A 72,089-nucleotide genomic window follows, 5' to 3' on the forward strand; every position below is an offset into this window, starting at 1 on the left:
ACAGTTATGTATAAATCCAAACCCAACCAAAGACAAAGTGACTCATCCAAAAGGGAAAAATGCATCTTTAGAACAGGTCTGAAGGTAAAAGCCTTGTGATCATTGTATCTTTATCTATGCATTTGCATTATCATTTCATAAGGCAAAACAGAAGGTGGTAAAAGCCTACTGCCATCCCTTAGTTTTTGATGGAACATATTCATCAAAAAAGCATCCAGTCCCCTGAGCTTGCAGCCATATGTTACAGGAAAATGTCACCAGTTAAAGATGTATTCATTTGCTGTTTTGAAAACTCTGTTTGATATTCATGCATTCCAAGTGTTTTGACCTAGATTTCTATAGAGGCATTAGATCCAGTCTTGTGCAGGCAGCTAGACAGCTGTTGCTTATGTAGTCAAAGGAAGAATCTAAAGTTAAAAAAAGAGAGAGAGAATGAAAAAATGAAAACATTTATTAATGGGTGCCAACATTTTGCACAGCCAATATGTTTAATACTAGATTAACTAATATAAGCATATGGGGATGCATTTGTTGCAAAGCTTTAAAGAAAAGAACAAAGAAAAAAGTTGGAAGTAGCTAAAGTTCAAGGGAAATGGAATTTGCACTTTCTTCTGTAAATGAAAGCTTGGTGAAATGGCAACATACTTTAATTATAAGCAAGTGGCTAATGTCACAGCATTTAAGATATTTTCAGAGGAGATATATGATGCTCCATGCTCTGCACACATCTTAGATAAAGACTTATATAGACAAGTCTATATATAACAGCAGATCCTTGAAATACTTTTGATACCAATCTTGTTCTTAGCCAACATTGCCTATTTTTTGATGTGTATAAGGTCTAGTTAATTCAACTGTAAATTAATATTGAATAATTTAGTCATAATGATAATAAAAATATTAATACTAGTCTCTCCTCAGCTCTATGTCCTCCCAGCAAGGAGAACAAAGAAGCTATGTTATCCATGTAACAACTCTCATGCCACTATCTGCAAATTATACCAAACTACTCATCAGCATCTCCTCCCCATCTCAGAAGGATGACAGTACAGTAGGCAGTTGAGTTATAATTGCAGAATCATTTAGCTACACACTCCCAGACTCTCTTCCTTTACCTCTTGGGTCAAGGTGTTGCCAAAAATGTATTTACATAGCAGGTAGAAGCATGAATCCTTTCATCTGCCCAACCACAAATTGTTATTGAGCCCTTACTAAAAGCAGACACTGTGTTAGATTCTGGGAATATAGAGATAAAAGGAAAAGTCCTTGTCTTCTAGTGGGCTAGAGAATTACAGACAGTTACTCCTCAGAGACACAAAATGATTTGGTGCAATCTGGTCACCAAAATAGTTTAATTCAGTTAAAGTGTGGATTTGTTGGAAGCAAAGGGAGAGATGGTAGAAAGTTCATGTGTCATGATGAGTTGCTCCATCCAGGTAGCTGGGATCTGACAGAAGAACACAGCATTTAGACTGACCACAAACCATGTATTTTTAATCTCTGTTTATTGCTGCCCTCTTCCTAATTCCTACCATGAGCAGTTGACTGAAATGCTCCCTTTCACACCCAGATATTCATTCATTCAATAAACATGTATCTGGGTGTGTACTACGTTGTAAGACAAGATGGACACCCCAAGTCCTTCCCCTTAAGTTGTTCAAAAGGGAAGATAAATACATACACATCTGATTACAAATACAAAGTAATAAATACTGCTTAATACTAAAGTAATATACGAATAAATAAATACATAAATAAATAAATAAATATAATATTGAGATTTATACAATGTCATTGAGTTGCAGAATTAAGAATGATTATTTATGACTAAAGAGATAATATATGAAATGGGTCATTAAGGATGCATATAAGTTGGCTATTAGGAAACTTGGGAAATGGCATTTCAGGCAAGAATAATAGAATGCTCATGGATAGAGAGGCCTGAATGAGTAAAGCATATTCAGGGAAGAGATAGATGACACAGTCAGTCTGAAAGGAAGGGAAAATATAGTCACCCTATAACTATGGAGAAGAAGAAGTAGAAAGAGAAGAAGAGGAAGAAGAAGGAAGAGGAGGAGGAGGAGAAGAAGAAAGAAACTGATTGGTTACTGGATGCTGGGATTGAGAAGCCCCAACACAAATATGACCGTCCTCATTAAAGCCCCTATAGGCATAAGGTAAAAAAACCCAATCTTTATTTTCCAGAAGTTTTTTGAGTTATTTGAATAAGTATTTCTGTAAATCTCTTGGGGAACTGGTGAACAGCATGCTCAAAGAAGAAAATAATTTGCTTTTACTGGTATACTAAAACAAAGAGAAAAATACGTCTGTTTGCCAAGGCTGATGGAAGAGGAGATTGAGGGGAAGAGAAAGAAAGAAAGAACCATGATATAATAAAAAGTACTCACATTGAACACTTATTTTGGACCAGGAATGCTCTATATGCCGCATATATAATAATTCATTTGTTTTTCACAACCACCATATGATATGGAACTGATTTGTATTCCCAGTTTAAAGGTGAGGAAACTGAGGCTCAGAGAGGTAATTTGCCCAAGGTCACACAGATAGGAAGGGGCCGTGCAAGAACCCCAGTTTCAGAGTCAGCACTTTTAACTTCTTTACTCCACTGCCTGAGAAAGCTGTGAGGTGCATGACAGATGTTTGCCCAAGTCAAAACTTCAGGAAGGCTTGGCGAAGTAGGTTTTTAGTGGAAAAACCTGAGGAGCTAAGGTTTGCAGCTATATTTGTGTGAAGCAAGTGAGTGGAAGCAAATGAGAAAACATGGCAAGATGTTTTGGGTGGTCTTAATTCAGGATATCCTGTACTCATGGGACTAAGAAAAGGAGATGATTTGGACTTTCCATTCTAAATAACTCTTATCTTCACTTTGCAAAATATATGCAATCAAGCATAGGTAAAATAGGCCATCTTCAAAAGTGGGTCTATCCATCTGTCCTCCAGATTTTTGAATAATTGAAAAACCACATAGATCCCATTGTGAAGTAGTCAATGTTATTTATTAAATGAGAAATAATCAGTGAATGCTTTTCAACTGAACATGTCGATTAGTCCATTTGAGATGCACAATGTCATGACTAAGAAGACTCATTCTGCATTGTCAGCCCTGCTGTTACCTGACTCAGGCTGCATGGGCTGCCTCTGATGGGACCAGAGAGCACTCCAGCTATACCAGGTATCAGGTCCCATGGCGATTCATAGAGGGAGTTTTTATCAAATGAAAGTCAAACTGTCAGATGGACTCTTGCCTGACATTGGGTAGAGGACTATTAGGTGTTGATGCAAAAAGAGAATATGCTCAAGGAGTATGGCTTCCTTCCAGCTCAACAAGAGATGGAGGGTGCCTATTCTTCCTATGTCATGACTTGAAGCTCAGCCATAAGGCAAAATGGAAACTGAGAGGGCCTATAGAAAAAGAATTATTCACAAAATGGTTTTATGGTGAGCCACTAATAGATGAGAAGCTAGAATCAACAGAGTTCAAGGTTTTAAAATTGGTAGATGTTGATTTCTCTGCCAAAGTGCATTAAAAGCCACCAAATCACCACAGCAATCAATTTTCTTTAGTTGGAAGGAACCATAGCAAACAATCAACTTCTTTTACTCGGAAGGAGGCCATTTATTTAATATAGAAATATACACATATGTAATAAATTTGAATGTAACAATTACATAAATTCATTAAAATCAGACATAAGACTTCAAATAAATTTTGTTCTGTGGGAGCACATGCCTATGCACACCTTCCCAGTCTTCCTGCCTCCTAGAGATTCCTCTGACATTAGAAGCATTTTAGTAGAAAAGATTGAGACTGTCTGCTGAAGAACATCTGCTTCCCACAAGGAATGAGTGTATAAAGACCAAGAGAGGAGCTGGAGAAGAAAATGGCAGGGGCAATGAGGTGGGAGCTGACATTTCCATCTGATTTTGAATACTTCCAGAGCTGGTGGTCTGATTAGCACTTTCCTATGTTATGAAGGGGACCTATATTAACTTTATTATTATCAATAAAGAATTAACCTTGATCAAAACAAAGAAAGGTTCTTGCCCTCTAAGTCACAATTTTTCAAGGATATAGTTAACAAAGAGTCTCAATCCTTCTGCAATAAATAAATCCCTCACCTACTGCCAACACTCTAGATTAGGGAGATTTTCTTCTCCACTACGAGTGACAACGTCAATTTTATTAAAATCCCTCCACCAATCACAATTAGAGTAAAATGAGAAAATGTTTGTTACAGTAGGTCAATTATATGTGGTATTATTTTCAGTTCAACAAACACTGACCAATTTCCCATCTGCCCTGTTGATAACAGTGCCCTGTGATGCATATGTATATGTATGTGCATTTGTATCTGTATGTGTACACATGTGTATACATATACACAAACACCATAAGAATTTTTCAAAGTGAGAATAAACAAGTGTACTCAATTCTCACTAGAGTAATTGTTAGTGAGAACATTCCTTGGTTGTGTTTCTCTTTTTTACAAAATTATTCGAGTTTTTTGATGTGACATACATAGTGGTGTCCTTTGCTTTTGGGTTTCACAATCTCAGTAAATGTGGCCTTCAAGAAGCAGTGTTCAACTATATTCATGTTACCACACATTTCACAAAACATTTTAGTGCCATAGTTTCATGTTTGTCTCAAACCCATAGGGATATTCTCAGAAGAGACTAGTTTCCACTTTGGCAACAACTACTTAGGCACCCATATGTAGTCTATCAAAAGACACAGGATAAAACCCCACACACAGTAAGGGTGTTTAGAACCATGGAACAGAGAAGATGGGTTGTCAGTGCACATTCGCTCCTGACTGTTACATGCATACACACGGGAGGCAACTTAGTGTAATTAGGACTGCAAATCCGACACTTTCCCTATGAGCTGCCACATTAGGTTAAGAACTGAGGATTACAGAGGACCAAATGTTTCTGTTTCAGCTCCAGAGGATTCATTTACTATTTTCTCCCTTTTTCAACTTGGCAAAGGAAGACACCTAATGTGAAAACAGAAAGAAACTAAAGAATTTTAACAAATGCATCTTAGTTAGTCATTATAAAGGTAACAGCCTCTATCTACCCTGTTTGAGACTTTTGAAAAATGGAAGTGTTTGGGTGTTGTTTGAGTTCTAAGCTGAAGTTAGATTTCCCACAGATCTTTTTGATTATGACTATCCCACCCCAGGAGCCCAGATTACTGTATCAAAGGAGCTATGGGGGGCTTCCCTGGTGGCGCAGTGGTTGGGAGTCTGCCTGTCGATGCAGGGGACACGGGTTCGTGCCCCAGTCCGGGAGGATCCCACATGCCGTGGAGTGGCTGGGCCCGTGAGCCATGGCTGCTGAGCCTGCATGTCCGGAGCCTGTCTGCAACGGGAGAGGCCACAGCAGTGAGAGGCCTGCGTACCGCAAAAAAAAAAAAAGGACCTATGGGAAATTGCACATAATTCTTTTCATTAGTATCATCCCTACTTCTAGCCATAAAGGTACATGTCCTAATGTGCACCAATTTAATACTACATGCAGCTAGCTGTATTACAGCCAGTTTGAACAGATGGATTTAGGAGAATCAGAGTCAAATATATATTTTTTTAGAATTTGGCTGCTTTAAGTCACTCATGTTACTCTTAGAGAGAGAGCTGAATTACTGAAACCATCAGATGTTTACTGTTTTGCAAAGCTCTGTAGTAGGGTTCCCTTACTCCACTTGTAAGTAAAATTACTGTAAAGATGAATCTACTAGGAGAATTAAAGTATTCCCAGGATGTCTCCTTTTCTCTTGAGTATCTGGTATAGAGGTGCCTGTGTGTGTATGTCTGACAGGAAGTTCGTGACCTCAGAGACATTTCAGCAGAACAAATGGATCAACAGGGAATCTAGAGACAGAAATGTGCAGAGTCTTAGAAACGGACAGTGGATGGAGTTAAGTCCAGCTGGTCAGGACCTGGGTGACAGGGACCGTAAGTAGACAGGGCAGTCCTTGGACCAGTGGGTAGCTGCAAATTCAAGACAAGACTCTAGGAAATGGTGAAGGTTATTAATATAAGGCATTGGACAAAGGCAGAAAAGAAGGGGAAGCCTTTACTAGAACTGGGACAAAAGGGTGAACAAGACTGGGGAAGGAGTTAATAACAGAAAAAGCCAAGTTGGGCAAATGGAAAGTCAAACGAACCTAATGTCAATCGGGACTGATGTTAACTGAAATCTGTGCCAAAAAACTCTTTAAATTATGCCAAACAACTATTCACGTGGCATTGAAGCTGTTCTACTTGGAATTATTTGTTGTAACTATTTAGATATAACCTTACATCTTAACAAGAGCATTAAATTCCGAAATAAGCATAGAGGGTGAAAACCACAGTTGAGAATCCCTTAAAGCTCCCATGTACAATCTAAGAGAAATTTTCATGCACATTAAGCTTGAGAATATTAGGTTACTGAAAAGAATAAAAAGAAAGTTTATCTTTGTATACAGATATTAGGATATTTAAACCACTCTCCCATAAGATAACTGGCAAATCTTTCTTGGCAGTTAAGCAATGCAGGAAGAGTTCTAATGTGATGTTTCACTTGCCTACAAGGTTGTGTTATTCATATTTTACTATTAAGCTTCTAGAACTTGGACACGTGTAAATGTGTTTTATGAGATAAATAAGATAATAAAGTTGTATCTCACAAGTAATCAATAGCCTGAAATCTGTAGGAAACCTAAATACTATATAATGTAATCTAAGTTCTTTCAGCTTCCATTATTCCTTTTAAAAATAATATAGCAAAAATAGTGCAGATGCTTCGGGCCAGATATATTAGATACATTCGTTAATTCAATCTTACTTATAAGCCTTAAAGTTGGACGTTAGTACGCCTAATTTACAGATGAGAAAACTGAGACTCAGAAATACTGACTTTGAAGTCCATACAAAATAATATACAATGAAGCCATGATTTAAAAAAAAAAACAAAAAACTATTTGCCTCTACAGATATTTTCATTTCACTTGAAGATGTAATTCAATGTTAAAACATACATTTCTAGAAGAACTGTCATAGTGACCTCATGAAAGGTCCAAAGAACTCCTCTATCAGGTATACATTAAAAAGATCAAGCTGCCTGAGGACCAACGATATCCTCTTTGGAATTTTTTTTCCAACTCTCTAGGCCCAAATCATCGGAGAAGTCAAGAATTTTTGGAGACCTAAGAGATGAAACAGACTAAACATCAATCTATCTCTCTCAAATAATAATAAAGATAAAAAATGAAGCAAGATTTTTTTTCAAGGACATGACTTATAAACCCTCCTAATTTCATTTAGCTAATTGACAGAAGGGGGAAATAAATTCATTTTTAACTGCTCCTTTAGTGCCATTTTCTACTATGCCAAATGGCTTCCAGACAAAATCTATATGAGAACCAAATTCAGTGACAAAAATAATCAATAATGTGGTTGGTAAAATTCTTTCCTTCCTTGCAAAAAAATAAACAGTGGATCAGGAAATATTTAGAGATTTGATCTGAATGTTAATTGATAAGACTCAACTTTCTTACTTCTATTGAGTTCATCCTGTTTTTTGTTGGTTTGCTTGCTTGTTGGGTGTTTTGTTTCAATTTTCTCCTAAGTCCTTTACCAATGGAGAACTCTTGTTTTCAAGAATATATATGTCCAGATTGGGCCATCGTCCTCTAATTTCATTAATCCTGTGATTAACCAACCTGGCTCTGGAGTCCCAGCCTTCTTCTTCTCTTAGCTCTGCCAAGACAAAGGTGAGTTTATAAACTCTGCCTCCATGATGGATCAGATGCCACGTTCCATGCAGGGAGACAGGGGTGTGCATTTGCATGGGGTGGTCAGGGAAGGTCTCTCTGGGAAGGGATCCTGTGAGCATGGATCTGAAGGAAGGAGGGCATGGCCTCTCTGCTCTGCAAGTCCACGCATTTCACGGATGAGCAGGCTGAGGTTCAGAGAGATCAAGCAAATTGCTCAAGATCTCAAAACCGTAGAGTGGAAAAGGTGATCTTCGAATCCAAGTCTGTCTGACTTCAAAGCCAGTCACCTTGTCACCACATAAAAAATGTGAGTGTGAGATGATTCCCAGAGAAACAGATATGTTGAGAAGATGCTCACACCTATATGCAACTTGAGACACTGGAACTGTAATAGGTCATCTTGGTCTTTTCTATTCTAATGCACTGAGCCTGCTTTTAGCTCAGGGAAATTTGTCTCCTACCAGCCAAATACAAGAGGGACTATTCAGAGAGACCCAAGTCATCAACAGCCAAAAGAAAACTGGGAAAGTTGCTCTCCCCTACCAAATTGGCTCTGGTTTTTTTAATATACACAAAAACAGAATGGTAAAAAAGGAAGAATTTAGACAAATATTTATACATATGGTGGGTAAGGACACCTGGCAAATCAGGTGAATCAGCTACAGAACGATATGCTGCCTGCAGATTCAACTATAAGGAAAAGTGACACATTTTACAGTTAAATTTAATGCAAACTTGTTCTCCAAATTGTCCTTCAAACTCAGTAGAAACAAAAGGTCCTTTGTTTTCTTTTATGTGCACAAGGAGATTTTAAAATTAGGTGCTTGTGTGAATTTACCCTCCATTCTGCACAAACTAATTTATGAGGATGGAATTTAAAATTTCTGTATCTTACCCAGATTTTGGATGGCACCTATATCAGCCCAGAATAAAATCCAGCCTTTGCAAGTATAGCTCTTGCCATTAGTATAATGCACAAATGCAGGCAACTGTAATGATTATTTAATTGAATATAGATGTTGGCTGAATACCAGTGCAAAACACCATGCATTTTAAATCAATCATGATCCATGTTAATTCACCACTCATAATAGGCTATTTCCTATAATAAATGTAAAAGGACAGAATCTCAGCCTTGTGGGAGTTTATAACCTACATAAACACATATTCTACATTTAAATCTTTCATATTTCATTGGGAGATAAGGGGGAATTTGACAAAAGTTTTAATATGGTGTCAATGAGTAATTTAATTTTGCATAATGAGTGCAATGTTTTTGAGGAAATAATTTAATATTTTGCAGTATTATTAATTTTATTAATGGTCATTTTTGCACAAATATTTATTGAGATACCCACTATGTATCAAGCCTTATTTTTGGTGCTGGGTGAAGAGTAGTGAACAAATAAAGACTTGCTCTCATAAACTTATATTCTAGTGGGGAAAGACACAGAATAAGCAAACAAATAAATGAACATATAACACTGCAGAAGATGACTAGAGCTATGACAAAGAAAAAAGATAAAGTAGAATCAAAGGAATAGAAATTAGCAGTAAAGTAGGGGAATTATTTGATATAAGGTGTTCAGAGAAAATTCTGTTAAGGTACCAATTAATCGTCGACTTGAAAGTACTCTGAAACTAGTTATATTGATGTCTACAGATAAGGCATTCCAGAAAGAAGAAATGCAAAGGATGTATCGGGGTACACATGAGTCCTGGAGGTAGAGTAGGAAGGGCAGGGTCACTAAGGAAGAATGAGCCCGGAGGACAGTGGTAGAAGCTGAGGACAGAGAGAGGGTGCCAACTAAATCACTAATGTTGTTAGTTCTTAGATGCAATAAAGTTGAGTAAAGCATAACTCCTAAACTGATGTTTCATTCTTCTTCATCTTTATCTTTTTTAACTAAATTTGAATATGACTGTAATTACATGACTGTGTTTTAACAGATGTCGACTACTATTGTAGACTGAGGTCGGGGGAGGTGTTCAAGAAACTGAAAAATGCTCTCCCATATCTTATAGAGTTATTTGACTCTGCTCAATGCATGTTTCAGGAAGTATCAAATGTGTGCAATGTCCAAGCCCTTTAACATACATTATAGAATTTAGTCTTTGCATCACTCTGTGATGTAAATGCTGTCTTCCATTCTAGAGCTTCCTATATTACCGGGGCTGTCTTCCATTCTAGAGCTTCCTATATTACCGGGTAAAGAAACTGAAGCTTAGAGATGGAAATGGCTTGCTGAATTTCATTGTTAGGAAGAGGCAGGCTGGACCCATAAGTCAGGTGCTCTCTCTACAACATTCCAGTTGTCTCCCTTAGGAAGGGCAGAGTACCTCTGGTAAGGAGAAGAGAAGAGAAAAATGGAAGAGTAAACATGAGGGAGCAAAAATGAATAACACACTGTAGAAAACAGTTTGGTGGTTCCTCAAAATGTTAAATATAGAATTATTATATGATCCAGTAATTCCACTACAGGGAATATACCCAAAAAAATTGAAAACAGATATTCAGACAAATCCTTGTACATCGATGTCCATAGCAGTGCTATGCCCACTTGACAAAAGATGGAAACAACCAAACAAATTGTGATATATCCACACAATGAAATATCATTCAACCACAAAAGAAATGAAGCACTGATATGTGTTACAACATTCAGGAGCCTTGGAAGCATTATGTTAAGTGAAAGACACAAAGGGTCACCTATTGTATCATTGAATTTATAGGTAATAGATATAAGTGGTAAATGCAGGGAAACAAGAAGCAGATTGGTGGTTTTCAAGAGCTGGACAGAAGGAGGAAGGGGAGTACCTGTCTATTTCTCATGGAGTTTTCTTTTAGGGTGATGAAAATGTTTCGAAAATTGATAGAGGTTGTGGTTGCACAACATTATGAATGTGCTAAATGGCACTAAACTGTTCACTTTAAAATGATTACTTTTATGTTATGTGAATTTCCCTCAGTAAATAAAAGGAGTAACAAAGGAAAGAAACAGAAATAAGTAAAAGGAAGGAAATGAATGATTCAGCATTGCTCACAGGTGTTCAGAAATGGTGGAATGTGACAAAAGCTGAATCTATGTGTTCCCCTTCAATACCATTCCCTTCAATTTCATTCATTCCTGCCTGCACTGGATCAATATTTCATTGTACAGAACCATCACAGCCATATCGATCCTGAGCTCTCTTTTCTGTTGTATTTTATAATTTAAATAAAATAAGTCTCATTGTTTAAAAGTTCAAGCAATACAGTAGTGCATAAAATGGTAAAAGAAAGTCCTCACTTATTTTCAATCCTCAGCATTTCCTGCTGTTAACAATTAACCATGACTTCTTGTTTCACTGAGTGACAGGTGACTCCCTGGAAGATCTGATGTCTTCCTTAGGAAAACATTTTCATGGCCTAAAAGACAAATGATACTTCCAAAAAACTTACTCTATTGTCTGAATCTGCCTGGGGATTGATAAAGAACACTTTTTCTATGAGACATATTTTCTTCTTACTAGCTGACTAGTTCTATTTCAGTGAAAATTAAAAAGAACAGAAAAAAAAAAGAAAAAAATTAAAGAAAAAAAAAAAAAAAACTTCTGCCATAACCAGCCATTGACCTAGTTAAATGAACTGAGCACTGTAGGTTAAATTAGATAGACTGCCATTTAACTGCACTAGAGATGACAAACCAACTGAAACTGATGGAGGGGCACTGAAAGTAAATGAACCCAAAGAGCTTGCAAATAAACCCTGCTTCACCTCATCCGAAAATACATGAACTTCCAATATATTGTTGCCTTATTGTATCTTGTTATTTTTGAGTTACAGTATCATAAGTAAGGGCTTATCATCTGAATGATCACTGTTCTGATGATCTGAAACCTAGGAGTTTTTCCATCCAAGAAGAAAAGTCAAGTGAGTGTTCATAAAGTCAAATAAAATATCTCCCATTACTATTACTAGTAGCCAAATACAAGTGAGAAACCCAGAAGCAAATATAAACAAATGTTCACACACTGCTTTTAGTGTTATGTTGAAGATTTTAAAAGTTGTTAAATTTAATATGAATAGTATTCTCTGCTAGATAAGCTCTTTCAGTTTCCTCAATCAATGTATACAAAGATGAAACTTTGGTATGTCTCTCCTCACAGAATCAAATATCATGACATATACACTTTTATTATTATTCCTGAACCTAGCTATCATTACAGTAGGTGTATTAGCCAACACAGGTAATTATATTATTACTTTTAAATTCCAATTTCATTATTTTTCAATGCATGTTTGCCTTACAATGCTTTTCTGGTGATGATTTACAGAATCAATCAGGACCCATGATGACCTGTAGCAGAACTTATGATAACATAGGTAAGAGTGTCATATGGAAACACTTTTCCTTCCAGATGTAAACTTTCTGAGAATTATTTTTATGCCATTGGTAAAATGGCACAAATGACTAAAATTTGTTGTTGTAAATTTTACCCTTGGCTGCATTGAACACTTTGCTTAATATCTGTGTCCATGTACCTTGATATACTACAATCTGTGAAGAGAACTATGTGGATTTCTTTATTTCTTAAGAATTCCAAGAAACTAAATATTTATTCTCACTCAATCTGTGCAGTGTGAGAATTTTATAAATTATAGAATTTAAGAGGTAAACTGGGATTCCATTAATATATTTGATAATGTGCTAAGAAGATGAACTAGAAACACACTCTTGACATAAGTCTGATATAATTAATTCTTTAGAAAGTTCTGTATTGAAATCTAGTTGGATTGTTATAAATTTAGTTTTCTGGACCCTTAGATACTACTTCCTAACATCAAAATAGAACACATATCAGAAAAAAGAAACAAACAAAAAAAAACAGTAAGAACAACAATGTTTGGCAAATGATTTGCTAACTTAGACAAGAATGCTTTAAACTGAAATTTGAGGGTGCAGAGGAATGCCATTACACTAAAATAGAAGGATCTAAGATTAGCAAAGATCACAAGTAAGGCATGAAAAAAAAAAAAACACTATAACTGTGGTACTCACCTGTTCTCAACTTGTCAAAAAATTACCTGGGAGGCTTTTAAGAATCTGAATATCCAGGCAGGAACTTTGAGGGTGGGTTTCTGGAAAGCAGTGTTTAAATAGCTCCTCTGGTGATTATAATGTGGAGCCAAAGTTGAGAACCACTGGACTATAGTTATGGATAAGAGCAACCTCAGATGTTGATGTAATGATACATAGAATATAAGCAATAAACAAAGTAAACAGATGTCACTGAGTTTTCATCATATCAGATTCTCTGGGAAATATTAATCTCTTCTCTCCTGTTTTCAAAGAAGGCACAAAGCCAAGAGGAGATAAAACAAAGACACTGGATGAATTAGAATGCTCTGACATCTATAAGTACAACAAACATTAAGAATAATCCATTTCCTAGCTAGATTAACATAAATCCTCATACTAAAGGCCTATTTACCAGAGGTAGTATTACTACCTTATCATTTTCAACAAAAAGTCATAAGGCATGCCAAAAGGAAAGAAAAAAACAGTCAGAAGAGACAAAGCAATTATCAGAACCAGATTCAGGTAGGACACAGACACTGACATTATCAGATGGAGAATTTAAAAATAACCATGATTAAGACATTAAAGAATTTAATGGAAAAATAGATAAAATGTAAGACTAGATGGGTATTATAAAAAGTGAGATGACAACTCTAAGAAAGAATCAAAATAAATGTTAGAAATTAAACACATATACATGAATAAAAATGAAGAATTCCATCAATTGGCTTATCAGTATAATTGACACAGCTATGAGAAGAATCATTTAACTTGAAGATAGGTCAATAGAAACCTCACAAAATGAAACAAGAAGAGAAAAATAAGTATAAAATAAACATCATAGAATATCTAGGAATTATGGAATAATATTAAAAGGTTTGTCATACATGAAACTGGATTATGAGAAAGAAATGAAACAGTGGGACAAAAAAATTACTTAAAGACATAGGAGCCAAGAGTTAAAAATAATAATGACAGACACCAAACCACAGATCTAAGAGGCTCAGAGAATACCAAGAAGGATCTTAAAAAATGGATACCTTGACATATCATTAAACTCAGAAAACCAAAGTGAAAACCCCAAGGAAGCCAGAGGGGAGGCATAAAACCTTACCTGCATGGGAATAAGGCAACATATTAGAGCAACATCTTATCAGAAACCATGCAAGCAGAAAGAAAGTTCAGTGAAATCTTTAAATTGTTGAAAGGAGAAAAAAAGAAAAAACCTGCCAACCTAGAATTTAATATCCCACAAAATTATCCTGCAACAGTGAAAGATACACAAAGACTTTCTTTCTTTGGCAACCAAGAACTGAGGAATTCAATATCAGTAGAGCTGCCCCATAAGAAATTTTTTTTTTAATTTCATGCTGGAGAAAAATAATATTCATTTTTTGTGTTTCTTTTTCTTAACTGATCTCAAAGGTAACTGCTGTTTAGGAGAGTAATAATAACAATGTCTTTGGGTATTTATAGCACATGGGCAAAGAAATAAATAACGGCAAGTTTGTAAGAAATGGAAGAGAGGATTTGTAATAGTTTTTTTATAAAGTACTACACTTCATGTGATGTGAAATAGTGTCATTTGAGGGTAGAATTAGATTAGTTAAAAATATATATTACAAACTATAGGGACCAACTTAAAAGTTAAAAGAAATTAAGTATAAATGATTGTCAAGAGAGGAGATAAATTGGAATCATACAAAATGCTTGCATAAAACCAGAGTATGCAGAAAAAAGACAAGGGTGTAAGGACAAAAAAGAAACAAAGAACACAAGCAATAAATAAAAAACAGTTATAAATTTTATTTTTAGGATAAATTTTAACCTAACTGTATCAATAATCATTTTAAATTTGAATTGTCTAAATACACCAGTTAAAATAAAGAGACAATCTAAATAGATGAAAAATTAAGACCTTACTGTAAGCTATCTACATGAGTCCAACTTTAAATATAATGATTCAAATAGGTTAAAAATAAAGGGACTGAGAGAAATACCATGCTAACATTAATCAGAAGAAAGTAGGAGTAGCTGTGATAACTGCTTTACTTCCTTGTACAGCAGAAACTAACACAACATTGTCAAGCAACAATACGCCAATTTAAAAAAATTAATTAAAAAAAGATGATCAGGGATAAAGGAAGGATATTACATAATGAAAAAGTGATCAATTCTCCTAAACATGTATACACCTAACAACAGTATTTCAAAATACATGAGGCAAAAATGACATAACTTACAGGAAAAATAGAGAAATCAATGTTTATATTTGTAGACTCAACACTCTTTTCTCAGCAATGGGTAAATCAAGTAGGCAGAAAATTCATAAGGATATAGAAGACCTGAACAACACTTGATCTAATTGACATTTCTAGAACACTATAAGGATAGCAGAATACACAATCTTCTCAAGTGCATATAAAACATTTACCAAAGTAGACCACATTCTTGGCCATAAAGCATTCATCAACAAATTCCAAATAATGGAAATCAGACAAAGTATATTATCAGACCACAACAGATTCAAACAAGAAATTAGTGACAGAAAGATAACTGTAAAATTCCTATGGATATGGATATTGATCAGAATTCTAAATAATTCTTGAGTCAAAGAAGAAATTTCAAGAAAAATTTTTAAATATTTTGAAACTAATGAAAATGAAACTACATGTTATAAAAATACAAGTTATCAAAAGAAATACTTATGGAGAAATGTATGGCATCAAATGCATATAACAGAAAAAAGAAAGATCTAAGATGCAATATGTAAGCTTCCACCTCATGAAATTAGAAAAAGAACAAACTAAATCTAAAGTGAGCAGAAGAAAAGAAATAAAAATATGAGAAGAAATCAAAGTAGAGAAAATCAACAAAACTAAAAGCTGTTTCTTTGAAAATATGAATAAAATGCATTAACCTTCAGCCAACCTAACCAAATAAAAACGAGAAGACAAGACATAAATGACCAAAAATAGAATAAAAGAGGGCCATAACTATTGATCTCACAGACATGAAAATGATAGTAGGAGAATACAAGGAATATCTCTCCATATGTTGCTGGTAGGAATGTAAAATGATCCAGTCACTTTGGAAAAAATTTGGCAGGTTTCTTACTCAGTTACACATATTTTTACCACATGATCTAGCAATGCCACACTGCTCTATAGTATTTACTATAGAGAAATAAAATCATACACTCACACAAAGCCTGTAAACAACGTTTATAGTAGCTTTATTCATAAGTGCCAAGACATGGACACAAGCTACATACTATAAAGTTCTATTCCCATGAAATTTTAGAAATTATAGAAAAAGACTACTTCAGCAGTTGTTCGGAGCTGTGGAGGTGAGGGGTGGGGAGTTCACTACAAAGTGACACAGGGGAATATTGGTGGACTGTTTTATACCTTGGGTTGGTGGTTACCTGACTGCATGTATTTGTGAAAACTCATGGAACTGTACATTAAAGAGAGTGAAATGTTTTGTAATTATGTAAGAAAGAGTAAATTTAAAAATAAAAGATCCAAGACTTTTGGTTAACCATAATTATGTCAGTCTACAGTTTCAATGGATACAAAATGAAAACAAACACACAAAACATCAACAGCCAAACAAATTAATCACACACATTTTGGCAGTGTTTCAAAAACTTGGGTATCCAGATTAACAGACTAAATAGTGAGATTCTAGATGTTTTTAGCTGAATTGGGGCCCAACAAATTGACTAAGTGATGGTTTGGAAGCTGGTAAATAGATAGGCATTGACTCTCTTCAGTGTCCTTATTAGGTACTTATCAGCCACACCTGAAGTATTGTGCTAATTTTTTTTCCTATATCTTACCTAAATCACACAGAGAAGGGCAATTTAGATAGATATCTTGAAATCATATTGCAAGAGGGATGGCTGATGAAATTCGTTACACATGGTCTACAGAGAAGAGATTTTTAGCTGTAGAAGGAGGTCAAAAGAACAGTTTTCAGAGATTTGACTCTAATAAAAATAAATAAATTAAATAAATTTGTAAAATTAGGCTTGTCTACACAATAGTACATGTCCTGTTTACTGTTGAAGGGATTCAAATAGAATGCATGTTGAATATCAGAGGCCTTATGAAAAGGGTAGGTAATACTTGATGACTATTGAAATTCCTTCAGATTCTTCAAATTTTGGGTTTGAACTGGAACTCTTATTAATGATATGAATGTTTCACAAAATAGAAAACTTCTCTTCATGTAAAGTTTTCAAGTAGACACTCAGGAACTGAACCTCAGATGGGAGGCTGGCTCACACGACTTTTACATGTCCTATCAACCCAGAACATTATCAGACTTATCCAAAATGTTACAGAGAGAAAAGTCTTCACTGGGTGATGTTAAAGTTGGTGACCAGGTTTTAAGTCCTATTCTACAGGTTTTATGAAACAATAAGAAATGACTTGCTTCAAAAACTACTGAGCTCACATTTGGGCTATAAAAGTAGAAAACTTTTTTTTTTTTTTTTGCCTCTTTACCTCCCTACTGATATACTCAAAAAGCATAAAAGCAGATGGAGAGTTCAAAGAATATTGGTCAATAACATGTCTGTCCATAAATGAGTTCTGTGTTGAGGCAGAATAGCAATGACACACAGGAATAAGGAGAAGAGGATATTTCTATCCATCCCGTGTATTCTTACCTGAGAAAGGAAATTTCCTAACCAGAGGAATGGAGGTATAACCCCCAATCCCATGTCAACACACGCACACACACATATACGCACACGCACACACACATTGACCAGAAGGAATTTGAGTTGGATGGACATTTCTCCTCTGCATCACCATTCTGTGTCTATAGTTCTCAGCACTGCAACACAGATGAGGGCAGGAGATTTCTCCTCAAGAAAGAAAATGGGCTTAGTATGGCAAGAATAATTCACCTATCAGAAAATTCAGAAAGAAAGGACTAAAATGGGAATTCATTGAGCACTTTCTTACAGTACACTAAGCAATACGGGCTAAGCTCCTTCAGCTATATGATTTAATCCTCATGTTAATCCAAGTTCTCTACCTCAAGGACCTATTAGTCTTCCAACATGTTCTACAGTTATGTTCTGGGTCTCTATTTTGTTCTCTGCCTCTTCTGCCCTATTTTTCTCTCTGTGATTCTCTTTCCTGTGCTTTCTCTGGATAGTTCCTCTATTTCTCTGTTCCTCTTCTGCCTCTCTACCTAACTGGACAGCAGAACAGCATTGCATCTAGAGTCAGATTTCATCAGCTCACATTCTGGTCCTGCCACTTTTAATAACTGTGGCCTAAGCAAATTAACTAAGTTCTCTGGGCTTCAGTTTCTTCATCTGAATGAAGCTAAAAATTGTACTCATTTCAAAGGACCACTGTGAATATGGAGATTGCTTAGAACAGTGCCTGCCAAGCAGTTAACTCAGTAAATGAGAGTTATAATTATGTGCAATCCATATCTATCTGTGTTGCTCCCTTCTTGTCTGTCTTTACTTTTTATCTTTTCTTTATTTTGAAATACATCTTTTACTCTATTATTCAGATATCAAACTGCCTAAAATATCCACCAGCAATACAAAAAAATGTTCCATGAATAGTAACGTTTGGCATGGGTGGGTTCTTTATTTCATAATGTGGATCAACCTTCAGGTTCTTATGTAACAAATAAAAAACAAGCATAAAGGATAAGCTGTAGTAGTGGGTAGGGAGTGTCCCATATGTATGCAGAGATTTTTGAGGGTCAGAAAAGCTGTTGAGGTAGAATTTTAATGGAACTTTAAAGAACTGGTATACTTGGATAAGAAGAGAATCACATTCCAGGCAAAAATAGCCCACTTCCAAATTTCAGTTTAACATAAAATCCAAAAGTTATGCTTTCCATCCAGGGCTTTTCCTCAGTCCCATGGGTTCACTGATATGACACTAGTCTCCTGAGAACTAACTTATTAAATTACTTCTGTCTGTCTTTTAGAATAAAATATCATGGAAAATTTTTTTTCTTGAAATACTTCAAAGATGAGAATGTTTACATTTGTTATTGTTTTTTTCTCAGGGATCGATTCTGGTGGAGGCAAGATGAGGGGAGTAGAAGAGTTATAATGCTTCCAATTTATCCTCCATCCTCTCAAACGCCCAACTCCTTGAATGTCTTGCCTTTTCATTATGCTGCCTTCATCCCTGTTTGCTGATGTCACTGACAAACCTGCTGGCCTGTATTTCTTTATTATCAAAAATGAGAGCAGTTGGCTGACACTCTTCCATTTCAATGTAAGACCTATGGTCATCATGGATTAATTCAGCCTGTGTTTGGAAGACTATCCAGAAGCCTGGACTCTCAATTTCCTATCCCCTTCATCTCTCATGACCATCTTTTCTACCCTACTTTATTCACTCACTCCATTGGTTATTCTCTGCACCAAGTGATCACCTGTAATTTACTGATTAAGCCATGTTCTCTCTAACCATCACCCACTTTATTTGCACATTTCAGGCTTAACTACAACTATTTCAAATGTTCTTTGACTTCATTTGACTTCCATTCCTTCTACTTTTGCATCAGCCCTCTCCTTTTATTACTTCCTCCGAAACACCTTAGATGACATGGGAAATACACAAACCCCCTTGACCTCCTGCCTTTCACTGCACTGACGATCTCATGAGCCAACGGAGAGCTGTTGCTAAAAGTCACAAAATAGAGTTGATTGATATACTATAATTAATGAGTCCTCAATACTCCTCAGAAAATATTCATCATCAGTGATCCCAAACCTTCTCTACCCAGGTTGCCCACTTGCTCCTCTCCCAATGAGAATATACCAAATACACAAATCTACCATATCTCCTCCCTGCCTACCCTTCTACTCTTTCATTACAGTAGAGGAGATGTTTGTCCTCCATGTAAGGCCAATCCCATGCGATGCTCTACTTGGTGACATCTTGATGACTCAAAGTCACCTAAACTCAAATTCCTAAAACTAAACTCATCACCATCCCCTCCAAACCTGACTTTTCTCCATATTTCCCAGTCTCAGAAATAGCCACACCTTTTATCTGGTTGCATACACCAGAAATTCAAGGTCATCTTTGTCCCATCTTTTTTCTTCCATCTCTTATTGTGTTCTGTCTACTTGACCTCCTGAATACCTATTTCTCTAATCTTCCCCTTCTCTCCATTTCCACATTCAGCACTAGAATAGAATCAGCCATCATCTCTGAGCTGAACTAATACAATAACTTTAATACTGCAGGGTACCTCTCAAATCTGTTCTCCATAGCGCAGTCAAAGACACCTTACGGTGAGAGGGATATATATATATTTTTTTTCCAATCTCTTTATAAACCTTTAAATGGCATTCATTTATCATAAGATAGAGAACCAAATGTCTAACATGCCCTACAGCCTGTGCAAGGCATCGCCCTGCCCATACTTCAGCCTCATATTCCAACACTCTCTCCCATTTACTCCAGAAGCTGCAGCCACACTGGCCTCCTTTCATTCTCTCCTAAGTACCATGTTCCTACCACCACAGTAGCAAACTTGACACATGCCTTTTCCCTGCCTGGAACACTCTCCTCTCCCATACTTTCCTGCCTTGACCTGTTCCAATCTTCCTATTTTATACCTTAAAATATCATGTACTTCCTATCATAAAAACCAGTAATTGTAGTATTCAGTAATTATTTAACTCATTTCTTTTTTTTTTTTTTTTGAAATTCACAACTTATTTTTAATGCATCACAGAAATCAGATGGATTTATGGGCATATAAATGGACAGATTCTTATAGTTATTCTTGCAAAGTTATTCTTAGTATTTTGCTCTATTACCTCAAATAGAATTTTATCATGTTTTATCACATTTATACATATACTCTTTCAAAACTTTGCTTAAATGTATATGAATATTTTGACAGAAATATTAATGAACACCCAGTGTTGGCATCTAGCACTCTTACTTTATTCCTTTTTTAAAGGTTATACTGAATTTATAGTTGTTATAAAATATTGGCTATATTCCCTGTGTTGTACAATATATTCCTGTAGCTTATTTTATACATAATAGCGTATACCTCTTAATCACCTAGCCCTGTATTCATTTCTAAACTTCCTCCACTAGATTACAAATTCCACGAAATTAGGATCTGTTTGTGTTGTTTTATTTTGACACGTCTCCACAATAATAAGATTCAATAAACATGTGTTGAATGAATGATTTCTTTTTCAGGTCATTTATAGAAGATAAGAGTGTTTTGAAGCATTTGAACCTCCCTGTAGCATTCTGAGCCCCAGGGGGAAGTATTGATCCCTCATCTGTGTTCTTCTTCCATATTATATAGCACTTATCACAACAAATTTATTGTTATTGGTTATTATCTTTCCTGGCTAGCCAGTGAGTTATTGCTTTAGGTATGAAAAGTGTCTTATTCATTTGTGCATCCTCTTCCCCAAAGAGCACTGGAACTTACTGAGAATTCAGAGAACGTTAATTGGGGTGACCTCCACAGCTAAAAGAGGCTGACTTGAGCAATGTAGAAGGCTGGGTTGACATTTCTCTATAACAACGCACAGGGCCCAGGTTTACACAAAATGATTCAGTCACTTATTAAAGGGGAATTTAGACCACACTTACGCAACTTGGATAAATCAGAAAAATGAAACTCTGGCCTAATTATCCAGATTGATTCATTAACTGATTTCAAATTTACTGGTGCTCATTTTGCTTTATTTTCCAACACTTTTGAACACTTACCATAGAAATGACAACATGTACTTTTCATAGAGAGGACAAATTCCACTTCCATTCCACAACCCTTCATCAAAAACCCAGAGAGCCTAAGTCCTAAACAGTGTAGAACCATGAATAAAGAAAAACATATACTTAAGTTCCTTACCCCTCCGATCTTCTGTAAAATTTTGGTTTGTCACAAGGTTTCCTAAATACCCAGTTGAGCAAGAGCATAGGCTGGAGAAATGTCCTTTATTTCAGTGATCGAAACAAATTAAAACCAAAAGCATGGCATTCCAGAAGTTAGGAGTATGATTCTGGAACTAGTAGCCTAGGTTGCCATCCTGGTGTCCCATCTACTAGTTCTGTGTGCTCCTGTGTTCCCTCTGAGCCTTCCTTTCCTTACCTGAAAAATGAAGATTAAAAATATCACCACGCTCACAGGGTTCTCACAGTGAGTAAAGAATTAATACATATAAAATTCTTAACACTGCCTGGAACATTTTAAGACTAGATGAATGTTGGTATTGGTACCAAAATTTTCATCAGCATTATCAGCATCATATTACACTGGTGATCTTCGGAATTTTGCCCCTTAATAAATGTAAAGACCACCTTCTCAGAAAAAAAAAAAGAAGAAGAAAAAAGAAAAGGTAATACACTTTTTAAAAGCTCAATTACAGTAGCGTGAGAATCATAAATGACAGAAGGGCAGTGTCAAAACAAAGAGGGGACCTTCTAGGATGGGCCTGAGATAGAATTCTTGGGCCTGGTCATCCCATTCAAAACCTTCCCCTTGCACAATAACCCCGCTGTTTGTTTGACTGTCGATAGGTTGATAAGCGGAGGCAGGATGTGTTAATTTCTTGTTAAGCGCGTGTGGCCGGGCCCTCGGCAAACAATAGGCTCCGAGAAGGGTAGCTGCTCCCGGCCGGCCCCCACCGGCGCCCCGTTTCCGGACTCTCAGCCTCACACATCCCCCCTTTGTTTTCCCGGGCTCGGCCGCGCGTGTCGTCGCCGCGGCCACCCCACCAAGCCTTTCCGCCGGCCGCGCCTGACCGGGGGTCCGCGGGGTCGCGGGGAGGAAGCGCGGGAGGAAACGGCGGGCGGCGGCGGCGCGGGGCGGCCAGGGGCCGGCGGGCGGCCGGGGGCGGGCGGCCCGGGGCCCGAGGAAGCGCCGCCGCCGCCCGCCGCGCTCGGGGAAGGCCTGTGCGCCGCGATAAGGCGCTGCCCCGGCCCATTGTCTGCGCGCCACGGCCGCCCAGTGAAAGTTCCCGGGGCCGGCGGGATGCGCAGCCCCATCCGCACCTGGAAGCCGCCGCCCTGCGGAGCCACGCGGGCCATTGTGAGCCCCCGCGCCCGGTCGCCCACTCTCCCGATCCGGAAGGGTGGAGGTGCCGTCCCTCGGGTGTCACCGGCCGTGCACTCCAAAGGACTCTTAGAGGAGTTTGGCACGCAGATCGCGTCTCCAGTCATTTGACGGGCGGAATGTCCTTGAGCTGGGGCCACGGTACGACCTCTTAGTTCTCAGTTATGGGAGGGTCAAGGCCACTTAGAATGATGAGCCGCCTCGTTAATAAAACAATTTTTTAAAAACATTCTTTTTAACGCAGCTCCCCACCCCGCAAAATATGTGTTACGTTGTACAAATTAACACCTCTAATATATACACATCCGGAGAACACAGCAATATAATGTTGCTATTTACAAGATGATTACAGGATTTCAAATAATATAATTTTTTTTATTCTAAGCAGTTGTGATTGGAAATGACACGCACGTTGAAAGTTGTATAATGAAAATTTTCTTTCTTCAATCCATTTAGTGATTAGCTATGGTCGTTCAACTTAATTTGGAGACCGCTGGGATTTGAAAGTGTAAATTTGAGACCCTTTAGGGATGGCAGGCTAAAGCCAAAGGGTTCTCACCCTCCTACTCCCAATGCCTGCCCCAGGCCATGGGCAAAGCAGCTTCAAATAGTGGATCTAAGGGAGCCAGGTGGTCTGGTATCCAGGGTAGAAGCATTTCAAGCTCATTTTCTCTGATTTGGTAGGTTTCTCTGTGTTTGCCTTCCACCAAACCTACAGGGATGTTAATCACAGAGACCACCACCCAGAATCAGGGATATAACATAGAAAAGAATATCCCATTCATTCATAAATCTATTATATGTGGGACTATCAAATTATGTTTATTTCAAACTGCCTATTTATCATTGAGTATATATAATGCTCTAAATGAGTTTCTCAAGACTACACCAAGGGCCTGATGGAAAAGAAAAATGTGTTTCAATGGAAATATATGCACAATATACAATACATGTCGACTGAAAAAATGCACAACGTGAGAGTTGTGAGTTATGATTTATTTGGGGCAAAATGAGGACTATAGCCCAGAGACAGCACTGCAGATAGATCTGAGAAACTGCTCCAAAGAGGTGGGTGGGGAGAAGTCAGTATACATGTGATTTTGGTGAAGGGAGAGTACGTGCAATCGAGCACAAATTTTTGCAGAAGGTTTCTGTTAGTCACGGGGAGCCGACATCACCATGAAGGATTTTAGTGTTTTTCTAGATATGAGGAGATACAAGACTTGGCCTCATAAAGTCTTCTTCTGAAAATATCTAACTATCTGAAGACCTGTTCTGCCAGTTTTTCCCAGAGGACAGGGTACCTCATTTCTGCTCTCCACCCTGAGCTCCTTTCAGGGGGTGTTGAAGGTCAGTGGCTGCAGCAGCTCATGATTTAATCCTCGTAGAGGTAGATGTCAAGTGCCAAGGGCAGGTGCCAATTTGTAGTTGACATACACCTTTCCTGGCTGCCCAATTCTAGCCTTGTTGTCTAGAGGCTTGTTGCAACTTTTTGTAAATTGATAGTAATATATATTCTGTCCTATTTAGTAAAGATTTCATTGAACACCAATACCTCCATTGTGGGGAAAAAACAGTTTTGCCTCCATTTGCAATTAATCTCAATATTCCTTTATACATCTGTGAATATTATAAATATTCCATATACATGTGTACCCTTGATTTTTCCTTTGCACTGGTTGTAAAATCTGCCTGGTTCCTTTATAGGGAAAATGAAGGAAGAAAAATAAGTTCTTGAATGTGTCTTTATATCTGAGAGCCATAATTTTACCTTTCTCTGAAAATTAACTTTTATCATGCCTCCCAATTAAGAGTAACACAAATCAAAAGGAGAGCATGAAGGAAAAGCAGAAAAATAAATAAATAAATTGGTGACAACTTTAGTTCACCATTAGATGCAGGAGGTAAATTCATTAATTTATTCATTACATATATGGAACACTAAGTGAGAGCTTATTACAGTAGGAGGCTAAAGTAAAGCAATTATTATCTCTCTGAGTTATTTTTATTAACTAATGAAGAAGTTGAGGAGAGGTAGAAAGAGTCTCAGAATTGGGACCAGAAGATCTGTATTCAAATCCTGGATGCTGCCACTTAAAGATGGCAGCCCAAGGAAGTTACTTAATCCTCTGAACCACAGTTCCCTTGTCTATGAAATGGGACTAATAATATTTACCTCCCAGGGTTGTTGAAGAAATAAATGAGCTAGTCTTTGTGACAGAACTACACTGTACCTGATGTTCAGGAAATGTTTGTTGACTCTATACTCTGTGGCAGTCTGTTAGTCATTTTGGGTAAAGATACAGGAAGTAGCAAGATAGTACAGATACTCAAATTGAGGGGCTATCAACATAGAATGGAAACAGGATTTAGTGGCAGAACTAAATTTAGCATTCAGGTCCTGTGTTTAGCACTGGGGCCTCCAGCAAGTAATATAATCGCTCTGGGACTTCCCTGGTGGCACAGTGGTTAAGAATCAACCTGCCAATTCAGGGGACACAGTTTCGAGCCCTGGTCCAGGAAGATCCCACATGCCGTGGAGCAAGTAAGCCCGTGTGCCACAACTACTGAGCCTGTATGCCACAACTACTGAAGCCCACACACCTAGAGCCTGTGCTCCACAACAAGAGAAGCCACCAAAATGAGAAGCCTGCGCACTGCAACAGAGTAGCCCCCGCTCACCACAACTAGAGAAAGCCCACGTGCAGCAACAAAGACCCAACGCAGCCAAAAATTAATGAATAAATAAATAAATGTATTAAAAAATACTCTTGAAAAAAAAAGTAATGTAATCTCTCTGAAGCAGCCCCTCTTCATTTGAACAGAGATGAAAACATCTGCCTGGGAAAGCTGTGGGAACCCAGACAGTGAATGTAAAGGTTGGCTTGGCACAGTGCCCAGCAGGAAGATCGCGCTCTATAACTGGCACCTATCAATAAGGCGGATCAAAATAATTAAACTCAACTTCTCTCCAATTATAACCATGATTCCTGATTTTCAGTAACATATTTCATAAACAAGCTAAATACTAGAATTCCTTCTTTTTAAAGAAACTACCACCGTGGGTCAAAACCCTCCTTCCAACTTGGACATATTCTATTTTCTGAAGTGGCTGCAGCCTAAGGAAGAGAATGACAACCCACAAACAAAAATGACAAGTCTCTTTCTACAGGGGGAAAGGACATTTATGTGTCACCTGTAAACAGGACCACCAGTGAGGCATAAGGAAATTAAAGCTTCTGGAAACAAGTAGAGAAATTCACATGGTTTAGTGCTTTCTTAAGGTGTTTGTGGAATATTTTTAGTCTATAGCAAGCATAAAATATTCTGTTACATGGCGTCTGATATTTGATATGTGGGGTTGGGTGGGGAGCGAGCTATAAAGCAACATATAATAGACAAGTAAAATCAAGGTGGCCAGAATCCTTTCTATGGAAAGCTCTGTCAAGTACAGCCACTCAGTGGTCAAGTAACTCCCTCAGCCCTGGCAACGAATAAAGACATAGCTGATTAGACTAAAGGTGTACACCAGACATACAGACACCAATTCCACAGACCGGCCAGTGACAGCTGAACTGACCTATCATAGATGAAAATACGGCCAATAGATCAATGAAATTCTCTTTCTGAAATTCACATGGGGAAGCAGAGAAGAATCAAGCAGTGAAGAGAAGTTAGAGCTCTAAAAAAACTTAGAGAGGTAGTGTGAAGTGGTGATAGCAGCTCTTTTGCCCCTTTCCTGTTTGCCCATTTCTGTTCCCATCTAACCTTGAAAGAACCTAATTATAGGAATGAGATCACCAGGCAGTTTAAACTAACTCCTGAGGTGTGCTCTCCTGAATGCATACCATGCCTGGTCTAACATGTTGATTATTTTCTTGGGTAAAAAGAAGTAAGGATGAAGAATTAAGTAGTTAAAGAGTACTAGCTCTCTACTTCCAGCAGCCCCCTTAGCAATCCTGCAGGCAGATCACCGGGGCAAGATAACATCTGAAGAGAGAGTCAGCCAGTCTGCACACAATGGAAAATGATGCAAAACCCAACCTCCTGCCTCAGTGATTCACTGAGACTCTTTCTCCCTACCACCCCCAATTTGCCCTTTAAAAACTGTCATCGGGCTTCATTGGTGGCGCAGTGGTTGAGAGTCCGCCTGTCGATGCAGGGGACACGGGTTCGTGCCCCGGTCCAGGAGGATCCCACATGCTGCGGAGCGGCTGGGCCCATGAGTCATGCATGGTTGCTGCGCCTGCGCGTCCAGAGCCTGTGCTCCGCAACGGGAGAGGCCACAACAGTGAGAGGCCCGCGTACCGCAAAAAAAAAAAAAAACTGTCATGGCTGAGCAGAACCTTTGGAGTCAGTCTCACGACACGAGTCCACCTTCTCCCCAGATTGCCGGATTTTCTGATTAAAGTGACTTTCCTTTCTACTGACACTTGCTTCTCAAATTACTGGTTTTTGAGTGGCAAGCATCCAAACCTGGGTTTGGTAACAGTTGGACGAGACAACTAACGTGTCAGGCCAAACCAAGTCATGAGGTAGCATAAATGGTGAGTAAGTAGAAGTATGTATTAGCAAAGAGCAGAGAAAATGACTAAGCCAGAGGGTTATGCAGCAGAGATTCCTGGCTGTGCACCTCCTTTTCCAAATGGGTAGTTGTCCATGGAGGGACAATTGTCCATGGAAGGACACCATTTCCCAGCCCTCTCTGCACAGAAATTGTATGTGTTACCCCCTGGCTGGGAACTAGGATAAAAAGAGACTCTTCTCTCTTACTCCTTTTACACAGGCTAGACACAGATGACCTTAAAACCCGAACGGACCAAAGAGCCAAAGAGCCTGGATTCCTGAATCACTATGGGAGGACAGCTGCTAGCTGCACGTGACTGTTTCTTGGCTGAGTAGCAAACCTCTGTTGTATTAAATCACATTAATTTATACAGAAATGGGAATAACCTAGAACAAACTCAAGATGAGTAGTAGAGAAACCATGTAACTATGATCAGGGTAAAAAGACCGAAAGGACAGCCTATGATAGAGTAATCTGCACCAATTAGGGCTCACTGCCACAAATTCTAGTCCACATGTATCCCCAAAACATGTCTCTATTTGTTTAAGGTGACTTGAGACAATCCTCTCCAACCCTTATACCTTATATCATATATATATATATATATATATATATATATATATATATATATATATATACACACTTAGAAGAGACTTACATTTAAAATTTTTTATGCACATTTCAAATTTTCTAACATGAACATATGTTTTCTTTATAACAAATATGTGCATGTACACATACATACACAAACAATCACTGTATTATCTGGCTTAGCAAGTTACTTTCTTATTTATTTAGGCCCTAAAACTCCCCAAAAGTAACATGCAATATCTTGATCCTCCCTGTTAAAATATTTACTATATGAAATGTAGGGCAAATAAGCAGTCAAAGAGTGGCTAAAACTTCTGAAACACAATATTTTTATATAGAATGAATGCCTAAGATTAGAGTTTGTGTTTTCCCTGGAAGCAGTCATATCAATGATATTCTGGGAGGCTTCAGATTGTTACTTACCATTGAATCATCACTAGAGGTGAGTCTTTTACCAAGCTGTTGTTATTCCTTAATGATTTGAGCAGGTCATTTTTACACTGAAATATTTCTAGAGTATTTGTCAATTGAAACTTCCAACTCAGGAAAGAGAAAACATTCTTCCCAAATTAATTAGGAGTTTCCAGGAACTAATTTTGTGTCGAGAGTTGTTTGAGATCTCTCATGTGGCTCAAAAATATGTCAAGAACCTTAAAGAAAGAGAAAAAAGAAGAGAAAGAAAAGATGAAGGAAAGAGAAATCAAAGGAGCAAAAATGCAGAGCAATATTTTCCCTTGACACCCAAGGCCACAGTATACAGAAACAGGGAACAAGTGAGTGTCATTTCTGTTGTGGATACAAGATATAATAGCAGTGTGACAACCCTAACGCAAATAAATGAACATCACAGGCAACTTTGAATGTCCTTTGAAAGTTAGTAGAAAAATATGCCAATATATATTTTGTGTGTGTGCAAAAAAAAGGAACAGGCAATATGTATTTAAGTAAATATATTTGTTGTAGCCAATATTTCTCTGCTCTCTATTTTCTAAATATTCATTCAAACTTCTGGCACAAAGGCATGAGACAAATGAATTGTAGAATCTCTACCGATTATTCTAGTTTTATTTTTTGCCTTTGAAATGTGAATTGAAGGCCTATCAGAATTAACAATCTCAATCCAAATCACAAAAAGCTATTGTGAGAACCTATACCTATAATCTGTTCCAAGGTATTGAATCTTCTTCTTTGTAATATGATGTTCCTGGAACTCTTTGCACTTCCCAAGTGTGGGCTGGAAAGGAGCATATCTGCGTAGCATAGAAAGCATAAGGTGCTTAATTTTAATGGAAAACTCTATTTTTTTTTTTTGACACAGGCAGATCCTGCCGTGCTTGACAAATATGTTCTAGAGGGAAGCTCAATCTAGATGTTATGTGTAACTTTATCTTATTCTCCTTTGAGCACTACTGTTCTTACCAAATGATCTCTCCACTGCCCAAAGTCATTACACTCTTTCCCTTTCACATCGGCCCTCTGTAAATGTCACACATAACTACATTTTTATTTGCAGAGATACCACTGCTATGAATGAGTAAAAATTTTCTGCTCCCCCGCCTCACTTTCTTTACCCTCTGTGCATTCTACTAATATGATTTGTTGAACAAATTGTTCCATTAATCTGGGGCCGTTTGACAGAGTGAGAAAATAAGTGCCAAAGTGAGAAGATTCACAAGAATCGGAAATCTCAGTGCCTCTTTCTCAAGGTAAATAGTTATTATATCAGGGTGTCAGACTGGTGAAATGGATGTGCTTTCATTCTCAGTTTGTAAATGTCACTTTTCCTCAGCCCATCAGGGTGACAAATGAGGTGTGGGTTACAGTAAGAGTTCATTCTTTGACAAAGTTCTTAACAGTCTATTTCAACAGAAAGCATCCAGCCTTCCTCACTTTTATAATCTAAACCCTGCATGGCTGCCAGAAACTTCTCAGGTCTCCTCTCACTGCTTTATCCCAATTCTCCAAAAGAAAAATTTCTGTAACAAAATTTAAAATCTCGGCTAAAAGTAAAAATAGACAGAGTAGAAATTAGTTTGTAAGCCATAACACTGATTTCCCAGGGAAATTTCCTTTACTGGTTCTCAAGATTTCATGATTCCAGGAAAATTTTTTACATTACAGTGTTTGTTTAAATTTTCTTTCAGTTTTTCCATATACATTTAATCTTGAAAGAGATTTTTGACAAGTTTTTAATATGAGTTAATGAATATGTATTGATATGTTGTATATAAATGATTTGGGTAAATAAGTTGCTACAAGCATAAATGAATGAGTGGCTGAGTGAAAGAGAATTCTGCCTCTGACTAAAATTCTTCCCCCGCAAAATATGCTTCTTTGAATAACCTAAGAGTATAATATTTGAAAAGGAATAAGATAGATTTGTTTTACAAGTAAAAGAAGCTTAAGATAATATGTACAAATATACAGAAGTAATGTCATTATGGCTAGACATAAGAGGATGAAAGGTCAGTGTGAAAATGTAGTGTGTGGGTTGATGTCATTGTCCGAAAAATCACATCTATTTTTTCTTGAGTGTAATTAAAAATATTTTATTGATGGGGCATTATCAGCCAGTTTGTTGCATCAGCACTTTGGTGATTAACAACACAACTGAAAGATTCAATTATTGATTCAAAGTGATCTACCTAGTTACATACCATTTGCCAGCTCAGGCCAATTTAGTGGCCTGAGACACACACCCATATCAACCTTCAAAGGAGGGCCCCCCCATTTGGGGCCTTCCCAGGGTTTATGGGACTCTGAGGAATTTTCTGGAAAAAAAAAAAAGCAGCTATGTTATTCCCTTAAACAGCAAACAGCCATGGGAAACCAAAATTAAAATTAATGAAAACTTGCCAAATTCTAGTACACCCTGGAGCTACAGTCTCTACTTTAAATCTCCCTCAGAGTCTACAGATGGGATCATGGGAAAGCTGGCAGCAGCCAGTGAAGTGTACAAATTCTTACCAGAGTCTGCTCTCCAGACTCTCAGTCTGTGATGCTCAGTCAAGAGAGAAAAATAAAATTTCAGGTGATCCTTTCTTTTTCAAATCCAGACCCATTGGTTACTGACCCTTACTCTTCCAGAGGACAGCTATTACCTTTTCGTTTGTCTTGTTTGGGTCCTGAGAACTTGGCTTTGTAATCATCAGGTTAGGGGGCCCAATATATGGCCGGACAGAAATCTGGGTGGCACACCATTTGCAGCTGGGCCCTACCAAACTGATGCCAGCCTTCAGGGGAATTATCTAAGTTTTTCTTTATTTTGGCTATTTTGGGGAGTGGCTCTGAATCTTGGGAGGGTAATATCTTTTGCACCCTCTTTCGGGATGCTCCTTATATCCAAGGGAATTCATTCAATAATGGCAGGACTATTTACTATTTATCCCAGCTGAAATTGGACAAGATATTTGAAAAGATTTTTTTTTTTTTTAAGTAACTCTATGGTCAGAAGTTGGCCAAATTAGAAGCTGATATTCAGAGCCTGATAGGATTTTTTTCTGGGGGGCGGGACTCATTCCTTAAGCTAAAATGAAACTATGTACCCAGAGGGAAATAAAAACCTTCTGAAGGTTTTGTGGAAGGATTTGCTAAAACATTCCAAAAACAAAGCTCTCAATCTAGAACATGAGGATCCTTTGATTTCCATTTTAGTCAAAGATCTTCTTCCTGATATAAAAAAACAAACTGAGGATATTGTAGTTGGTTGGGTGTGTCAGCCTCAACATCATGCAGATTGCAACCCAATTCATTGAGAAATTAGAAATAGCAGTCCTTGTCTTACAGATTGAGTCTTCATATAGTATCATAGGTGTGGCTTCAGAAACAATTCAAAGTCCACCTATACTTTTCCCAATCAGGAAACCTCACCTATTCATCTCAAAAGGCTTATAAGTATTGTAAAAATTCTGGCCCTAGGAAACAGAAGTCCTTCTTGGAGGAACTTGCATCCTTTCCCTGTGCCTTTGAGATATAATTGTTCTACTTGGTCTTCCCCAGGAACTACTATCTAAGCCACATCTTTGAAATGCAAACTTCAGAAAGATAATTTTTATCAGAAGGAAAAAATAAGAGAGGAAAAGGTTATTTGGAACTTAGGCAAATGAAAACTCTTAGTGTCTTTTCCACAAATTTAATAAAAAGCTTTAACCGTCTGACCAGGCAACCTTAACTTATTCTGTCCATCAGAAACACAATTTGGATCCAAATGTTCTTTTATAAACTAATGATTTTTTCACTATCCTACCCATCATATGGCTAAAATTGTAAAACAAAAGCTACAAGATCTCTGTCTGCATTTGTCTGAATGTTTGTATATGTCTATGTATGCATGTTATAGATATGTGATTTTTTCCTACGTCCTGATGGTATTGCCAAATTAATTTGTAAAAGAGCTCTATTTAATTGGCTTAAAAACTAATAAGCATTTATATGAATTAAGGATTCCTAAAATTCTCAGGAATATAGAAACTAACCTAAATATTTTTCAGCTTCTCCTGATCTAGTATAGCCTTTCGTAAATAAAAGCTAATTTAAGTTTGTTGGTTTAATTAAAATAGGTATGTCTTGGGGCTTCCCTGGTGGCACAGTGGTTAAGAATCTGCCTGCCAATGTGGGGGACATGGGTTCAAGCCCTGGTCCCGGAAGATCCCACATGCCGCGAAGCACCTAAGCCCGTGTGCCACAACTACTGAGCCCGTGTGCTACAACTACTGAAGCCCACATGCCTAGAGCCCGTGCTCCGCAGCAAGAGAAACCACTGCAATGAGATGCCCGCACACTGCAATGAAGTGTAGCCCCCGCTCGCTGCAACTAGAGAAAGCCCGCACACAGCAACAAAGACCCAACACAGCCAAAAATAAAATAAATAAATAAATGTATAAAACAAAAAATAAAATAAGTATGTCTCAGAGTGATCAACACTAAATATAATACAGACATACAACTTTTATTCTACTTGGGTTCACTACTCAAATAAGCTTATGTTATATCTCTGTTACAAAATTTGTCAGCAAGAAAAATAGCTTGGGATTGAAACTGAGCAGCACTCTATGGGGCTCCTGGGCTTGGAGGACTTTCTGTACCCTGTTTCTTGTTTGTAAGGAAGACTCCAGTCTCCATGACCTTCCCTGAGTCCCAACGGGTAGATTCAAACAGTTGCTAATCAAGGGAGAAGCAGCCAATAAACCACCTGAGGCAAGATGAAAGGAACCAGAGAAGCTTATCAAGAAGATTACCTGAGACCAGATTAGAGGAGTGCAGGCCCTGCAGACACCCTAATCTTTTCAGCAACCCCACCCTTGAACCATTGCTATAAAATTCCTCACCAAATCCTCCCGGGTGGGACACACAATTTTGAGAGCCATGAGCCTGCTGTGCCCCACTTTGCCTGGCAAAGCAATAAAGCTATTCTTTTCTACTTCACACAAAACTCTGTCTCTGAGATTCAATTCAGCAATGGCGCACAGAGGCCAAGCTTTCGGCATCAAGATTATGGCCAGTTGTCTAATGTGTTATGAAGTCTAAACATAATTTCTGGGAGCAAGTAATTTAAATAGATGTGAGTGGTAATAGTTTTTAGTGAAACTTTCAGCAATAATTATATTTTATAGTATGTCTACTTAAAGAGTTTCCCCAAATCTTTTAGGTAACTTGAAACCTTAAAAAGTTAAGTTAAATGATGAAAATTCATTTAATATTTAGATTATTTCCAAATAAGATAAAATACTGAAACATTAATTACTCAGCATAGATTTATCTACTTTTGGCTTGTTACAGAGAAACTAAAGACATTTGGATCTGTTAGTAAATATGTCCTGTACCACATTGAAAGTTTGTACTATGAAGAAGCATATGTTTCTAAAAATTGTGAAATGTATGCATAAATTTGCCAATCTAAAGAATCCTGGTGTAACTGACAGCTCACAATTGGTTATTCTTAGTTTTCACTAGAAATTAAGGTTTCTAAGGGTTAAGAACTGTAATTAATATGTGTAATTAAAGCTACTGGAAATAATAAGGAAAATAACTGTATAAAAGTAGATAAGGCCAGTAAAATGATTGATAGTTCTAAAATGAAAAAGAGAAAAGAAAAGGAAATAGGACAAAATTACAGAAGGTTTGTGGGAAAAGAATCTTAGGAAAAGAATTTTGTGTGTAGTCAAGCTGGCTAAGATTGGAATAAATTTAAAGTTAAAAAATATAAGTTTTGATATAAAAAATACACTGGTGCAAAATTAGAATTCGTTTTCTATCTGTTAGAAGAACAAAGTTGTTTTGGACAATTGTTCTGATCCTAATATGAGTTAAGCTTTTTCTTAACCTTTTAAACTAATTTTCCTAGAAAACAAAGATTCTTTGTTTCATCAAAATAATTTTTTGTGTTTAAAGTTGTATTTATCAGGTCTTTGATTACTTAAGAAAACTAAATCTACTCTACAAAAAGAGCTAAATTTTTTTTTGAGGGGGGAGTTCACAACTGTTTAATTTTGTTTATTTGCCTGCAATATCTTTAATTGTCACTATGTTCAAATGGATAACTATTGTTTCACAGTGACCTCTCATTCTATTTGACCAAGTGTTTTAAAAAACTTTTGATATTTTTTGACTAACTTCCCCATATCAGATTCTAAATGAAGCCTTTTTATCTTAAATTAACTTTGGGATTTTTACAAGGGGCCCCTGGAACATCTCAAAAGATTTGTTCTCTCTCCCTTTATAAAAAGAGAGACTTTAAACCAATTAAGCTTATTTGCTATGTTAAATCACATGACATGGAAAGCATTGTTAAATAGGAAGTAATACTAAGCCTTCTTATGTTGTATTTGTATAGGTATATGTTACAAGTGTCCCAGAAGTTGTTTGAAATTTCTGGCAAACTAATATGTCCTGATATAATGTTATTAGTCATACATTACATATATTATGTTAAAATATTATGTAACACAGAAATAACTGCATTTTCTTTTCAAATAAGGTTCCATTATATCTTTGACAATGGACATTTTAAGTCTTTTGTCATTTTCAGATAGTTATTGTCTTACTCTGATGGTTTTGCGAGACCTATGGAAAGGACCTTACCAAGTGCTCCTGACCACTAGCACTGCTGCACAACAAGAAGGCCTTGAGCTTTGAGCACACATCTCACAGCTGAAGAAGGCTCCACCTGACATTTGTTCCTGTGGATACATTGGAGACCTCCAAATCCAACCGACTAGGAAGGGAAGTAGCCAACATTCAGGCAGATTGGTTCCACCGAGACAACAGATTTAGACTTCATATTTTAACTAAACATGAAACCCTGTCTTCTTCTTTTCTTCCTCTTGTTCTCACTCTGGCATTGGCCTGGAAAAATAACACCATCATCTGTATCTTCCAGGCCATTGCTAATGGGAGTAATCTTTCAGATTCCTAGATTTGTCATAGAAAACTCTGATTTGTCCATGTTGTTAGAGACCCCCTGATCTGCCCTGTGACCAATTCTCTTCTATTCCCAATGTCACTATCAACTACAATCAACCCTCCTTAGAAGTCAGTTAAAGAGTCTGACTTTTATGGGTAGAACATCCAGAGACTTGAGTTTACCTTTCCCTGATTATAATTGTACCTGCCCAATTAGACACAAATACCTGTGCAAATAGTAGCCCATTTGCAACCCCACATTCTATGATTATCTAAATCAGATTTGCCCTCAATCACAAAGAGATCTCATTGACAACACTCATCTTTGCAAGGAATTTAGAACAATTTTTTTTTTTTTGGCTGTGCCACACAGCTTGTGGGATCTTAGTTCCTTGACTAAGGATTGAACCCAAGCCCTCCTCAGTGAAAGCATGTAGTCCTAGCCACTGGACCACCAGGGAATTCCCAAAATTTTTAAATTTTAGGCTGGGAGATTTACTTCCTGAATGTGCTAAAAACCTAACTGATCCCTGGCTTAAATGGGTAAATGCAACTATCCCTGCTAATGAATCCATTCACAGTGCTACCTTAGTAGGAGTGGTCTATGCCCCAACAGGATTTATCTTTGTCTGTGGTGGTTATCATTCTCCTTGGGCCTCTAAATGTCTAGATGGCTGGCCTAGAACAAGACAATGTCTCTTAGGTTATCTAACTGTGCTCCTAACTGCTCACAATTAAACTGAGATGCCCCATTGATTAACTCTGTTGATTTTACATCAAGTTTGAAAGAACCTACCAGGAGGTGTTCATAATTAGGATTTTCTTCCTTTGGCAGGTTCCTACTTCCCTGATTAGGAGTGAGTACAAATGAAGCTATGATCAGGAACCTCTCCTTAACTCTTGAAAATATTATGGAATCTACAGCTAAAGCTATAACTATCCAACCAAAATCCTTAGACTCACTGCCCAAGGTTGTATTTGATAATAGATAGCCCTTGATTATCTTTTAGCTGAGCAAGGAGGTGTCTATGTGGCGGTCAACACCACTTGTGCCTGAATTAACTCAGGTACATAAAATCAGGTACATAAAACTCAGGTACATAAAATCACTGAACAAGCCACTTGACTTTAAAAAAAATGACTCCTTCAATGGGGTCTTTCTTTGACTTATTTGATTTTGATTGGTTTGGGTCTTAATGTCCATGACTCCAAAGTATACTCCAAACATTGGGGATTATCCTGCTTATAATAATCATAGTCTCTCTGGTGTGCTATTCTCTCAAAAGTTTTAAATGCATGTTCACAGCCACTAGCCACCAAGGAAATGATCTCCATAAGACTGGAACATCAGAAAAGGAATGAAGAGAGAGACCCACTTTAAAACATGTGAACCTGAAGTTGTGGCCTGTGAATACCACACAGAAGATCAGCAAAAACTATGAGAACTTCAGAGCAGCAGCTAGGAATGGCACTAATGCCTTATTTTGATCACATCTCTCAGGCTGAGAGTCTGATCAAATGGGGGGAATTGTTAAAAACAGGAACACAGGCCCAAAATGGAGTAACTTCTAATAAGCCCCAAGTCACCAAAGTACTTAACTTTATTATATTTTTGGTCTTTCCCAGAAATGGAATATTAAACCAGTCAATCAGGAATTACCTGGTCAGGACTAGTGAGGTCATCTGCCTAATAGACTCCTGGCATGCCCTAAAAGAAGGTGACCTTGCCACAACCAGTCTGATTTTTGCTGCATAACTTCCTTGTCCTGCTCCCTTTTGCCTATAAAAGTCTTCCGTTTTGTACAGCCCCTCTGAGCTTCTTTCTGTCTAGTAGGTGAAATGCTGTCCAACTTAGGAATCATTGAATAAAGCCAGTACAGTTTTTTTTTTAATTACTCAGTTGAAATTTTAAAACAGGACCAAATAATATAATGGAAGCTTACCTCTGAAATGTTATGAAAAATGGTATCTAGTTACATATATGTATTTTTCTAGGGAAGAGAAACAGTAGATTTCCAAAGAAATTCAGGAATCCCCAGAAAGGTAAAGAATCAGTGATATTTAAGTTGTCAGATAAAGAGGGGAAAAAAATAAACTACTAAGAAGATAGGAGACAAATCAGGAATACTAGAAGCCAAAAGGAATGATGCATTATTGATAGATTCTGTCAAACTCAGAGAGAGAAGAGGTCCATTGGATTTAGAAACCAGGGTGTAAAAAAGGAAAGAGAAGATGAAAATGATCTGCAGGTCCAAAGGCTCCAAGTATAGATCTTTCAGGTACAATGTGAAGATTAGTGTAAACGACCAGCAGATCACTATGAGAGAGCTTTAGGAAGGAAGGATAGACAAAGAGGGATAAAGCACATGGAGAGACATTAGCTGAGAAGTGTGAGAATTCTGTTAGGGATCATCAGGCCTTGGATGGCATGAGTGGTGATATGGTGAGCAAGAGACAAGTTCATGGCTACAAAGGTACAAGGGATAAAAACACAGAGAAGGTAATTTTCCTGCTCCTTTTACATGGGGTGTGCAACCAAGCTTCTTAGCTACACATACTTTCAAAACTCATCCATCCCTAATTAAAAAAAAAAAAAAAAGATACAGAAAGCAGTATTCATAAAGGGAAATCTTACTACATTCAACCCAATTATAACTGAGTACTTCTGTTTATCAAAAGATACCACAAACAGTGGGCAAAAAAAGAACCACACACAGGCAGAACACATAAAACCAGAATCTACTGTCTAGAATATATATTTAAATATTTCTACAAATCAATAAGAAAATGACTTCTTACCCAAGAAAAATATGGCAAAAGTCTTCAATAGGTACATAACAAGACAGAAAATCCAAATGACCAATGAACATAGGGAAAATGTGCTCAAACTCATTAGCATTCATGGAAATAAATTTAAAAAAACTACAATTGGCAATTTGGGAAATGTAAATTGGAAACAGATTGACAAAAATTTAAAAGGTTTGTCAATACCAAGTGCTGCTAAGAATGTGGATCAATAGGAACTCCAATACACTATGTGTGAGAGTGAAAATATTTACTACCTTATCAGAAAACAGGCTTTAGTAAAGTGGACAGCAGACTCAGACATTCCTTACCAAAATACATACCCCAGATGGATTTACATACATCTCCCAGAGTACATATAAAAAAAAGTTCATAGTAACTTTGTTTTTTCTTTCTTTTGCGGTATGTGGTTGTCTCACTGTTGTGGCTTCTCCCGTTGTGGAGCAACAGGTTCTGGACATGCAGGCTCAGCGGCCATGGCCCACGGGCCCAGCTGCTCCGCGGCACGTAGAATCCTCCCAGACTGGGGCACGAACCCGTGTCCCCAGCATCGGCAGGCGGACTCTCAACCACTGGGCCACCAGGGAAGCCCCATAGTAACTTTTTGTAAATGCAAAAACTTTGAAACAACCAAATATACATTGTAGAATGGGTAAAAAAAATAACAATTTGGTAAATAAATTCTGACAACAGAATGCTATAGATCAATGAAAATGAATGAACTAGAGCTTCATGCAATAACATAGGTAAATATTACAAACATGATGTTGAAAAGAAGATTCTATCTTTATTTCATGTACATACAATAAAAAAAAATCAGTCATTAAAAGCAATATTGTGTTGAGATCTAAATCAGAAGACAGCAAGCTACAACCCACAGGCCAAGTCTGACCTATGTCCTGTGAGCTATGAATAAGTTTTACATTTTTAAAGGGTTGTTAAAAACATGAAGAAGAGCAAAGAGAAAAATGAGGCAGAGATCATAAGTGGTCCCCAAATCCTAAAACATTTACTATCTGACCCTTTTCAGAAAACATTTACTGGATCCCCCAGATGTAAGCTCTAAGGACAAGCAAGAAAGCTATCATAACAGCTTGGCTAGTGCTTACATCTTGGGAGGGAATTTGGACTGTGCTGAGCAGGATCACATGGGGAGACTCCCAGGATGTTAGCAATGTTTTATATTCAATCAGGGAATAGTTACTTGGGTGTGTTTTTTATATAATTATTTTTAACCTGTACATCTGATCCTGTAAATTTAACTTGTATATTTATGCATTATCTATTTGTATGGTATATCTCACAATTGAAATAGAAAATGCACCCTCATTTACACATAGGCTTATACAGTACTCAGTTCTCTACCGCAAGGCAGGTGTGAACCTAGAGGGAGTGGTGACCACAAGACTTACATCAAAGTAGGTGGGACTGGGGCCAGGGACTCTAGCCCAGGTATTTACTCAGGGCTACCTGAGACAGTAGAGCCAGAAATAAGGACTTTATTATAGGAAGGGAACAAAAAGGTGTTTATCAAGGATGAGAGTTGAGTGAGGCAATGAGTAGTGATGCCAGGAGCAGTTTAGGATGTAGCTCCCAAAAGTAGTTTGGCTCAGGCAGTTCAGGACTAATGCCTGAATGGTGAGAGTATTTTGGAAATCAGTTATTATGATGCTCCATCTCTGAGAGCGTGTCAGCTAGGCAAGACAAGCAAGGGACAGAATTCAAACATCAATATGATAAGTAATATGTAAATATTTGAGTTCTGCTTATAGACCAATGACTTCAAATAGCCAGAGACTAACCTCTAGCCAACTAACCCATGCGTTTATTTGTACATAGGTCCTTCCATGTAAGTTACAGTACGCTCAAATTCCATGTCAGTTTCCCTCTGTTGCCCTTTACTCATAATTATTATCTGAGAGAAGCAAAAGAAGTATAAAATGATAGATTCTGGCCTGATCTGGGTAGGAAAATCCCATTTAAATGTGCAGGTGGAGGCTTTGCAAATAGACTCAACCAACAAGAAATCAGTACTTGCTATGGTGAAATAATATCCCTCAGAAAGTTAGTGATAACCAACTTATTCCACCCAGATAAAGGCTATCAAAATTTAGTGCAGGGCTTCCCTGGCGGCGCAGTGGTTGAGAGTCCGCCTGCCGATGCAGGGGACACGGGTTTGTGCCCCGGTCTGGGAAGATCCCACATGCCGTGGAACGGCTGGGCCCGTGAGCCATGGCCGCTGAGCCGGCACGTCCGGAGCCTGTGCTCTGCAACGGGAGAGGCCACAACAGTGAGAGGCCCGTGTACTGAAAAAAAAAAAAAAAAAATTTAGTGCAAACCTCTGAGTGACTCTAAATACTTTTGCTTGGTTTTGGCTCTATGTGAATTTTCCAGCTTTTTGTGTATTAAGAAAGGATGCTGATGGATTGAGAGAACAAAAGACCATCTATGTGGCTATAATTCCACAACAGAATTTTTTTTAAATGCATTCACATTATATGATCTCATGTTCCTATCCAAGCAATAAAGGGGGCAAGACAGGTATTATGGTCCCCACTTTACAAGTGAGGAAACTGAGACCCATAGAAACTGAATTGTTTATCCAAGATCACAATGTAAAGTGAAGAGCCATGATGCTAAAACTTAAGCTTTCTGTTTCTAAGTCCAGCACTCTTTCAGTGATGTCATACTGCTTCTGGGACATTTATCAAGGGCAAGTGTGAAAGTTTGAATGCTACCTGAAAGAAAACTTCCATTTAGTACGTTCACTTGGAGTCATTAATTGTGCATGGACCTTGGGCCATACAGCACTCATGGAGGTGACAAATTATCAGAGTGAAGAAGGCAGTGACTTACAAGGGCTATGCCAGCAAGGACAGATCCTGAATGAGGTATGAAGGGGAGTGGGCTGGGGTAGATGGTGATACTGAAATGAGAGACAGATAACAAAGGACTGGGAAGATTAAGGGTGGCCTAGGGGTGGAGCTGTCAAATATAAACATTATTTCCTTAAATTATCTGAGGCTAAGTTCTATACAGGGATTCAATATCTGTTTTCAAAGCACACACTCATTATTCTCTATTTTCACAAAGAAAAATTAACCTCTTCATCCAGGGATGCAAATGTTAGGATACTAACTTTGAAAGTGTTCCTGTATGAAGAAACCATTTATCACCTTAGTAAATATTTTTAGATTACTTCTACCTGTGTTCTTAGAGGTTTTAGCTGAGAAAAAAACAAGCTGGGAAAATATTTGCTACATATGATTAATATTCTTAATCTATAAAGAGCTCTTTCAAATCAGAAAGAAAAGGAGGAATACCCGTGAAAAAAAGTATAAAGAATGTGAACACTCAATTCTCAAAAGAATGCAAATGACCACAGTAAATATATAAAATAATATTCTTGGGACTGCCCTGGTGGTCCAGTGGTTAAGACTTTGCCTTCCAATGTAGGGGGTGCAGGTTTGATCCCTGGTCAGGGAGCTAAGATCCCACATGCCTCATGGCCAAAAAACAAAAACATAAAACACAAGCAATATTGTAACAAATTCAATAAAGACTTTAAAAATGGTCCACATCAAAAATATTTTTGTTAATAGTCTCTTCACTAGTGATCAAAGAAATTCAAATTAATATGAAATCATTCTCATCCTTCATTTTAAAAAAATTTAATGATATATCCTGGTATTAAGGAAGATATAGAGAAAAAGATGTTATATATTGCTTTGGGAAGGTAATCCGTATGTTTTCCTGGAGGGCAATTTGGTAATATATATCAAAAGCTTTAAAATGTTCATACTTCTGATTCCTAAATTTCCATTTCCAGAAGGAAAAAGTAAAACCAAAAGTGATTAACTCCTTATATGAAGCCAGCACTATCTTTATTCTAACACTAGACAATGGCATTTCCAGACTAGACAATTAGAGATCAATATCCCTCACCAATACAGGTTTTTAAATCCTTAACAAAATATTTTCAAATTGAATCCAGCAATATATAAAGAGTACCATCAGTACCAACTGGAGTTTATTCCAAGGCCACAAGTTTAGTTTAGCTTCAGGAATAAATGAATGTAATTCTCCATATTGATAGAATAAAGAATAAATATTATTTTAATAGATGCAGAAAAAACACCTGACAAAATTCAATGCTCATTCATAATAAAGAGCCTCTAGTCCTACTGTCCTACTGTATAGCACAGGGAACTATATTCAATATCTTATAGTAAACTATAATGTAAAAGAATCTGAAAAAGAACATATATATATATATATATATATATATATATATATATACACACATATATATATATATATATATATACACACACACACATATATATATATATACCTGAATCAATTTGCTGTACATCAGAAACAAACACAACATTGTAAATCAACAATAGTTCAATTAAGAAAAAGAGTCTCTACATACTAGTGGTAGAAAGAAACTTCCTCAACCTGATAAAGGACATATTTAATAAACCTACAGCTATCATCATACTTTATGATGATAAAGAACATTTCCCCTTAAGTTGGGAACAAAGCAAGAATGTCTATTCTTACCACTTATAATCAATATTGTATTGGAGGTCTTAACAAATGCAATAAGGTAATAAAAAGAATTAAAAGACATATATTGGAATCAACTATTTTTATTTTTAGATGATGATATTATCCTATACTTTTAAATGTCAAGTAATTAAAAAGAAAGACAAGGAAGGAAAGAAGGAAGGAGGAAAGCAGAAGGAGGGAGAGAGGGAGGGAAGAAAATTTCTGTTCTTTAAATACATCATTAAGACAATGTAAAGTCAAGCCATAGAGTGAAATAATATATTTACATCCTGTATTCAGAATGCTTAAATAACGCTTGAAACTCACTAATAAGACTGACAACCCCAAAAGAATGTGGGACATAAAGTTGAACAGACATTTCTGGGGGAATAAAAAAGGAATAGTCAATAAATAAGAAAAAATGCTCAATATCATTCTTTACAGGGAAATTCAAGTTTGAAACCACAATGAGATACCATTATATACCTACTAGAATGGCTAAAATTTAAATGACTCATAATACCAAATGTTGTTGAGATGTGAACAACTGAAATTCTAATTCACTGGTGGGCATATAAATGGTGCATCCATTTTGGAAAACACTTTAATGGGTTCTTACAAAGGTATATATATACTTAACATATGATACAGCAATTCCATTTATAGCTATTCTCCCAAGAGCAAAGAAAATATATGTCTATAAAATATCTGGATGCAAATGTGTCTGTTTTATTTATATTACCCATACTAGAAACAATCCAATTGTCAATTAGCCAAAGAGTGTATAAACAGTTATTATATATTCACACAATGGAATATCATTCAGCATTTAAAAGGAATGAAGCATTGATACAACAACAGGGAAGAATCTCAAAAACATTTTTCTGAGTAAAAGAAGTCACATTCACATAAAAGACTTCATACTGTATGAGTTTATTCACAGGAGATACTAATCAATAATGAGTGAAAGAAGATCAGTGGTTGCCTGAGGCTGGAGGTGGGGATGGATTATCCCCACCGTGGGCCATAGGAGAACTTTACGGAATCACAGAAATGTTTTATTATCCTAAATGGGGTCGTAATTACCTGGGTGTATAAGTTCATCATAACCCATTGAGCCATACTTTTTTAAAATTTTTATTTTATATTGGATTATAGTTGATTAACAATGTTATGTTAGTTTCAGGTGTTCAGCAAAGTGATTCAGTTATACATATACATGTATCTATTCTTTTTCAAACCATCTATTTAAAATGGGTGCACTTTATTGTATGTAAAGTATATTTCAAAAAACTGACTTTAAAAATGAGATTTTAACAGATACACACTACTATATATAAAATAGATAAATAACAAAGTCCTACTGTATAACACAAGGAACTGTATTCAATATCTTTTAATAACCTATAATGGAAAGGAATCTGAACAAGTATATAGAAGGAGTTTCCCATCTTGTAACTGATGTTATCATTCACTGGAATGGAAGAAGCACGTTGGATGGCAGGAGGAAGAGGATGAGTATTGGAACTGATGAGTTTGAAGTGCCAGGATATCCAAAGAGAGATGCTGAGTACACAGGTAAAAATACCTGTCTTGTCCAAAATGTAAGAAAGAGGTGTAACTGTAGAAATAATATGCATAGCAGTAATATTGCAACTTACGAAAAAGGATGTGTGGAACACCAAGAGGTTGTTGAGAAGTTTAATAACATTTGAAAGGGAGTCAGCAAAAGAGAAGTGACACATGAGTAGAATGTCACTTTTGATTTCAGAATCTTTTTAGTTTCTTGTAAACTTGGTACTTAACAATTGTTTGCCAAATTAAAAAATAAAGATGAAGTCAGGTCCTATTCTATATGAGGAGAAAAGTTTATTCTGAAAAGAGACAATTAAAGTTGACTCCTCTAGCTCATTTTCTTTTTGAGAACTGTTTCAGTCATTCTTACATTGATTCATTCATTCATTTAGCAAACAGTGAGCTTACTCATTGTCCAGTCATTGGAGATAAAAGAGATAGAATACATACAGCTTGTCTTCAAGGAGATTGCAATTTAATTAAGACAGACACATGAATATAAGTAAATGTTTCAGGCATGGTAGACATATGTCAGACCATGTGGGGGTCATATACAAGGGCATAGTCATTTCTTGATGGAGATTCAAATAAGGCTACATGGGAAAAGTATAGTTAAAAGTGAACAGAGATTTTCCAGAAGCAGAGGGATGGTGAGGGAATTCTAGACAACAGGGACAGCCTGAGAAAAGCCATAAAGCATGACATATCAAGGCACATTCATGGAAATGCCAAGAGATCTGGGTGCCTAGAGCTTGCTGATTAGACCTAAGAGATGGAGGGTTGGGTAGTATACAGCTGAAACCAGAATGGGAGGAAAAGGACAGATGTCAGAGCACATATATTATAATTCTGTGGTAAGCATGCAACACTCAGATTGTGAGAGGTATTTATTCCTTTTCCTTGTTACTGTATCCCTGAAAAGGGCCCCCAGCTGTTAGGAAAAGGGCTACGTTAATAAACAGAACAGACATATTTGGGAAAATGTTAAATTTCAAACCCCTGGGTCTTCTGAACACTTTTTCATCCTTACCATGCATTCTATTGGATTCTGAGTGACTGACAGGGAATAAAGGCAAGAGGCGCAGCTATTTCTTTATATGTGCTTGAATTATTAAGACATTTATAAAAAGTCTAGAAGTAGAAACTGTTAATGATTAGGAAGAAAAACTCAAATAGTCTGATCAAAAGAATTCAGCAAGCAAACAGATGGAACAATTTATTGAGAGCTTCAGTGATGTTTTACCCCACTCAAGGACAATATTTTACTGGTTTATGAATGAGCTATGGTTAAGTGGCTTGCAATGACTATTTCTGCTTGCATTAAAACTGAAAATAATCTAGAAAGCTTACTTGTATTTTTCTAATTATGGTTTATAAATGACTTTCGCACAGACTATTTTATTTTATTCTATGTAAGGGACATAAGGTAGTGTTATTATGCCCATTTTAAGGATTAAAAAAAACCAAAGTTCACAAAGTTGGACTAAATTGCCAGCAATCACAAGGCAATTAACAATAGGTCTACCAAGGCTATAAGGTGAGTTTCCCAGCATAGCCTTACTAGGCTCTGGAGTGTGCTGGCTCTTCACACTGAACAGGTAGAAAGCCAAGATCCACGTCCAAAAGCATTACATTCGACAGACAGGTTAGACCTCCAGAGTCATGGTCCAAGAGATTCCAAAAATAGAGAATGACAAACATCATCTTTCAAAAAGTCAAGGTCTAGGAGGGAAAGTTTTTCTGGAATTAGGAGTCAAGAAGACAAAAAGGCGAGCAGGTGGATATCTTGGGGCAGTTTGTGTTTGTAAGGCAGTCATAGGAGAGATGAAGAGAGCAAAGGGAAAGTGTACAGAGAATTTGTTTTCTCTATCTGCAGCTGAGAAGTGTGTAAGGGTTGCAGAAGTCGGCGTACTTGACTAAACTTGGCAGTGCTATGGCATATGGCTGTCATGGTGGAATTCAGGCTACATGCCGGATATTTTGCATTTGTCACTTCAGACCCACCTTCTTCCTCCATGTTTGGACTGAGAGGCTGACTCCCATGTAATACACCAATAAGGCTCCCTGACCTTCTGGCTTTCAACTGGGTTCAGGCAATAGGAAACGCTGATAGGAGACTGGAGAGAAGTAGGAGTATAAGAAATTAGAGTATCTATGTCCCTGCCCTCAAGACACAATTGTTCCCTCAACAAAAGCCCTCTCCATACAGCTTACCCTTTCTCTGTATTCCAGTAATTCTTTCCTTCTCTTGTCCTTTAAAGCTTATGCACGGCAATGGCTAAATTTCACCCATCTAGAATAATTTATTATACTTTTTAGTTCCTTAAATCCTACTCATACCTCTGTAGATCATCTTTTCCAAGTCTGTGATCTGTCTCTTACTTTGACTGATAGTGTAAACTGGGGAGGTTTCAGAGGGCATGAGAGCCCATCTCTGAGAATATAAGGGAATTTCTCCCTTAGCTATTTAAGTTGCTTAAGCAAATGAAAACTCCACCTTAAAAAAAAATGTCAGACGATTTTATTTATATCAATGCTTTAAAAAAAAAGTGCACCTAGAATATCTTGTTTGAGACAAACTTTTATTCAGGCATCCATACTCAATACTATCCAACTCCATTTTACTTTAGTTAATAGAGGACCTCTTATTTAAGTGCTGTACCCATGACTGAAGATTAGCTTGCTTCTTCTCATTCAGGCTGAGCCCCTGCTTTTATTCACTCAGGGCAAATGGTACCAGGAAATGATCTTCCCCATCCCATTAAAATGTCAAAGTCTTCCTGGCTGCTCAAACATCAAAATGTTGCTCCTAGAAGAAAGAAATACTAATCCCTTTAGCTGTAAGACCCTTAGTGCCCAGAAATACCTCTTTCGTTGGACATCAATTGCTTCTGGTGTTTAATCCCTTAAGAATATAAGCCCAGGAAGTAACTGCAGCCCAGTTCTCCCACTATGAATGGGCTCCTTAATCTAAGATTCTCATGTATATTTTTGGAGAGGCTAATTACTTATGAGTGACATGGTTTATCAGAAGATGTACTATTCCTGGAAGCTGTTAAAAGTTCTTTTTCAATCTTTCCTATAGCAGTGATTAGTACAGGACTCCTATAGGTTGTTTCCCTGTCAGAACACCAACATGGATTAGATAAATAGGGACTTGTACCCACCAATAAATGACTCAGGATCTTCAAATATGTGTGTGTGTTGGAAGGAGTACCTCTGAAAAGTCCCAAGTAGTGCGATAAATATATATTTTATTTTAGGAGTTCAATGAACATTTTGTAACAGTGTGTATCTTTACTCTCAATATATTATCATGTACTAGTTTGGTATCTATCTCTTTTTTCACTTAGATAATTGAGAAGACAGGCTATTTTCAACTTTGCTAAAATTATAATTGTAAAAAATATGTTCTCTGATTTAAAGCGAAAATGCCATGACATGTTATAGCAGCTTGTGTATAGGCACATGGAAGGTGCCAAATAAATATTTTTTGTCATATCAATTTTTTTAAAAAGCACCCCAGAGTGATAGTATGTAGGATGAAGATATGCTAAATATGAGTAAGGTTGACATAAGGCCCACTCTTGTTACAATATTTAGACTTTGTAGTGATGTTCTCTATTAGCAAACCTTGGTCTCTCCTACCTATGGGATCATGTTGGAATTAATATTCTGCTTTTCTTTTCTCCTGCTCACAGCCCGAAGAGGATGGCCAAGTTAGTGAACAAAAGAAGGATATCAAAGGATATCAAGGACAAGATCTATCATGCCAGAACACCTTTTTATTTGTAAACACTGTGCTTTACACATCATTATCAGTGATTTATGTGCTCACCGAGCATATAGCTTTATTACTATAATGTGAGCAAATTGCCTGTAATTCGTGGTCCTGGGGACACATATCTATAATATAGGTCAAAATATGTTTACTAACTCTAATTTACAATAAACCCTTAGTGTAGTTCCAGTCACAGTGGAAATTTCTGAGTTTTCCTCTTGACTGCTTACCCTTAGATTTACAAAAAGGAAAAGAAGTAGAGAATAGTTCTCAGCTTTGGGTGAGACTGATACAAGTAGGAGTTGGGATGCTGTAGTGCATACGCAAAAAAGATTATCTTTGCCTTTACCCAGAAATCAGCAGAGCATTATATTCATTGTAGAAAAGGCCTGGATTTGAAGTCGGGAAGACCTATGTGTAAATCCTTGCTCATTTAAGTATTTATTATGTCCTTAAGTGCAAGATAAGAACTAGCGTCAATCTTCTCATTGTAGCATTTATGATGCCAACTTTGTGAGAATTACATGAAAACATGCAGTTTAGTGTCTAGCAAAGTACCTATTACATTGTAGGTGTTTATAAATTGTGAGTTTCCTCCCTTTCTTGTGTTTGGTCTATCTTTGGGGGGAAAAATTTAATTATCAGCCCTGGTAGTTTATAAAAATGGTCACAAATGCTTGCCCTCTTATCATCCATACCACTGAAATGTGAAGCTGCAGATTCTGTAATCAAAAGGTGGAATCTGGGGCTTCCCTGGTGGCGCAGTGGTTGAGAATCTGCCTGCCAATGCCGGGGACATGGGTTCGAGCCCTGGTCTGGGAGGATCCCACATGCCGCAGGGCGGCTGGCCCCGTGAGCCACAATTACTGAGCCTGCGCATCTGGAGCCTGTGCTCTGCAACAAGAGAGGCCGTGATAGTGATAGGCCCGTGCACTGCGATGAGGAGTGGCCCCCACTTGCCGCAACTAGAGAAAGCCCTTGCACAGAAACGAAGACCCAACACAGCCATAAATAAATAAATAAAAATTTTTTTAAAAAAGGCCAAATTCATAAAAAAAAAAAAAGGTGGAATCTATTTTCCTTCCCTTTGACTCTGGGTTGGCCATGTGACCTAATTTGGCCAATGGATATTACCAAACATGATGCAAGCTGAAAAAGCACTTGCACTATAGGACTTGCTCTCTTGCTGTACTTGGAACTGTGAGACCACTATGTGCATGAGTCCAGGCTAACCTGTTGGAGGATGTGATGCCCTATGGAAAAGAACTGAGGCACTCCATCTGGCCAACTCAATAACTGATAACCAGCTAGCTGTAAGAGCAGCACAGCACTGCCCTAGACCAGAAGACTACCCACATGACCCACCGAATTATGAGCTAAAGAAAATGGCTATTGTCTTAGCTACAAAGTTTTATGGTACACAGCAAAATATAACTGATATACAAATGAAATTTCTTATACTCAGAATTCTGACATGGCAACAGTGGCTTTCCAATAATGCATACTGCCTTTTTTTAATTTTTTTTTTTTTTTTTTTTTTTTGGTTTCAGTGCTGTAAATTTAGAAGAACCAAAATTATGGTGGTCGTTTTAGCTCTGGCTAATAAAAGTGTAGACATGGTGTATCCTCAGTATCTTAAAGCTAAAGGGAAGGGAACTCTGGCTTGTTCTATGGAAAGAAGTACTCAATAAGGAGGAGGAGAAACAAGCAATGTTTAAAGGGGCTAATTTACAGGAGGATCTAAGTCAACCATCCTTAATGTCCAAAGAGTGTGTAATGCTGCCAGTAGTAGGCTAAACAATCAGAGAAATGGAGAAGTGCTACCAAAGTAATAGTATGATAACTGATTAAAACAAAGGAAAGAGAGCATCTCAGCAGAAATATTCCTAGAAACATAGCACCCATTGAAGGGAATGGAAGTAAAGGAATGACATGGGGAACATGGTGTCTTGCACTACCTGAGCACTTAAGACCTTATTCTCTAGGAATCAAACCTTGAACCTGGCACTAATGAGGGAGATGTGGAGAAATACAAGAGTGAGACTGCAACTTCAAAAATTTAACGAGTGTTAGCTGTAATACTTTCTATATATTTCCTGCTTATAGAATGATGGACAGAGGACCTATGGGGGATGGGTAAGAGTGAATTTGCTGTTGGAAGAAATGAGTGGAGTCAATTCTGAGAAGCTGGCACAGAATTAGGCTGTGGGAACAAGGAGGAGGGCTGAGAGTGAAGATTTTGTAGTAGGAACTTTAATATAAAAGGGACATAGAAGTTATTTGTGTGTAGTAGGACTCAAGGACAAAAGGACCATGTCACCCTCCAACTAATCCAATCTTCAGAGTTTAGGAGCAAGTACCCTGATCATTTCATTTCCCCTTCAATTCTTGGACAATTTAACCCTCAAGACTTCCAGCTTCAGTGCAGGGAAAGAGCTCCCACTCAAGCAGTGCATGGTACTACTTGAACACAGATTAACTAGGCCAGCACACATTCAACTTATTAAACTATAGAATACTTTTGTTATAATGCATTGGTGGAGAACCACACGTATTTGTGAGATTTAATTTTTACTTTTCACTTAAACTTTTTTCTTTTACCATTCAACATTATTTTAAAAATTTTGGAAAACACAATAAGAAAAAAGAAAGTATATATTAGTCAGGAAAAGATAAAGTGATTAGTAATTAAATATATTATATTCATATACGTGAAATTTCTGAGAGAATTAACTGAAAATTTATTGAACCTATTACTATCAAAATAGTATTGTAAGGTAGCCAGATATAATACAAATTAACTTTCCTTTTTAAAATTAATAACCAATTGTGAGAGATAATTTTGAAAGTTCATATCCAGGATAGCAACCAAAGCTATAAAATATCTAGAAATAACTAAATAGAGAATATGTAAGTCTCATAAACAATAAAACTTTCCTGAAGGGCATAATATAGGACCTCAATTGCTGACAAAATACTGACTTCCTGGATGGGATAACTAAAAATTGTAAAGATGTCAATTTCCACTAAATCATCTTGTAAACATGGTGCCACTCACATCAAAATCTGGATTTTTTCCTAAAACATTGGCAACTTGATAATAACTTTTAAATGGAAGAATAAATACATGAAGATAGGCAAGAAAATTGTGAATAACAATGAGAGAGGACTTGCTCTGCCAGATATCAAAATTTACTGTAAGCTATAGTAATTAAAGTGCATATTGCAGATATAAGAAGCAACAGATAGGTGATTAGAAAATAATAATAGAAATTTCCAAGATTTACCCATGTTTGTGTGGTTGTGTATTTCTTAAAGTTTGCATTTCCATCCAGAGAGGGAAAGATGGATTATTCAACAATTGGGTTGGCATTTGGAAATAAAATTAGGAATAACCCACAACCTCTTAAGTAACATCAGACTCAAAAATACACCTACTAGATTAGATGTTTAAATTGACCTACAACTAAAGCCCTTGGACAATATTTATTATTCAGATGCAGGAACAACTTGTTAAAGCATAATAGGAAAGTAAAAAACAATAAAGGAAAAAATGGATAGATTTGAGCAAATAAAAATATTTAACTTCTATTTTAAGACAAACACTAAACTAAGAAAACATTTGCAAAGAAAACTCCAGACAAGAAGTTAATATGCATGATATATAAAAAAAATATCTACCCATCAACTTTTAAAGATTTATTTTTTTAAGTGGCAGAGCATGAACCAGCACTCCACAGAAAAAAAATGTTAAGTCAACTATATACATAAAACATCCTCTTGTTAGAAAAGAAATGCAAATTTTTGAAAAATCATATAAGATTTTCTATCATATTAGCATACACATTTTTAAACTGTGAGTTTGTAAGTCTGTAAAAAAAATAAAATAATCAGATACATCTCTTGATCTGTATATCTAATATTGTATGGCCTTCCTTCGCTGTGATTACTCAATAGCTGCTTGCTTTTGTAAGCACCACCCACCCAAAAATGAGTTAATTTAATGTACATGCATAAAATAATGTAACCATGATAATTGTCTAATTTGGGCTTAGAAACATACACATTATTTTGAAGTTTATAACTTTCAGTGAGCTAGTCCCTGAACTGTTTACAATGAGATAAACACTGAAATAGAGAGAAGGTATTTAGAAATATTTATAGCAACTTGGCTGAGTAACTTTATGTGTATCGAATCTACTAATCAATAATTGCAGCTTGTAATTTTAATTTCATTTCTTTTTAGTAATTCATTTTTATGATATTTTACATTATCAAAGGGTATTAGTACCCTTTCTTCCCATTTTCTGTTCCTTTTCTTTGCCTTTATATCTTCCCTTCACATCTCTTCCCTAACCTTCCAATCTCCCCTTCCCTCCCTTTCCTTTCCCCAGTGCAGGAATCAGCATGGTGGATGAATATGGGGAAAGGGGAGGGGAACAGAGCTATGCAGAGGCAAGAAAAAGGTGTAGGAACCATGAACATGATGGGTGGAGGAAATGGCCAGTATAGTTGAGACAATGGGCCTGTTAAACAAGTAAGTATAATGGTTAAGCAAATCAGTAAATATACTGAAGATAATGAAGACAAGTTTCTCATTGTCAGAGAAGATATTTACAACCATGGAAATGAGGGAAGACTAGACAGAACTCTTTTATGTGGAATTCAAATTGGAGGTGTTAGTATGAAATATATTTTTAAATAAGTGTATACACAGATAAAGTAAAAGTGATATAGACATAAGTAGATAGGTATTGTATATACTGTAACATAAAATATATACAACATCTATCTATGTCTTATCACTATATATATGTGTATATAAAATATATATGCATATGTTTACATATATGTTTGAGGAAATATATATAAAATATTTTCTAGCCCTATCCACTGATAGGGCCTTTTACTGATAACAGGGAGCCACCAAGCTCAGTCTTCTCTGTCTGGAAAATAATGATGCTAACAGATCTGCTTAACTGAAGGAGAGTCTCACTCTGACTGGTTGAGAACAAGATAGTATATCTGCGTGTCTGGAGCTTTGTGGATACTCATACACTTTACTTGGTGGCCTCATTAAATTAGGAGATTTGAAGAAGGTAAGGGTAGGAAGGTTTACCAAGAAGGGTCTTTGGAAAGACTCAGAACTAGAGAACCAGGTTCCACAGAAAGCACTGAGGCAGAAGCATGAATTCAGAGCAGGAGACAATGACTCGGCAGACCAAAATTCACCATGCATGAGATTATTAAAATGAACATTCTATTAGTGAGAAGGCTGAGGCATGTTACTGGAAGGAACTCATTCACTCACTCATTTGGGTCCTGCCATTGTGAGAGGTGGGACTACAAAGAAAATCCTGCAATCAGAGATTCAAGATTTTTAGTTTTAAACATCTGCTGTGCATTCAACATCCTTCAATTTAATGTCTATCTAATTAGCCTAAATTCTCTTGCTGGCTCCTAGTACGGTTTTGCTTGCTCTGTACTAAATGAGTCAATCTTGCACCAACATGGCTGCAGAAGAAGGATAGGATATGTGCCAGATACACTTGAGGAAGCAATTTCACAGCAGAAGAAAATCATCAGATAGTGTTAGGTTGGGATGCTTCAAAGCAGACAACATAAAAATGAACTGTGGCAGTCAGAGAACCCAGGAGAGCTTCAGAAAGCTTATTTCTGTGAGAACAGTTGAAAATCTTTGAAGACATTTTATTTATCCCTTTTACTAAGAGTTGTTGTTGAGTCCTGTTCATGGGACAGTTCTTCTGAAAATATTCAAGAATTCTACTTTTCTAGGCCTTGTGCATCTCTAAAGGTTGAAGATCTCTGTGATATATCCAAGAGTTTTTTAACCTCTGCACAGGCCCTGACTTTACCTGTGAGTTCTGCAGGGTTGGACCTCTGGATAAGAAATATAATATTTTTGTGTCCTGAGAAACCCTCTCTTCTCTGGGTCTCTCTCTTTCAGAGAAGGAGAAAGAGCCCTGACCAGAACACAGGCCACTGTTTGACAATTAGTAGTACTCATAAAACAGGTTTATTCTTATGAAGGGTAGTGAAACCAAGCAGGACCCTGTGGGGCTCCTGGGCAAGGAAGCCTTTCTGTCCCCAGTTTCTTGTTCAGAGGGAACAGACTGACTCCAGCCTCCATGACCTTCCCTGAGTTCCAAAGGGCAGATTCAAACTGTTGCTAATCAATGGAGGAGAAGCCAGGAAACCACCTGAGGCAAGATTAAAGGAACCAGAGAAGTTCACCAAGATTAGGAGGTCACCTGAGATGAGATTAAAGGAGTGCAGGTCCTGCACACACCCTAATCTTATCAGCAACCCCACCCTTGAACTGTTGCCATAAAACTCCTCACCAAACTCCCCTGGGTTGGGTCAGATAGTTTTTCAGTGCAGGAGCCCACTCTGTCCCCCTTTGCCTGGCAAAGCAATAAAGCTATTTTTTTCTACTTCACCCAAAACTCTGTCTCCGAGATTTGATTTGGCATTGGTGCACAGAGGCTGAGCTTTCAGCATCAGTAGCAGAATATGCCACCTCTAAATATGTTATTTTGGCATCAGGACTATTTTGAGCTGAAGGCAATTGAGGAGAAGCAGCTACAAAAAAAATGCTCCCTGCCCTCCTTCCCTCTATTTGCCTAAAAGCAGGACATAAATTTACAAAGGTGTCCCTCCTCCTCTCTCTATCGGGAAGCACAAGAGTTAATCCCTGGAGACAACTTTAGGCCCTAATCAAAGGGGAAGCCATCAATCTAATTCTGCATAACAAACCTTACTCTTGTTTACCTTGCTTTTCCAGATAATCTCCCTATTACTGGTATCTCCATACCTTTCTTTCTTTTGTATTTAGCTGAAGATGGTATTTTAGCTGGAGTTCTAAGCCACCTCTTAGAGTTACTCATTTTTCTCTGGTTATCTTTCATGTATACCTCATGTTCATAAACTTCTATTTGATTTCCTCTTGTTAATCTGTGTTTCAGACAAGAACTCAGAAAGGTAGAGGGAAAATTATTTTTCCTCCTCTACATTAATAAACTACTATTTTTTTAAGTTGGATTTTAAGAAGCATGCTATATTAAGAAAAAATATTTGCAAATTTTGTTTGTGGGGGACTGTAGGGCTCATATTTCTGCAAAAGGGAAGTATGCCATATGCTGTGATGTGCAAAATTTTGAATGAGACCTCAAGTCACCCAAAACATGACTCCCTAACATTTAATATGATATCTTCATGACATAGATATGTCTGACACATTTTTTGTTTGGTAGATTGATAGAATCCTTTTTTTATAGCTTATGTTTCTTGAAAATATCTTCAACCAAAAATAGTAGATTGCAATTTGCATAATTAATTACTATTGTAAAAGAGAAATTTGGAATGATCTAGTTTAGATATTCAATCTATTTTCTGAGTTCAGCATATAGATTCAAGGTATAAGAGAGGTGTGTAGTAATCCTTGAGTTTTACCTAACACATGCATATATAGTGGTTGCTAAATGCCAGGCCCTCTTTTAAGCACTTTATAAACATGAACCCAGGGAATTCCCTGGCAGTCCAGTGGTTAGGACTCCATGCTTCCACTGCCAGGTCCCTGGGTTCAATCCCTGGTCGGGGATCCCACAAGCTGTGAGGTGCAGCCAAAAATTAAAATAAACAAACAAACAAATAAACAAAATCTCAGTAAATCCTCATCATAACCCTATGAGATGGATGCTACTATTATTTCTATTTAAAGCTTCACAATGTTTGACCCAATCTGATTTTATAAATTTTTTTCTTGTAAGCTTATTTAAAGTTTAGTGAGGTAATGGATTGGAAAGAGGGTCACAAGAGAGACACATGGTCCTTTGCTCTCATGGTTTTTCTTGAAACTCTGGACAGAAGCTGAGCTTGATAAATTAGCTACTCTACATTTTTAACCACTAAAGACTTTGCATCATATTATTTTTGTTTTTTTATACCTATAACAGATTTGCCTGAATTTTGACTTCAAGCTTTCTGACTACTGTCTTCTGAATAAATTATCAATTTAAACAAAAAAGAAAAAAAAGTATGGAAAAAATGTCCATTTTGAATCATCACAGAACAATTAGTTATCCCATGAGATAAAGTAATTTGAAACATGTTGATGTAAACTGTAAATGATGTCACCCTTTCCCATAATCCTTTTACAACAGCATGAGAGGAAGAAAATGCAGCATGAAATATCTATGCTCAACAGCTTGTTAGTTAATTTCATCATTTTTGTGAAAAGAAAGTGAAAGAAAACAGAAACATTCACTCATGTAGAATAGCCCTAGAAATCTTGACAGGTGGTTGAAGAAGAAAAACTCCGTTACAGGCATACCTCATTTTGTCACTTTCACTTTATTGCACTTCACAGATAATTCATTTTTTACAACTTGAAGGTTTGTGGCAACCTATATTGAGCAAGTCTATCGATGCCATTTTTCCAATAGCACTTGTTCATGTCATGTCTCTGTGTCACATTTTGGTAACTCTTTACAATATTTAAAACTTTTTCATCATTATTATATTTGTTATGATGATCTGTGATTAGTGATCTTTGATGTTACCATTGTAATTGTGGTATTTTTAGCAATAAAGTATTTTTAATTAAGGTATGTATATTTCTTTTGGCATAATGCTATTGCACACTTAATAGACTACAATATAGTGTAAACATAACTTTTATATGCACTGGGAAACCAAAACATTCATGTGATTCACTTTATTGCATTGTTCACTTTATTGAGATGGTCTGGAACCAAACATCCAGTATCTCTGAGGTATTTCTGTATTTACAATTAACTCAGATATTATGTGAAGATTTACAAAACAGTATAAAAACAGGATTTTGATATAAGCAAAACCAATAAATAGCATTGGAAATCTCCCTAATTTGGTCTGAAAAATCTGAAATTGGCAAGTGAGTGACCTTTGTATGTTAAAGAATTCTTAGAACTCCCTCCTTTGACATGGAAGAGATCTTCATATTATGTTATCTGAATGACACAGGACAGATATTAAGTATTAATATTATTGTATCAATAAAGTTTTCAATAAAATTGGTAACTAGAGACCTTCTGAAACAATAGTTTCTATTCTATGTAACTTAAGAGGAGAGGATCTGGAAATTAGAGATAGATAAGAGAACATAAAATACTACCATTACCTACATTTGTCAAATAAGTCACACTTCATGGTTTCATTTATTCAACTCATCCACTCATTTTTTTTTCAGTTATGCATATGTTTACATCCTTTTTTATATGATTTTCCATTATGGCTTATCACAGGATATTGAATACAGTTCCCTGTGCTATACAGTAGGACCTTGTTGTTGATTCATTCTATATATAATAGTTTGCATCTGCTAATCCCAAACTCCCAGTCCATCCCTCCTCCATCCCCCTCCCCCTCATCCACTCATTTAATCAATAGGTATTTATTTAGAATTTGCTATGTGCAGGTCCTTGTTTTTTAGTAGATTTGAAACTTTGACAAATATAACATAAAAAGTATGAAGTAGGTCATCACACAATTTCTTAATTACATGCTGGGCTTCCCTAAAGTGAAAGAAAATATGTTAGATTTGATTATTTTCAGTAATATTACTTAATGAGAGTAAATGTTCTATTAATGTTCTATTACTTATCTTCTTGGGGAAAAACATACTTTTTACTAATCAAATCATCCAGTTCATAGAGATATTCCTTTTAGAGAAAATATTATTTTATGTAGACAATATTTTTATTCAAAACAGCTTTCACTCAGCACTTTTATCTTAATGAACAATATAGGTCACTGCCAGACTGATAGTACTTTGTTCATTATCAAAAAATATTAAATTGTACCCACTTTATACATGAATTTTTCATTTAATCATATATATGTGTATATGTGCATGTGTACATATATATATATATGTATGTATGTATAACACATATATATAGCAAATTGGCCAGGGAATCAGAAGCACTCTGTTCTATATCTGTCTCTGCCTACCCAGCTCAAATGAGCATGGCCTTTCATAAAGCACTTAATTCCTCCTGGGCTTGTTTACTTTTCTCCTAAAATAACCACACAAAAAAAAATCTGAAAAAAAAAGAAAAAAGAAAAGAAAAATAAATCTGTATCTACAGAATTCTACCATAAACATGGAAAAATGAAGTAATACTCATAGATTATTTAAAACCCTATGTCTTTAAGTGAAATATCCACAGAATATGACTTGCCTTCTATGATGGACTAAATGTGTTCCCCCAAATTCCTATGTTGAAATCCCAAGCCTCAGTGTGATGGTATAAGGAGACGAGGCCTTGGGAAGTGCTTAGGCCATGAGGTCCTCATAAATGGAATTTGTGCTCTTATAAAAAAGACCCCTGAGAACTCTCTTACCCTGATACCATGTGAGGACACAGCGAGAAATCACCATCTATGAACGAGGAAGTGACATCACCAGACACGAAACCTTCCAGAACCTTGACCTTGCTTCCCAGCCTTCAGAAAAATAAGAAATATATGTTTGCTGTTTATGTCACCCAGTCTATGGTAGTTTGTTAGAGCAACCCAAAGGACTAAGATACCCTCTGATATGGTCATGGATTTGAGTTTCTTCTTTTCAGATGGAGTGGACATTAGCAGGCTTTTATCATATCTTGGTTTGCTCATCTTTGGGTTTAATCACTTTATTTTGAGGTCTGGGAACCTCACATATACACTCCAGCAACAACAGCAATTAAAAAAAAAAAAAACTAATTTGTAAGTAAACCAAGAGGAAGCTCATTTCTTTCTATTCTAGGAAAAAAAGGGGATTTGGTCCCTGAAGTTGCTTGTACTTTTAGGTGTTCTCTAAGAGAAAAACAAAAAACAACACCCCACAGATCATTAGGGTCATTTTAGACAAACCCTACACAAAAATGGCTCCTGGAGATGTCTTGTGTCTCATGAAGGAAAGAAAAAATCTACCCTAACTGGGGACTCTTACCTTCAGCATTGTGAAACACCTTCACCCTTTGATGTATGAAAATATTTAATCAAAATCAAATGCTGTTGCCCCTATTTATACAAGTGCTTTATTATCCTGTATATTATACCACAACCTGCCTGGTTCTTAATGTGACCTAAAGAGCTAGTCGGCATTTATTACAAATGCAAGGCAGTAAGCTTCTGGCTGAGCAATTAATCACTGGCACCAAGGAATTTCTTCTCTTCAGGTGGGGAACACATCCAAAAATGAAGAAAAATAATCGGGCTAATTAATTCTTATCTGCAAAGAGCAATTAGATAAATGACCTCAAAAAAACACTTGTCACCCTTAGTGAGACACTAACTTTCTAAATAAAATGTGTCTGAGCCTCTTTTCACTGGGCAAGTGATACTGTGAAATGGAGATGACAGAAAGGAAAGGGAGGGAAATTATAGGGGAGCAGGTTAATTAGAATAAAGGCCGAGGAGAGAGAGGCAGAGGCAGAGACAGAGACAGCGCTAGAGAGAGATGGAGAGATTTGGCTTGATCCAGTCGCCTTGCTCTCCCGTCTCTGTAGACAGATAGGCGGGTAACAAAATGGAGGAAATGTGTGTGTGTGGCCAAACACTGCAGATCTCATGAAGGCAGGCTGCTCTCTGCCTCATTCTCTGGAACACCTTGCTTTCTGCAAGTGAGTTGCATTTCCTTCCCATACACACTACTGCTCATGGGAGGTACAAAATGCTGTTAAAACCAGGTTAGCCTGTCTTTTGCTTCTTCCTTTCTAAACTCCTCTTTGATTTTGATTCTCTGGTCATATGCCTGGTAAAGGAAACAGGCAAAGGGACAATTCAGCCATCAAAACTGACTACCACAGCTAACATTTTAAATGTCCAAAATACAAGTTTTAAGTGTTTTTTATACATACAGTGTCAGGCTGTGTTTTTTCTTTCTTTCTTTCTTTCTTTCTTTCTTTCTTTCTTTCTTTCTTTCTTTCTTTCTTTCTTTCCTCTCTTCAGAAAAAATGGAAAACTGTACCTTTTCGATGGCAAGTTGATCCTTTCCTTTTCTTTCTCCTCCTCCACTCCTTCCTCCTTTTCTTCTCCCCTTCTCCTTTTTTCTTTTTCTTCAGGCAAATTAATGTTAACCACAAGCAACGTTTGGGGGAATCCTTCTACAATCATTGTCTGCTACCAATGATCTTAAACACTAAACCCACTGAGGGTCTCAAGCCAGTATTAAGAGGCCAACTAACGTGGAGAAGTTAGCCCTGAGGGAAGCCAGTCTCACCATAAATACATCCCAAATACTTGGCTCACCTATACCTTGGTTCTACTGTTTTAAATGTCAGGACATCAACTTTTTGCCTTTAAGGAACTCTCTATAAGACTATACTTCTCTATTTTTCCTTACTGCAAAGATATCAAAAATATCTTTGTTTCAGAAATAAAGTAGATGTAAAATCCAGGCTAATCTGAGGCTGGGTAGAGCACCACTGACATGATCGGGAAATGTTACTACATTCTTCGTCTCCAAAAACTCCTTTCAAAATAACTCTATTACTGGCTCTGGCATATGACCTAAATAATGTCTTTATCTGAGCACATTTTTTTCTCTTTAGTATCTCTTCCTTTTTTATATATAATAAGCTTTATTTTTAGGTCACTTTAGATTTACAAAAAAATAAAAAATACAAAGATAGTGTATAGAGTCCCCATACATCTTGCACCAAGTTTTCCAAATAATTAACATTTTATATTACTATGGGACATCTGTTAAAATTGCTGACCCAATATTGACACATTATGATTAGCTAAAGTCCTTACATTATTTATAATTTTTTAGTTTTTACCTAATGTCTTTTTGTTGTTGTTGTTCCAGCATGCCATCCATGATGCCACATTATCATGTCTTCTTAGGCTCTTCTTGGTTATGACAGTTGCTCAGACTTCTCTTGTTTTTGATGACCTAGACAATTTGAAGATTACAAGTGAGCTATTTTGTTGGATATGTCTCAGCTGGGATTTTTGAGCTGACTCAAAACGGGTGTAAATTCAGGTAGATAGATGATAGATAGATAGATAGATGATAGATGATTGATAGATGAAGGAGAAATAGAGAGTGGGATTCCTGTGACCATCTAACAAGTTGACCTATTAAGTGCTGGATATAGAACAAGCACATAGGCTGTAGGTAAGCAGTCAGTGTCAGTTCCTCTTTGCAAATCTGGTTGTCTGGTGCACTGACCTGTCCATAAAAGTATCTGCTTCACCAATTTCGGTGGACATCATCACCAAAGCATTACATGTGCATGCAAATTATTCTGAAAGCAAATGAGGTCTTCAAAATAGTGGGTCATGTTCAAAGGCTCTTGAGTTCTCATATAATTCTTTGAGTATATTGATCCATAACATTACAAAGGAGTAGAGATGTATATTCACAAAAGTGAATGACACTTGAAAACCTCTAAAATTCACTAATTTCAAAAGACACCTTCTCTGGCAACAATTCTAATATTAATGATCAATATTTACCACTCTGTAAAACAGATACCTTTTCTAATTCAGCCCTCCAATCAGCCATGACTTCCTGATGCTAGAAATAAATAATAAATTATTAGAAATAAAGAATAAGATCAGAACATTGTTACAAAAGCCTGAGTATAATTTTAAGAATCAACCATTCTTTCTAAATGGAGGACACTTTATAGTGTTCACTTTATAGATATACTGGAGAAATTTTACATTTAAGAGAAAATAAGGAAAAATGGACATTTTGTTCATATACAATAGCCAATAATGCATATATTGATTAATTTTAAGCAATTAAATTAGCAAAAGTTTAGATGGTCATAAATTGACAATTCTTAATATCAACAATTTAATAATTGATATACAGTCATCCTTCGGTATCCATGGGGGATTGTTTCCAGGAGTCCCCATGAAGGTTTAAGTCCCTTATATAAAATGACATAATACAATGAACACATACAGTTCACCATCCATATCCACAGATGCAAAACCCATGGATACAGAGAATCGAGTTTAATGTCAAAAGTTGAGATACTACTTAACAGTTAAAAACCTTTTAAATCTGCTAAACCAGCCCCCAAAGACCCATGGTTGGCTTCTTTTTTAAAGAGCAATTTTGATTCCAGCCAAGGTAAACATTTAGTGGAAATGAATTTCTCCTTGTATAAATATTTCAGAGTTTATAATCCTTGTGAGATGAGGTTAAGGGGAAGTAGATGAAAAGAAATGAGATACACTTCAAAAATTATTTCAAGGTATATTTCAGGCCAAAGACAAAATAAAAGGTTAATTTAGAGGATACTTCCAGCACTATCCCAATATGTATATATTAGAAAAAGAAGTACAGCCCCCAAATGATACAATTTGTATATTAGCTCAAAGAATTAACAAGCATCTGGAATTAGTAGGAGTCTCTTACCTACCTTACACTAACATGGCAATGTGTAGTAAGAGGGTTGCAATGGCCATGATTCATTTCTATTAAGATAAGTTGCTAACAAAGGACTGCACCTCCACAGGGCTCCAATCAGATTATTATAGAACTAAAGCTGTTATTCAGTAGCTGGGAAGTGTACCTGCAAATGAGCCTCTTATTAGACTGAATTCTATTCCACAAAACTCCACTGATGACTAGTGCATGCTGACAGCAGAACATAGGGCATAGTTAGTGTTAACTCAACGTTTTTCAATCTCATTACAGACACTTTTTTCCCCTGTAGACTTTGCTACCAGTATGTGATGTGCTCTCTACTTGTTTAGCAAAAACATAAAATATGTCTCTCTGAATGTTTCTCAAGTGCATGTTGGATATTGAAACTTTCACATTCAGAAAAAATATTTCTTGAACTCATAAAATAAGTTGGAACATGAGGAGAGAAGGCAATGAAATGTAGATGATGGTGATGATGATAATGACAGCTATTATTTCCTGCTTTGTCAAGTCCTGTACCAGGCAATTACGAATACTGACTTATTTATGTATTCTGGTTTCTAAAAAATTTAACCACTATTAGAATTACTTGGTTTAAATAAGAAAGGTTTAGAAGAGTTAGTCAGGTTTTCCTTTCTTTTTCAATTTTAGAAATCACAAATTTATATAGGATTGAAATAAAACCAATAAGATCTCATTTAGAGAGATTTCTGGCAATATTGCAGACAGCTAAAATTATGGATTTAAAATTATGATATTATATGTGATATTTTAATTTGATGTAACACCTAAAGTATACTTTTAATTATATCACATATAAAATGTGAAACATATTTTATGAAATATTGAATACAAAGAAACACATACCCATTCAATTCTTTTAATTGCTTTTATGAACTGAAAAGAAAATAAAGACTATTCAGAAGCTAAAATCTAACTGAAGTCTAAAGAAGTAAAGTTCTGTCCTGGCCTAAAACTTTAAGACTATGTATAAAACCAAGTAAATTTGAATTCAAGATTGCAAGGACTCATTGTGTCTGAAGAACAAGAGATAAATCCTAGAGCGCAACCAAGGAGGGGAGAGTAATAGAACACACACATGAAGCTGGGACTCCAGTGACCTACATTTCATAGTTAGGGTAAATAAAAATTAACATTGTACATAAAGACCACTCAGTAAGAAAAATTGTTTATCAGAAATAAGCACTGAAGGAGAAAAAGAATCCCACCATAGATTTTTAACTATAAGATGGCCCTCCTATGGATTTGAAGCCTGAATTCATGATACCCAAGTAATCTGAAATATCTCAAGCTGAGAATTCATTATAATGTTCTTCTGGCTGTGTAATGTTTTTAGACACTCTGCAGAAACAAAGCCAAACTAAACCAAATCAAAACAGCAAAACCTCTCCCTAGAAGACTTCACTGTCAAACTAGGCAGACTTTATCAGGATTCCCACTGATAAAGTTCCAAAAAATATGAGAGGGAAGTAAAAAACACAAAGAACATAAAGAAATAAAGTCACCATGAGCTAAAGAGTAGAATTACACTGCAAAAGTCTTCTGATTTTGGAATTATCTGTCACAAAGTATAAAATAAATCTGTATAATATGTTTAAAGAAATAAAAGATTGAAAATATGAGAAAAGAGAGTAATAAAAGAATTATGCATATTTTAAAAATAGGCAAATATTACTTATAGAAATAAAACCTATAACAAGTGAAATTAAAATTCAGTAGACCAGTTTAACATCAGATAAGACACAGCTAAAGAGAGAATTATTGAAAAGAAGAGAAAGCTGAAGAAAGCATCCAGAATGCAGTATAAAGAAATAAAAAGAGGGAGACATATGAAAAATAGATTTAAAAACACAGAAGAAAGAGTAAGAGGGTCTAATAAATATGTAATTTGAATGCCAGAAGGAAAGGAGAGAAAGAATGAGGGAGAGGCAATGTCTGAAGAAATAAGTCTGAAATAATTTAATAAATAAGTCTGAAATAAGTCTAGAAATAATTTTCTAGAAGTGGTAAAATATACCAGTTCACAGATTCAGGAAGATTAAGGTAAGACAAACAAAAAACATGAAATCCAAGTTTAGACACATCATGGTGAAACTGCAGAACATGAAAGACAAAGACAATGCATCTACAGAGAAAAAAGAGATTACTTTCAAGAGGACAGTAATAGGCTGCCAACTAACTTCTTAACAGCCAAAGTGGACATCAGAAGTCCAAGAGAATATGTTAAAGAACAAATTTCTTCAGGTTAAAAAAAATGATGTCAGAAGGAAATTATGAAATGAAAAAGGAATGATAAGCATATAAGATATTTGTAATATGCATATTATATTATAAATAAATATTAGATGTACAAAGTAAAGATATGTATAATTTGTGGAGTTAAAAGAGAAGGTAAAATATATTACTGGACAAAACAGAACTTGAATTAGGAAGAAAGTGATCAAAATTAAAATGTTTTCAGAGTTTCAAATTTTTTGTGAAAAAGTTAAATATGTTGATGAATTTACACTTTCATAAATTAAGTATGGATGGTAAACTTCTAAGATAACCAGTTGTGTGTATAACTCCTAATCTGATAGAGAGAATGAGAAAAAATAGTGAATCAACACAGAAGAAGGCAGGAAATGAGAAAAAAAAGATACACAAGGTCAGGATAAGAAAAAGCCTCAAAATATGAAAGCAGAAATAAATCCAAATATATCAGCAATCTGAATAATTGCAAATGGAGTCAATGCTTCAGTTAAAGTATAAATACTGTCAAACTTTTTTATTCCAAAATTTATGTTAATAAAGGAAAATTTAAACATCAGAATATAGAAAGGATAGAAGTAAAAGAATGAAAAGAAAACTGGTATAGTTATATTAAGACCAGAAAAAATAAAAAAGAGCAGAATGTCAGGCAAAATGCCTTATAAGAATTAAAGGATTTTCACAATTTACATATTGATAAATCTGGACATTGCCCAAAAGAAAGTATCCTATAACATATTCTCTATATAGCTAAGATGGACAGATCCACAAGAAAAAAAATGACACATTCACCTTCTTATTGGGAGATACGTCATACAGACAAAAAAAAGAAAAAAACCCTGCTAAGTCTAAAGGCAGTTTGAACAGAACAATTAAGAATCTTCATCCAATGGGCATATATTTAAAAAAACCCTAGCGCCAATAATTGTAGAATAAGCTGTCTTTTCGAGGACACTGAAAAGCAAGTCTCAATGAATTGCAAAGGATTGCTATCAGAAAGACCACATTCTTTTAGTTACAGACATTTAAACATATGAAATTATTATGAACAAGTTTATGCTAATAAACTTGAGAACATATCTTCAATTGCTTCCCTAGGTGCATATTCTGGACCATCCTATATCTGTGCTATAAACTAAAAAATAACAAAAATGTCTAAAAAAATAAAAATGTCTATAAAAATAGATAAATAATTCTTATTTATGTCATACATTGAAATACTACACAACAGTGAAAATAAATGAGTTACAAATATGCTCCATATATGAAACAACATGGAATATTCTAAGATTATAATTTTGGGCAAAAAGCCCCAATAGTAACAAATTTTATATACAATTCCATTACATATATATATATATATATATATATATATATATATATATATATATATATATATATATGTAAAAGCTAAATGGCAAGGGAATAACAAAATTAATAATTTAGAATAGTGTTCACCTATAAAGGGAGTGAGAAAGGTCGGGATTTAATAGAAACATACAGGGACTCCAAAGGTAATGGCAATATTTTAATGTTTTATTTCTTGCACTGAGTTATACTTATTATTTTTTATATCATACACCTATTTTTAAATCTTTTCAATATTTAATAAAATTGAAGTATACCAATTTTTAGCACCAAGGTCTGGGCTGAGTGATAAATCAGATTAAATCAAAATGGACTTTTCATAACTAGTTCATGATGCAATTGACACCAAATTACATGATTCATTAGTTTGCATAATTCAGAAGTAATGGGAGTTTCCCTCTCAGACTTTTTGTTTTAGAAAGTTTCCAACATAGAGAAAAGTTGAAAGAATAATACAAAGAACATGCTTAACCTCTCCGTAAATAACATTTGTTGATATTCTCTCTCTGTCTCTAATATCACTTTGGATTTTTATTATAACACATTAAGTTGAATATGTTCTAATCCAAACAGTTTCAAATTTGTCCAGTAGCAGCCCTCCACACTGGCTCTTGTGTTCTTTTTTTTTTTTTTTTTTTTTTCAGTACGCGGGCCTCTCACTGTTGTGGCCACTCCCGTTGCGGAGCACAGGCTCCGGACGCGCAGGCTCAGCGGCCATGGCTCACAGGCCCAGCCTTTCCACGGCATGTGGGATCTTCCCGGACTGGGGCACGAACCCGCGTCCCCTGCATCAGCAGGCGGACTCTCAACAACTGCGCCACCAGGGAAGCCCTCTTGTGTTCTTTTGGCCTGAGACCATGAATATTTGAGTCTTTCCTTGCTTTTTGGCATAACTTGATGTCCTGAGCTCACTGTGCCTTCTCTGCCAGTGGAACAAATTTGAACTACTAACTTTCGTTGAAAGCAGGTACACACCTCTGGTGTTGTTGCCAGTATTTGCTAATAATCGTTATGCTTTGAAATTGCCTTCTGATTTGGTGGATACAAATCAAGTCTCATGTATCTATCACAAAAGGCTCTTTCTAGAGGAATTTATTTACAAATAAAATCTGTGTGTTTTTGTTTTAACTAATTTGAATTCACAGTTGACCCTTTAAACTTGAGTACCTGAACTATATCTTCCTTTATTCTTCCTCCTTCTGAGTCTGGCAAATATTGATATTCAATTAATATTTGTCAAATGGCATTAAATACCAGGCAGCTATGTGAGTGTGAGTGCGTGTGTGTGTGTGTGTGTGTGTGTGTGAGTGCACATGAACTGAACTGAAATAACCTAGAAGGAGGACAGGCAGGGGTCTGTAAGTTAACCGAAACCACATTTCATCTTTATCTCCCACTTAAAAACCGATTGGTCTCTGTTTTTCAAGGTTATCACCCTTGTCTGAAGAGGCTTGAAATGGTCCTCACAAATACAGTTGTTGACTTTCAAGCACGAACCTTCTCCCCGACTTCCACTCCTGTTACCCACCCCTCCCAGAAACCAGTGGGTTTTTGAGCGACTTCTGCTTCAGTGGCTGAAATGATCGGAGCTGACTGGAACACTCCAGGCAAGCCTCCTAGCCACACGCTCGGCCTAACTTATGTAAACATCATCCTGATGACAGTCTTCTCCTACCCCATCTGCAGCTGCGGGGGAATCCATTATTTTTCCCGTCCCAGGGGAAGGAAAAGGTCTCGGGCATCATTACTCCTAGGCAAATGTAACTGACTCTACCACATACCCTAATTTGCTTGCCATAATTATAGGTCGCTCACCCGCTTTGTTATTTCCAAGCCCCCCCCCTTTTTTATTCTTATCAATAATAAATGGAGCCCATGAATCACACTGCTGTAATATTTGGATATTATGAAAATGCTAATAATAATAAGGTGGCGTCAGCAACACCTTGGTTTTATCAGCTGGTCAGATGCTCTATTAAGCAGCCAGTGAGGAGTTCAAGCAAATTGGTTATGTTAATGTCCTGTAGTACTTGGAAAAGATGAGGAGTTGGCAATTAATTTTTTCCAGGCTGCAGACCGACAGGCAAATTTATATTCCTCCCTCTCCATGGGATCAAGCTAAGAGAAGGTGAGGTAGAAAAGTGAGCCTCAAGTAGCTTTCCAGGATCTAATTGAACGGTGCTAAATAAAGCCTGGAGAGGAGAGAGGAGAGGGGGAAAGTGCACCCAACAATGGGCGAGCGATGCTCTCCTCCATTCATTCCGCTGACAGGACTTTTGCAACTTAAACCTGTTTTATTAATTATGTTTGACATTTCCTTAATTAGTTTCATTTACATCCCTTCAGCTCCTACCAGAAGATTGCTCCATACATCATTTTACTAGAGAAGCGTGATACCTACGGAATTATAACAACAACAGACAATTTTATGTAACTTACAGAAAATTGTGGACAATCCTTTCCATTTTCAGTGGTTTTACAAAAGGGAGGAAAACTTTACCCCACAGGGTTTGGTATATTTTTTCCTTCTGAATTTCTAAGATAACTAACATGTTTATAAACTTATATCCCAAAGCGTAGATTGGCATACTCAAGTTTACGTCCAGCTTAAGACAATACTAAACCTTCAAAATTATTCTTAAGCAACAAAAGATATAAGCCTGAATAAAAGGGATGGTCTTAGTCCTTACAACATAATGTCCCCTGCTGCCACCAGCCAAGTGTACCCACCTGCTCCTTCCATGAGAACTCAGCCCACACTTTGATACAGGAGCCTCAGGCTTATCAAGCCCTTAGGCACAAGTTTGAACAAAATTAAATGGATTAATTAAAGAATAAATCAGGAGCCCAGGTCCTGAACTTACCTGCTGAAGTTCACTTTGTGACAATGAGTTATCTAACCCTCTGGCTTTGCTCTGAGATTATCAAATGGTATAAAATAAACGGCAGGCATTTGTGAGCATGAAGCACTGTATTCGTGTAAGGCACTATTTCTGTTGCTGCTGTTGTTCTGTGCCGGTTATAGAAGTGACTTGCAGTACTCCTGATGCCTGTGACTGTGTGTTTGCGCTTTAAGAGTCTGACTTCCAGTCCCCAGGTATTGTGAAGAGACCCCCCCAAGCCTTTATCTCAGGTTTCCAGCCTGAGTTCCTGATTCCAAGACACTGGTCTTGTTGCCTGCATAAACAAATGACACTTTCCCGCTGTTCATGTACTTGGTTGAATTTTTTACTTTAAATCTGACCTTATTGCACTTTCCTTATCCTCACTCCCATTGCTGCCTTCTTGGAACTTGACTAAATGGAGCCAACCAACCTTTCTCTTTGCTCTGCTTCCCTGAATATGGTTCTAGGGTGGTGCTTTCATAAAATACAGATTCAAAATCAATATGAGATAAATGACCTCTGCCAAACAACTAGGACTATAAGACTTGGTTATTAATTGGTACTACCAGTTCACCAAAACCATGTTGAATGATGTCTTCCTAATTATCACTATTACTGCTAATCTGGCTTACATTCCCCAAATTTACTGTTACTTTTAACAGGAAATCATGGTCTAGCGTTATGGCCGTTATTAGTTTTACAAAAACCAATCAAGGTAAGTGCAGGGGGCTGGTCTTCAGGATGTGCAATGCACGTTTTAGGTTGAAATTCAGAGACATGAGTTAGCACTGCTTCCAAGTAATAATCACCATATGGACTTCAGTCAGTTGGCAACTTCTACTTATATTAATCCAAAACACTTTAATGTGCATCAAAGAACCATTATTAACCCATAATTCATTATTCAATGTATAAGAGATTACATTTAAGGAATCTCCTCTTTCTCTAATCACCATCTCTCTGGATCTACTTTTTCTTTTCATTCTTTTCTGTCATAGAGAAATTAGTGATTCTCTCTTTTTTTTTTAACATATGTATTGGAGTATAATTGCTTTAAAATGGTGTGTTAGTTTCTGCTGTATAACAAGGTAAATCAGCTATAAATATACATACATCCCCATATCTCCTCCCTCTTGCATCTCCCTCCCACCCTCCCTATCACACCCTCAACCCTGTTCTTATGCCTAGGTTTTTTTTCATGATCTTCATCGAAAACCAACACTTTCTTGTTGAAACTCAACTTTTTCCTCTTCCTTTTTTCCTAATCCAGTAAAAAAAATCAAGGACCTACTCTGCACAAAAAGCAGTGCTTGTGGATTCACCAAAAAGAAGGTAAAATTTTGTTCCTCCAGGAGTTTGAATCTGGAGAGGTAAAATGTGTAAGCATGGATGTTATCATGTGGAAAGTGAAGTGCTCCAATGAACATATGGTCTTTTCTTCCAAACCAGCCAAACTTTCAACAGCTCTGTTCTTAAGATGAGATTGGTACTGTACTCCAACTCACTCAGTCACTAGTCTTGTTTGTTCCTTGCCTTTTCTTGTTCTCCAAATATTCCCAATAATCCAAATACTTCATCTAATAAATTCCCAATTACTAGTTATTCATCTTTAAGATGGTTTTACCCTTAATTTTTTTCAAGTTCCCTTTGTCTAATAATTTCATCTCTGGACAACCAGAATGACATCTTAAATGCTTCCTGAATTCCAGAATCTCCTGTCTCCAGTCATTTCCTTCTGCTGAAGCCGGACTCATCTTGGCAGAGCCTTGTTTAGTGCATGTCATTCTGTCCAAACTCTTGAATAACTTCATTGCTGTTGACTAAAACTTCAAACCGTTTAATCTAAGATTCACAGTGCTTCCCAGTATGACAACATTCTCCCATTCACCTCCCCAGCCATCCACAATGAATCATGCTACCCTTTGCTCTGGAACCACACCTTGAGTGTTCGCTGCTCTTGCTTTGGCTGACACCATTCCCTCCATCTTCTGTGTTCCCCCCACAAGCTGGACCACCAATCCCAACCCCACACCCAGAGCTCAGCTCAGTGTCCTCCCAATCACCTGCCAGCTCACCCAGGTGACACTCCTCTCCTGAATTCTTTTTTTTTTTTTTTTGCGGTACGCGGGCCTCTCACTGTTGTGGCCTCTCCCGTTGCGGAGCACAGGCTCCAGACGCGCAGGCTCAGCAGCCATGGCTCACAGGCCCTGCCGCTCCGCGGCATGTGGGATCTTCCCGGACCGGGGCACAAACCCGTGTCCCCTGCATCGGCAGGCGGACTCTCAACCACTGCGCCACCAGGGAAGCCCTCTCCTGAATTCTTACTCCTTCTTCTCTCCACCTTTTATTTCTGATTCTGCCCTGACCTTGGACAGCTCTGGTGCTGTTGTTTTTGAACTAATTTTTTTTTTATTTCAGCTATCATTCAACTTGTTAGCTATTTATGCATATTCCTTCCACAAGATTGTAAGTCCTTAAGTTTTTACATATTTATTTTACTTATATCACATACCTGGTGTTCATTTTATACTGATGGAGAGCAGAACAGCATGTTACCCTTATCTGTGCCAATACAATTAACTAAATTATCAGTACATACTAATTCTCAGGGAATATATGATGAGTGAGAATTAATACCCTCAGAAAAAAGTTTAAAAATCAGTAGACCCCATGGTAAGACCTACACTGTCATGAAGAATCATTTATAAAACTATCAGGACTATTGCTTTAAAGTATGAATCATTTATTTCATTTTCTTAAGTAGACACTTAAAAAGAAAGAAGTATAATTCTTTGATATAATTGCCATTTAATGAATAATAACTAACATCAATAGTTAGTTTTTCTAGGTGTCAAACATCATGCTAGGCCACATGGGTTATTTCACACATACACAGCAAAA

Source organism: Mesoplodon bidens, assembly GCF_964165515.1.
Source record: "Mesoplodon bidens genome assembly, chromosome: 3".
Taxonomy (NCBI): domain Eukaryota; kingdom Metazoa; phylum Chordata; class Mammalia; order Artiodactyla; family Ziphiidae; genus Mesoplodon; species Mesoplodon bidens.